The sequence below is a fragment of the Glycine max genome, chromosome 3, assembly GCF_000004515.6.
Source record: "Glycine max cultivar Williams 82 chromosome 3, Glycine_max_v4.0, whole genome shotgun sequence".
In the NCBI taxonomy this organism is placed as follows: Eukaryota; Viridiplantae; Streptophyta; class Magnoliopsida; order Fabales; family Fabaceae; genus Glycine; species Glycine max.
In genome coordinates, this window is record NC_016090.4 from 17,003,942 (window position 1) to 17,076,030 (window position 72,089).

The 72,089-nt window shown below is 32.8% G+C and overlaps 2 protein-coding genes, 1 long non-coding RNA gene and 1 other non-coding gene across 6 annotated transcripts; 2 read left to right on the forward strand and 2 right to left on the reverse strand.

Moving 5' to 3' along the window:
• Positions 1-5,632: 5,632 nt before the first annotated feature.
• LOC113001344 (small nucleolar RNA R71) lies at positions 5,633-5,739 on the reverse strand. Its single transcript, XR_003266661.1, has one exon. It is a non-coding gene; the product is annotated as a small nucleolar RNA R71 (small nucleolar RNA).
• Positions 5,740-28,690: 22,951 nt separating this feature from the next.
• On the forward strand, positions 28,691-34,803 carry LOC102669423 (uncharacterized). 2 transcript variants are annotated; one of them, XR_005890669.1, is made up of 7 exons: positions 28,736-28,815; positions 28,926-29,014; positions 29,696-29,866; positions 30,121-30,245; positions 30,331-30,476; positions 30,623-30,724; positions 34,576-34,803. It is a non-coding gene; the product is annotated as an uncharacterized lncRNA (long non-coding RNA). The 2 variants fall into 2 exon arrangements; XR_001387434.3 differs by lacking the exon at positions 28,926-29,014 and having other exon boundaries at positions 28,691-28,815.
• Positions 34,804-42,180: 7,377 nt separating this feature from the next.
• Positions 42,181-51,157, reverse strand: LOC100794260 (protein NRT1/ PTR FAMILY 5.6). Of its 2 annotated transcripts, none has more exons than XM_041013885.1 (4): positions 50,848-51,157; positions 44,956-45,173; positions 43,997-44,544; positions 42,181-43,304 (listed from the first exon to the last, which is right to left on the reverse strand). In XM_041013885.1, the coding sequence occupies exons 1-4, from the start codon at positions 50,987-50,989 to the stop codon at positions 42,425-42,427; spliced, it is 1,788 nt and encodes a 595-aa protein (XP_040869819.1). In that variant the 5' UTR covers positions 50,990-51,157; the 3' UTR covers positions 42,181-42,424. The 2 variants fall into 2 exon arrangements, with proteins under 2 accessions (XP_040869819.1, XP_040869818.1); XM_041013884.1 differs by having other exon boundaries at positions 43,997-44,547; positions 50,848-51,128.
• A 20,333-nt stretch (positions 51,158-71,490) lies between these two features.
• On the forward strand, positions 71,491-71,952 carry LOC100793737 (uncharacterized). The gene has a single exon (XM_006577490.2). It carries the CDS (start codon positions 71,491-71,493, stop codon positions 71,950-71,952), a length of 462 nt encoding a protein of 153 aa, XP_006577553.2.
• The last annotated feature ends 137 nt before the right edge of the window (positions 71,953-72,089 follow it).

The following is a 72,089-nucleotide window of genomic DNA, read 5'->3' on the forward strand; positions in this document are numbered from 1 at the left end:
AGGTGAGGACGTGTAGTCCTCTGAAGACGAGGGCGTGTAGCCCTCTGAAGGTGAGGATGTGTAGTCCTCTGAAGGTGAGGACATGTAGTCCTTTGAAGGTGAGGACGGGCGAGGGTGTGCAGCCCTCTGAAGGCGAGGACGTGTAGTCCTTTGAAGGGAAGGACGTTTAGTCCTCTGAAGGCGAGGGCGTGCAACCCTCTGCAGGCAAGGACGTGTAGTCCTCTGAAGGTGAGGGCGCATAGCCCTCTGAAGGTGGGAGCATGTAGCCCTCTGAAGGTGAGGGCGTGCAGCCCTCTGAAGGCAAGGACGTTTAGTCCTTTAAAGGTGAGGGCGTGTAGCCCTTTGAAGGCGAGGACGTGTAGTCCTCTGAAGGCAAGGAAATGTAGTCCTTTGAAGGCGAGGGCGTGTAGCCCTCTGAAGGCGAGGACGTGTACTCCTCTGAAGGTGAGGACGTGTACTCCTCTGAAGGCAAGGGCGTGCAGCCCTCTGAAGGTGAGGACGTGTAGTCCTCTATAGGCGAGGACATGTAGCCCTCTGTAGGCGAGGGCGTGCAGCCCTCTGAAGGCGATAGGTACTAGTACCCAAGGGTCCACCCTTATAAGAGAGCAAGAGATTGACTCATTGAGAGGGTCGGTCATCCCAAATTCAAAAGATTGGACATTAGATGTAGGAAATCTATGCAGTTAACATGATTTTTAGGGATGCAGATGCATGCAACCTTTGTCGTGAAATTTGGTAAATGCGGACTTCATATGAAACAATGCAATGTAATGGAAAGTTGTACAATGTTCATGACATTCTTTCCCTATTTTGTGATTTTGATTTTAATTTAATTTTTTTGGAAAACAAAGATTGACTGTCCTTTTGAAAGAGGTGATAATTCATGCAACCTCATCCTATCTTTTGCAAATTTCTCCGGGAACTCCCTCAGAGTGTATGTTCTGTTTGATTTGGTCACTTGACCATTTTAGAGTGACGGCAATGGAGTCGTTTGATGTTTAATCAATCCATTGAAATTCCAGGGTTTGTCCCCCCTTTTTTTGTTTAAAAACATCAACGGGTGAGAACTTTTGATCTGCCCCTATGTTCACTTGAGGCTCATGCATGATGCCCCTCATTGCCCCAATATAAGGCTTTGAGGTACCAATCATTGTCTTTCGTCATGACCTTGTAGCAGGGAACCTATTGGGTGAGAACTTCTAATCTGCCCCTAGGTTCACTTGAGGTTTATGCATGATGCTTTTCATTGCCCCAGTGTAGGGCTTTGAGGTACCAATCGTTGTCTTTCGTCATGACCTTGTAGCAGGGAACCTATTGGGTGAGAACTTCTAATCTTCCCCTAGGTTCACTTGAGGTTTATGCATGGTGCCTTTCATTTCCCCAGTGTAGGGCTCTGAGGTAACCATCGTTGTTTTGTTTTCACAACCTTGTAGCAAGGAAGAATGAAAGAAGCGGTTGATTCTTGCAAAAAGAATTTTCCAAGGATGAGAAATAGTTGAAGGATTTTTTTCAGTTGACGGATTATTAAGTCAAATGACTCCTATTCTTGATAACTCACTTCTCTCTAAAAAAGACAAACTTTCCAGAATGATAAAATGAGGTCACATGAACGTCTATATGTTACTTGAAAACACAGTCAATCAAATGCTTTTTTCCTTTTCTTTTTAAACTTTTCTGCTTTACTCGTTGTTTACGGCATCCTCACCAAATGTGAAGCACGTGTAATTTCTGATTGAACGGTCTTGGAAATCCAAACTCAGGAGCGCATGTCACTTGAGCAAACAAACCAATGGCTTGCACCCACATTCCAGTGGAAGCAAAGATATAATTACGAGAGGATGAGGGACAAAGATGTCAAATTTATCCATTTTATTTAGCATTGTAACTGTGGTTTACAATAATGGCATAAACTTGAAAATCCTGATGAGTCATTAGAGACATCTAACAACAGCTTTCAAAATTGCCCCATGTGTGGTGTCACTAGTCAACGTTAGGATTCATAAGTGATTCTCCTCAAATTTCAGCCAGCCCGCATCAATTAGACTTTGCACCTTGCGCTTCGAGGTCATACAGTGCTCAATGGAATGTCCCGGAACACCTCCATGATATGCACATGTTGCGTTCAAGTCATATCCTCGGAAAAATGGAGGTTGAGGAAACCTAGCAGGGGTTATGGCTACCATTACATTATCAAGTAGATAAGGGAGCAAGTTAGCATAGGACACCAGAATTGGGGTGAATTCTATAGGCTTTTTACTGCAAAATTCCTTCCTTGGTTCATGCTAAAGGTGGTGTTTAGCATTGGTTGTGTGGTAGGTGGGTTTTGTGATTGATTTAGGGATGACCTTTGTGGATAACTGGGTGGTGGGTAAGGAGAAGGGTTGTTATTGGCTGAGTAATGACATCGTTGGGTTGGTGGGAAACTTGGCTGTATAGGAATGGCAGTCACAACATGGGTTTCTCCCTCCTTCTCGTCCTCTTTATTTGCCCTAGTTTTTGCATTTATCAAAGCATGATGATCAGATTTTCCTCTTTTCAGACCTATTTCGATCCTTTCACCGACGAAGACCAAATCCACAAAGCTTGAAGGTGTGTAACCCACCATCTTTTCATAGTAGAATACTGGTAATGTGTCTACCATCACGATTATCATCTCCATTTCCATCATTGGGGGTGCCACTTGGGCTGCCAGATCCCTCCACCTTTGGGTGTATTCTTTGAAAGATTCGTGCCCCTTTTTGCACATATTTTGTAGTTGAATCCTATCCGGAGCCATATCAGAATTGTACTGATACTGCCTAACGAAGACAACCATTAGGTCCTTCCAAGAATGGACTCGGGAAGGTTCCAAGTTAGTGTACCAAGTAGCAGCTACCCCAGTAAGACTTTCTTGGAAGAAATGTATCAACAGTTCCTCATCTTTTGTGTATGCCCCATCTTCCGACAATACATCTTTAGATGGTTCTTGGGGCAAATAGTCCCCTTGTACTTGTCAAAGTCCAGCGCCTTGAACTTGGGAATGACCACGTTCGGGTACTCGGAACAACTCTTCTATGTCAGTAAAGGCATAATCTCAGCCTCCTTCAATGGCCCTGAGCCTTTCTGATGTGCCATTATTTTCTCCTATTTCTTAACCCTTTTTGCACCATTTTAAATACTGATTATTCTTAATTGTCAAATTTATTAGGCAGTTTTATTATTTAGGCCCATTCAGCTAATTTGATGTTTTAAATCTAATTTCAGGAATTAATGAAGCATTGGGCTTGAATCTAGAATTGGGCTTGGGCTTGAATCCAGCATTGGGCTTGGACTTGAAGAGGGTAGACTAATTTATTCTACAAAATTATATCTTATCTTATCTTATCTTATCTAGATATTATTTAGATTTGATCTCATCTAGATATTATTTCATCTAGATCTTATCTTATCTTATCTTATCTAGATTTGATTTGATTTTACTTATGGGCTTGGATTTAAAACATATTTGTAAGCTTTGGGGCTGAAAAAAACTATATAACAGCACCAAGGTTCTAGTTTAGCTCTCTCTCCTCTCTCTCTTCTATATTTCGTTTTTAGTTTTAGTCTCTCTTCTCTTTCTCTTTTATTTTCGTTTTTTACAATTCCAGTTCAGACTTTTAGTTTTATCAATAAAATTTCATTCTCTATTTGATTAATGGAAGGCTAAGTCTGTAGAGTTGTTTTCTCTTGAGGATCAAGCACAGTTTTCTTTGAGGTTCTATTATTACTGTTAAATTCTGTTCAGTTTTTCCTCTTCACTAATTACTCTGAATTTGTTGCTATTAATTCATGCATGCTTAGTGCTTGATTAATTGTCTCTGCACTTAATTTATGTTCATGCTTAATGATCGTTTATGAGTAATTGGTGTATGTGATGCTTAATCACATAATGAATGCTTTATGTTAAATTTCGCTTAGTAATTTAATTTAGGGTGGGATTAAGGGGTTGAATTGATAAAGGATAAATTCTTGCAACCTAGGATAAGAGACTTGCTTGTGAATCAAGGGGAAACAACATATTTTAATTCTGATAAATTCTAATTCAATTTTACTCGCTGTTTAATTTACGAAAGCAAACAACCCCCCCCCCCCCAATTTGTTACTATTTCCTACTATCTGTTATGAACATTTGGTGTATCATTGCTCGTTGGGAAACGACCTAGGATCAATTCCTAGTTACTATATTTTAATATTTATTTGATTCGGGTACGGCCTCAATCAAATTTGGGGCCGTTGTCGAGGAGCAGTATCCAAAGGTTCATAATAGCTAGTGTCATGTTAGTGTTTAATTCTTTCGTGTTTTATGTTTAATTGTTAGTGTTGTGTTAGTGTGTGTGTGTGTTAGTGTTGTTTAGTGTCTTGGTATTTTGTTTAGTGTGTGTTCTATTTTAGTTTTTCTGTCAAGCATTTCCCCTGTTTCAGTTTTGGGTGTTTTGCGACGGATTTAGCGACCACTTTTGCTTGCAGCTAATCAGAGTAGTAGTGGAAATCATGTAGCGACGGATTTTAGCGATCATCCTTGCTGAATTATTTGGGATTTTTTTGTTTTAGTAGCTAGAGTTGTTGTTTTTTGCTGAATTTTTTTGTGGTAACTTATTTTAATCTATATTTTGTGGGAAATATAGCTAGAGTCTTTAGTTTGGTCAAATTTGAAAGTTCCAAAAAAGTAGCAAATTTGATTTTTGTCAAAACTTCAAACGGCCATAACTTTTGCTGCAGTTATCAGAATCACAATTATTATATACGTATTTGGGGTAGAAAAAAATTTCCTACACCTTGGTAGCCCACCATAGGCCGGCTGAGGTCTCCATCGTCCAAAAAAAGTGATTCTGTCAAAAGTTTTTTATTTTTCAAGTTCTCTTATTTTTCTTAACTTATCATTTTTAGCTTATATAGTTAGACTTCGAATTTTCATTTGAAATTTTTTGTGCTATCTTCTCATCATTTTATAAGGTTGCTCACAAAATTTCAAGTCATTTGGATATCATTTAATGGTATCTATGGTTCAAACCTACATTGTTACTTGCATAAGAAGGCGACTAGTTGTGCATGCTGAATTTAGTGTATGACTAGAGGAAATCCATCTGACTTACAACCCTTTGATCCTGAGATAGATAGGACATTTCATAGATTAGTTAGACATCATTTAGTACCTTTTGAGCATCTTGAGCATTTTGATATTGGTGATTTTGAGCATTATAATTTTGAACATTCTGATTTTGTACATTCTGAGAATATGGCACAACCTCCACCCTGTGAGAGGACTCTAAGGGAAATGGCTGCACCTGATTTCACCTACAAAAGCTTGTGCATCCAATACCCTGATGAGGATGTCCCATATGTTCTTAACACTGGACTGATCCATTTGCTTCCAAAGTTACATGGCCTTGCAGGTGAAGACCCACACAAGCATTTGAAAGAATTCCATATTGTCTGCTCCACCATGAAACCACCAGATGTCCAGGAGGATCACATATTTCTGAAGGCCATTCCTCATTCTTTAGAAGGAGTGGCAAAGGACTGGCTATATTACCTTGCTCCAAGGTCCATCACGAGTTGGGATGACCACAAGAGAGTATTCTTAGAAAACATTTTCCCTGCTTCCAGGACCACGACCATCAAAAAGGATATTTCAGGTATTAGACAACTCAGTGGAGAGAGCCTATATGAATACTGGGAGAGATTTAAAAAATTATGTGCCAGTTGCCCTCACCACCAGATTTCAGAGCAGCTTTTTCTCCAATATTTTTATGAAGGACTCAGCAACATGGAGAGAAGTATGATAGATACTGCCAGTGGTGGAGCCCTAGGAGACATGACCCCTGCTGAAGCCAGAAATTTAATTGAGAAGATGGCTTCAAACTCCCAGCAATTTAGTGCCAGAAGTGATGTTATTGTCATTAGAGGAGTGCATGAAGTAGCCACGAATTCATCAGGTGAGACTAAGAAGCTTGAAGGTAAACTAGATGCCTTGGTTAACCTGGTAACCCAACTGGCCATGAATCAAAAATCTGCACCTGTTGCCAGACTCTGTGGTTTATGCTCCTCTGCCGAGCACCACACAGACCTTTGACCTTCTGTGCAACAATCTGAAGCAATTGAACAGGCTGAAGCTTATGCTGCAAACATCTACAACAGACCTCCTCAACCTCAACAGCAAAATCAGCCACAACAGAATAATTATGACCTCTTCAGCAACAGGTACAATCCCGGATGGAGGAATCATCCCAACCTTAGATGGTCGAATCCTTCACAACAGCAGCAACAACAACAACAACAACAGACTCATTTTCAAAATGTTGCTGGCCCAAACAGACCATACGCTCCTCCACCAATCCAGCAGCAACAACAACAATAGCCCCAAAAATAGCAAACAGATGAGGCCCCTCCGCAACCTTCCCTTGAAGAACTTGTGAGGCAAATGACTATGCAAAACATGCAGTCTCAGCAAGAGACCAGAGCCTTCATTCAGAGCTTAAATAATTAGATGGGACAGTTGGCTACACAGTTAAATCAACAACAGTCCCAGAATTTTGATAGATTACCTTCTCAATCTGTCCAGAATCCAAAAAATGTGAGTGTCATTACATTGAGGTCAGGAAAGCAATGTCAACGACCTCAACCAGTAGCATCTTCCTCATCCGCCAATGAACCTGCCCAACCTCACTCTACTCCAGAAAAAGATGATGACAAAAATTTAAAGAGTAAGTTACCTAACAATTTCTATGCAAGTGAATCTAAAGAGAAGCAGCATATCCCTCTTCCATTCCCTCCAAGAGCAATTTCCAACAAAAAAATGGAAGAGGCAGAGAAGGAGATCTTGGAAACATTTAGGAAAGTAGAGGTAAACATACCTTTGCTAGATGCAATAAAGCAAATTCCAAGATATGCTAAATTCTTGAAGGAGCTGTGCACTAATAAGCGGAAGCTTAAAGGAAGTGAAAGAATTAGTATGGGCAGAAATGTCTCCGCATTGATTGGTAAATTTGTTCCCCAAATCCCTGAAAAATGTAAAGATCCAGGTACATTCAACATACCTTGTATTATAGGGAACAATAAGTTTGACAATGCCATGCTAGATTTAGGAGCTTCTGTTAGTGTTATGCCTCTGTCTATTTTTAATTCTCTATCTCTAGGTCCTTTGCAGTCAACTGATGTGGTAATTCATTTAGCTAATAGAAGTGTTGCATATCCTGCTGGTTTCATAGAGGATGTCTTAGTTAGAGTTGGTGAGCTGATTTTCCCTGTTGATTTTTATATTTTAAATATGGAGGAGGGATTTTCTAAAGGATCAGTTCCCATCATTCTAGGCAGACCTTTTATGAAAACTGCTAAAACTAAGATAGATGTATATGCAAGCACATTATCTATGGAGTTTGGTGATATAACTGTTCATTTTAATATTCTTGATGCTATGAAACACCCATCTGAAGATCTTTTTGTATTTCGTGTTGAAATAATTGACCATATTGTTGATGAATACATGACTGATCTTCATTCTAATCTACATGCATGTCACTCTTCATGCATTGAATCTGAATTTGTACTTGATCATATGTTTGAATTTGATGCTGAGAGTGAATCTGAATTTGATATTGATTACATGTCTGCTGATGTTTTACCTCTTGAGATTGATTTTATAGAGTCAGATAGAACTAACCATGTTTCAGGAAGTACACATACCTCTGACTTTCTTTATGAGGTACAAGCTGAGAAACCATCTCTTTCTACCACTATCCAACCATCCACACCAGAATTGAAGCCTCTGCCATCAAATTTAAAATATGCTTACTTGGATGATAGCAAAAGTTTTCCAGTAATTATATCTGCCTCCCTTGTTGATGAGAAAGAGGAGAAGTTGTTATCAGTTCTCAAGAAGCATAAGAAGGCTATAGGCTGGACCCTAGCGGACATTCCTGGTATTAGCCCATCCACATGTATGCATCGAATAAATTTAGAAGATGGGGCTAAAGCAGTAAGACAGCCATAGAGAAGACTCAACCTGGTGATTCTTGATGTAGTGAAGAAGAAGGTAACCAAGCTTTTGCAAGCTGGAATCATTTATCCTATCTCTGACAACCAATGGGTGAGTCCCGTCCAGGTAGTTCTAAAGAAAACTGGCCTCACAGTGATAATAAATGAGAAGGAGGAGCTGATTCCTACTCGGGTGCAGAACATTTGGAGAGTATGCATCGACTATAGGAGGCTGAACCAGGTTACCAAAAAGGACCATTTTCCACTGTCATTCATTCATCAGATGCTTGAACGCTTGACAGGTAAATCTCACTACTGTTTCCTTGATGGTTTTTCTGGTTATATGCAAATCACTATTGCTCCTGAGGATCAGGAAATGACAACATTCACCTGCCCCTTCGGCACTTTTGCCTATAGGAGGATGCCTTTCAGCCTATGCAATGCCCCTGGTACCTTCCAGCGGTGCATGATTAGTATTTTTAGTGATTTTTTAGAAAATTTCATAGACGTGTTTATGAATGATTTCACTGTATATGGATCCTCTTTTGATATTTGTTTGCATAGTTTGGAAAAGGTTTTGAATAGATGCACTGAAACTAACCTTGTTCTAAATTTTGAAAAATGTCATTTTATGGTTGAGCAAGGTATAGTTTTAGGCCACATTATTTCCAATAAGGGCATTGAAGTAGATCCTGCAAAAAAATTTGTTATTTCACAATTGCCTTACCCCTCATGCGTGTGAGAGGTTTGATCTTTCCTTGGTCATGCAGGATTCTACAAGCGCTTTATAAGAGATTTTAGCAAGGTAGCCCTTCCACTATCCAACTTGTTGCAAAAGGAGGTGGAGTTTGACTTTAATCATAAATGCAAAAAGGCTTTTGATTGCCTCAAGTGTGCGGTGACTACCACCCCCTATCATTCAAGCACCTGATTGGATAGCCCCATTTGAGCTAATGTGTGATGCATCCAATTACACATTGGGGGTTGTCCTTGCTCAAATGATCTCCTTACTTCAACTTACTTCTTTTCCGCCATGACTTCGGGAGTTTTTCTTTTCCTATCTCCTTCTTTGCTTTTATTACAGTTGTCTGATTCTATTTGATGGTTTAATTTCTTTTAATCTTTTAATTGTGCCACATTGAGGACAATGTGTTGTTTAAGTATGGGGGGAGTGTGTTATTTGGTTTCGGTTTTGTTAGTCGTGTTAAATTAGTTTAATTTTGTTTGTTTTGTTGGGTTCTAGTTTAATTTTGTTAGTTTTGTTGTGTTAAATTTGCATGTTTGTCTTTGAATTATAGGATATGTTCAAGTAATGGGTAATTGTTCTGAAAATAAAAGTCTCTTGACATTTTGTGACTTGAAATCCTTGTTTTTCCTTTACATGTAATGATAGTTTTGAAAGCTCAATTTGAAAGTGATAAGTTTACCTTTGTGAGAATTCGAGCCATCCATCATCATAATCTTTTGGTGTGTTTTGCCCCATTGATTGCTTGCACAATAGCCTTGGCTTGATTCTTGTTGATGCTTCCTAATTCACATGCATATTTGGAAATGATTTAGGCAATTTCATTCTTATAAGCTTCTAGCCAAATGGACTTACCTTGAATTAATTCCTTTGATAGCCCCTTTGAGCCTATTTTCCCCTTTCTTTGTTTTGAAGCTCATAACAAGCCTTAAGTGAAAAACCATGATATCACCTTACCCTTAAGGAATTTTGGAGCTTTGAAATTGTTTTGGGAATAAGCTAGGAATAAGTGTGGGGGGTATGCTTCATTGGAAGATATGATTTTTGGCCATGCTTAATGTTTTATTTTTGCCATGCTTGATGTATATATATATTGCCTAGTTCTTTCTTTAATCTTCAATTTCGTACTGTTCAATCAAAAAATAAAAAATAAAAAAAATGAAAAATGAAAAAAAAAAGAAAAAGAAGAAGATGAAAAGAAGTGAAGTTGAATAAATAAGGTCTTGATATGAGAACTTGATTTGGGAGCCTTGGTTGATTTTGTTGATATTAGAGGGTTTGGGTTTACTACGTGTGCTTAATTTCCACTTATTCCCCATTGCTCCTCTATTCCTTTGGGATTTAGCTACTTATTCCATATTTTTCTTCCCTACCTTGTCCTTGGCCCCATTACAATCTTTAAAGACCTTTTGATCCTCATATGCATGTGTTGTCAAGTCGTTTGTCAATTTTAGAATTTTGCCAAGTGATCGAGGCCGTACCTGAATCAAATAATCATGAAAATGCAGTAACTAGGAAGTGATCCTAGGTCGTTTCCCAACGAGCAATGATAAACCAAATGTTCATAATATACTTGCAGCAATAGTTACGATTGGGGGGGTTTGTTTGTTTTGTGATTTAAAGAATAGAACAAGTAAATTGGAATACGGAACTAATAATATTAAAAACGGTTGTTTCCTCTGATTCAGAAGCCATTCTCTTGTCCTGGGTTATGGAGAATTTGTCCCTAACAGTTAACCACTTAATCCAACCCTATTTCAATTTACTAAGCGAAAATCAACTTAGGGTTGTCAATACGTGATTAGGCAACACATACACCAATTAACCCTTCGTCCATTAAGCATGAACGCAAGTTAGGCTCAAAGGCAATTAATCGAACACGAAGCGTGCACAGATTAATATTAACGAATGTGGGTTAACTGGTGAAGGGAAAACTGTCAGGAAGCCACATTATAAACAAAACCTCAAAGAGAGTTGAGCTTCGTCCTCAAAAGGAAACAACACCAGAATATTTAGCCTTCCATAGATTCAAACAGAAAACGTAAATGAAACTAAAAGCAAAAACGTAAATGAAGCAGAAACGTAAATGAAAGCAGAAGAAGAAACAAGAACGAAATTGTAATTAGAAGCAGAAAATGGAAAATTGCATTACTTGAACAGTAGCATTAGAACAAAAAAACATAAAAACCCTCAATAATGCTCTGAATACTAAATAGCCTAACAAAATAGCCTTGCACGAATCCCAAGGCTGCTATTTAAAAAGAGTCACTCAAAGTAACTGGGCCCTATTACATTATTCTGGCCCAAAACGAAATAAACACTGAACCACATAAAATAAAATTGCAATCTCCTAATTAGAAATTTACTAAAGTAAGCACTGCTTAATTTTCCATCTTCAAGTCCACAACCAAAATCCGGATTAAGCCCAATGTTTCATTAATTCCTGAAATTAGATTAAAAACATCAAATTAGGTGAATGAGCCCAAATAATAAAACTACCTAATTAATTTGACAATTAAGACTAATCAGTAATTAAAATGGTGCAAAAAGGGTTTAAGAAATAGAAGAAAATGATGGCACATCACCAAGTCTATGTGGTGTTTGTTTTCATGGGTGCTTCGAGAGTAAACAATAGCCTAGACACTTGAGAGATAGAGTGTATATCTTGTGAGGCTTAATCATTTTTCATTATTGAGCTGATTAACTATTTTGCCATGATTGGGTTGCTTGGATGATTTTTACAAATGTCTTGACTCTTTGGATCTCTTCATGTTAGATGTTACCCATTCCTTTCATTCCTTGATGTTCATTGAGAAATATGTAAATGTTTTTGTTTGTCTCTCATTGATATCCTTGGATTTTGTTCTTTATTTCATTTTGCCCAGGAGTGCAAAAGGCTAAGTATGGGGGGTTTTGATGTGCCATTATTTTCTCCTATTTCTTAACCCTTTTTGCACCATTTTAAATACTGAATAGTCTTAATTGTCAAATTTATCAGGCAGTTTTATTATTTGGGCCCATTCAGTTAATTTGATGTTTTAAATCTAATTTCAGGAATTAATGAAGCATTGGGCTTGAATCTAGAATTGGGCTTGGGCTTGAATCCAGCATTGGGCTTGGACTTGAAGAGGGTAGACTAATTTATTCTACAAAATTATATCTTATCTTATCTTATCTTATCTTATCTAGATATTATTTAGATTTGATCTCATCTAGATATTATTTCATCTAGATCTTATCTTATCTTATCTTATCTAGATTTGATTTGATTTTACTTATGGGCTTGGATTTAAAATAGATTTGTAAGCTTTGGGGCTGAAAAAAACTATATAACAGCACCAAGGTTCTAGTTTAGCTCTCTCTCCTCTTTCTCTTCTATTTTTCGTTTTTAGTTTTAGTCTCTCTTCTCTTTCTCTTTTATTTTCGTTTTTTACAATTCCATTTCAGACTTTTAGTTTTATCAATAAAATTTCATTCTCTATTTGATTAATGGAAGGCTAAGTCCGCAGCGTTGTTTTCTCTTGAGGATCAAGCACAGTTTTCTTTGAGGTTCTATTATTACTGTTAAATTCTGTTCAGTTTTTCCTCTTCACTAATTACTCTGAATTTGTTGCTATTAATTCATGCATGCTTAGTGCTTGATTAATTGTCTCTGCGCTTAATTTATGTTCATGCTTAATGATCGTTTATGAGTAATTGGTGTGTGTGATGCTTAATCACATAATGAATGTTTTATGTTAAATTTTGCTTAGTAATTTAATTTAGGGTTAGATTAAGTGGTTGAACTGATAAAGGATAAATTCTCGCAACCTAGGATAAGAGACTTGCTTGTGAATCAAGGGGAAGCAACGTATTTTAATTTTGATAAATTCTAATTCAATTTTACTCGCTGTTTAATTTACAAAAGCAAACAACCCCCCCCCCCCCAATTTGTTACAATTTCCTACTATCTATTATGAACATTTGGTGTATCATTGCTCGTTGAGAAACGACCTAGGATCACTTCCTAGTTACTACATTTTAATATTTATTTGATTCGGGTACGGCCTCAATCACTTTCCTCTTGATGATCCAACTTTCCCATTTCTGTCATAGCATGAGGGTTTTTACCCACTGTGGAATGCAATAGGTGTGGTTGTGGGTGATACTGAGGGCCCTCCAAAGTGCTTTGCAGGGGTATACCACCAACTGCTTGCCCTTCAGTGGCATATCTGAGGCAAGGCTCGAAGTCAGCTAGATTGTGGTAGGGAATTTCATGTGTCTCCCCCATGGTTTGAGAGACATGTGCATGATCAGTTTGGAGTTGTCAGCTCTCGGTGAGTATGGGAGTGGAGTTATTGACATTCTCACTGGGAGTGTACGCCACATTGGGTGGTGTATAGTTGGGAGGAAAGCCATATGGCGGGAAGGCGTTCTTGTTTTGAATTTGCACATAATAGGGGTCGTCCGTACTTCCCAAATCTTTGCCTACCATATTTGAGGTTGGATGATTCATTTGGTTGAGGCCAGATGGGGGCATCGGGTTCACCTTAGCAACAGTGCTGGTAGCGGCAACTGCAACCGCATTGGCTTCCATTATCTTCTTCATGCTCATCATGGCATCCATGTCGGCCTTCATCTGCTTTTGCACCTCTTCTACTTCACCCATTACTCTAGCTCTAGCACGGGTTCGGTAAGGGCGTCGTAAATCGTGTTCTTTCTTTTTGATAACAATGATTAAGTTCGTTTTCTTTTTCAAGGAAAGAATGTAATGAGCAATGCAACCAATTAAAAGCATGGATATATGTGAATGATACACTGTTGAAGTATTGCGATTTTAGACTGGACATGGGGTTGAATCAATTTAGATTTCATTAAAACAACACGGTCCATCACGTCTTGTCAAAGTGAAATTGGAAAAACATTGACATCAATAGTCCTCAAGTTTTTTTAATTGGCACAACCATGTGTTGGCAGTAGACAAAGAACTGATGTAACCCGATCCATCTTTTGCCCCAATTTGCAAGTTGGTTACTTCCATACTTGACCTTGACTCGATGAAGCTTTTCTAGAAAGCATGAGCTTGGTTCAACCCTATAATCCAAGGAATGGCAATTTCGATCGCCAATACTTCGACAACATTTCATAGAGATGAATGACTTGGGCATACTTATGCTATACACGGCAAATGTAATTTTGAGATGCCCAAAGAAACCTCATTTCCTAGTTAGCCACGCATTAGGTACCATGCTTAATCATTTTGTTTTGTAAGAGAAACAGGTTTATGATCCCAACATGGTTAGCTCAAGGTACCTAACACAAGCAACTAAGAATGCAGTGTGAACTTTCATGCTTCATTTTTTTGTTTTTGTTTTGTAGAGGAAAACGCAAGGATCAATAAAAGGTATGCAAAAAGCATGTAAGATGTAGATGCATAATGATGAAATGACTTATGCAAAATGAAATGCATGAAATGATAAGTGACAAATGCAGGAACGATATGTTCATTATGATGCCATAAAGAGATGCTTATGTGATGCATGATACGAATGCATTTACGGACACGAGAGCCCGGAAAATCATCTCTTCTTACTTGCACATTTGCGGGTGCAATGCCCCATGTGTGCAATTAAGAAGGTGATATGGACCTTCCGGCTTCCCGTGTCAAAAGACGAGACCAACATACAACGCGTGCGTGACAACATGATGCAGACGCGCAAAAGCAACACACGGGGATGTACACAGTATGGCAATATCCACAAATAATCATACAGCAAAGGCATACATGACATTTAGGTTATATGCATGGCAGTGTTTAAAAGGCACGCAGCGTGTTTGCCTCGTGCCCCTATTTTAGGGACCTAAACGAGAGGAACTAAAAGGCTTTTAGTGATAATTCCCAAGGTGGTCATATCTCTCTTGATGGTTTCTAGAGGTATCATCCCCTTCGACAAACATATTGCGGCAGTAGGGACTCCAAGCAACAATATGTTATTAAAGAGAAAAACTCTAGATGAGGTTTCACTGTTATCAAGCAAGTCGGAGACCCAGTATGACCACAAATTCACCTCCACTCCTTATGTTCCCATGGACCCAGGTATAGGGCCCCTTTTCAACTCACCGTGTGTGCAAAAAAGGTGTTGGTGTTGTGTGCATCAAATGAATAAATATCTATCTCATGCATACATTTCAAAAACACACTAAAAGCATCATAGAATTATATACAAGAATGTAAGAGAAATAAAAGGAAACCGACAAAAGAGGAAGTCAGGATATTACAACGAGATTAGAAGGCTTAACTCTCTAAAAACAGTCCCCAGTGGAGTCGCCAACTGTCGTAACCTACCCTTCGGAGGAAGGGCGACACGGGGCTCACAGGTGCGTCTTCCAAGAAAGAAAAATGTGCGGAGTTGCCACCAATGTTTATTCAAGGAAAACGTCAGAAAAACCGGAAAGGTGTGGTCTACGAACTTTAATCGTGAAAGGTTCTAGATTTGTTTTTATGCACGAGGAAGGTATTAGCATCCCACGCGTCTGTCACAAGGGACGGCAACCTTTAATCAAGTGTGCAAATATGACTTCAAAATGTTTTATTTTCCCTTTTTTATGTCTTTTTGTGTTTTTATCTTTTTTGTGTTTTTTGTATTTTTTATCTTTTTGTGGTCGACAAGGTATTAGCATCCCACGCGAGCTGGGTTGCTTCCTCCTTAAGAAATCCAGCTTCCAAAATGTTATGGAAGACCCAAATTCGAAAATTTGAAAATTGCTATTGGCACCCCCATATTGATAAGTTCACCACCCACTTTTGTAATTTACAGAAAAGTTACAGAAGCTTTACGAAAGCATATAGGACTTGATTTTATTCTTTTTCCTCTTCCCTTTCAGAAATATCAAGTGAAATATGTTTACCCAAGGTTTTCAGAAATTTTACAGAAGCATTACGGAAGTCCTAGAAGCCATTTTTTAACAAAACGGGGGAGGAGGTTGCCACCCAGCTCGCCCAGGCGAGCTAGGTTGCTTCCACCTTAAGCAAGGAAATGCCCAGAATCCTTTAGAAGGGCCCAGATTTGATAATTACTATTTGCACCCTCCCCCCTCCATTTTACTAAATACACCCCCATTTTGTGTTTTTTTACTGATTTCTTTACGAAACGTTATGAAACTTTACGGATTACGTAATGACATCCATTTTCTTTCCAGAATGTTGCGAAACTTTACGGACCATGCAACCATGCTCTTTTTGACTCCTGGAATGTTGCAGAACTTCATGGATTGCGCAACAATGCTTATTTCTTCCTTCCGGAATATTGTGAAACTTTACAAATTATATCACGATGGGTGTTAAACATTTTGAGTCGCTCAAGAGAAGGTCGCATGCCAACAAATAATGGTCCCCGGACGAAATTAGGGTATGACATAACGCTATCAATTTAGTTGGACAAAAGAATCTTGAGCAAATTGAGTGAATCTTAGCTTTTCTAAGTTAGCAAGTTTCATTGTGTTTGAGCTTATTGTGTAAACACTCTTTGAGTGATTAGAATACATTTTCTATTAAACATTTATTGTTTGTGAAAGCCAGGAATGGCATAGTGACAATAAAATACTTGGGTTTTAATCTTGGAGGGATTAGGGGCAGTGTCAGGAGTGGCCTAAAGAGTACTTGTTGTAGCCAGAAGTGGCATAGAGAATACTTGGTTGTAATAAGAGATTTTATTAATGGAACACTTCAACTTTTATTCATGGGTTTTAGTCTCAGGGGGAGATTAAGGGTAGTGTCATTAGTGGCCTAGAGAGTACTCGTTGTAGCCAGAAGTGGCATAGAGAATACTTCATTGTAAGTTTTGAAGGAGATATGGACATAGCCCAAAAGTTGGGAGAGTATAAAACCACTATTTTTTATTTATTATTTCTATATAATTAGTTTTTTTTCTATAGTTTAATTCTATACTATTGCATCCAAGTTTTGTGAATTGCTTTTTCAGCACAAAGTGATTTCGAACCCCTTGGGCAAAACCTATCATCCATTGATATCTATTTCAGAAAAGCCTTCAAATTTTTTGATAGACGAAGTTTTTATCCATCACTCTATTTAGCCCTCCTATTAGTGTGTTTTAGGTACTTTAATTGGTATCAGAGCTTGGCCTCCATTTGAGCTCTTGTCAAAGTAGAGGAAACAAAATTCCTAAAACAATGGAAGAAGGATTTAATGTGAACAAGCCTCCCATGTTGGAGGGAGCCAACTATGATGACTGGAAGGAAGGGATCATTGCCTTCTTTGAATCCACTCACATTGATATGTGGGATGTTGTAGAAAAGGGCAGTCAGATTCCCCTAGGTGCTCAGAAGAACAAGATCCCCAAGGATAAATGAACGGATGATCATAAATCTAGATTTCTTCTCAACTCACGAGCAAGAAATGCTATGTTGTGTGCTTTATCACAAGAGGAATATTCCAAGGTTGATGGCTACAGAAGTGCCAAACAGATGTGGGACACCTTTGCCATTACCTACGAAGGGTCCTGTGAGACAAAACATAAAAGGTTGAGCCTTCTTATGCGTAAGTATGAACTCTTCAGTTTGGAAGAAGGAATAGATGTCCAAACCATGTTTGGATGTTTCCAAAACATCCTAAACGAGCTTTACTCTCTAGGTAGACATTATGACAATTATGATCACATTGATAAAATCTTACAAAGTTTATCTAGAAAGTGGAGACCGCATGTTACAGCTTTAATAGCCAACAAGAATCTTGATTCAATGACTCTTGAAGAGCTCGTTGGGATTCTTAAACTGCATCAACAAAAGCTTGCTTAAGATGAAGGAACAAAGAAAGGGAAGTCGCTAGCCCTTATGTTTCGAAGACCAAAACACAACACTACATCTAAAGATTCATTGTCCAAAGCCCTTGCTGTTGATGATGCTTTAGAAGAAGAATTTGATGATGATGACTCTGATGAAGAAGATTGTGAATGTATATCATGCGAGTTTTGATGATGCCAAAAGTTTACTAGATGAGCATGGATTGAATCAAGTAAAAGAACAAGATCAAGAAAATATAAGATAAAGACTTAGTAAATTTGATAAAAGAATCTCAATTTGATAGCTATAGTGTGGCCTCAAAATCTTTACTGTCAAAATTCTTTTATTAAAGTTAAATCAGTTCAAAAATCTCTTTTTGAACTGGTAATCAATTACCAGGTTTGTGTAATCGATTACCAGAGAGTTTGTGAAAATGGCATATTGAAATTTTTGAATTGATGAACCAACGACACAAAATTATTTAAATTTTGATCTATGTCATCGATTACAAGTGTCATGTAATCGATTACCAGTGAAAAAGTTTTAGAAAATATTTTGAAAAGACACATCCCTTCAAACTATTTTGAACAAGCACAATGGGTCTATATATATGTGTCCTTACTTCGAAAATAAGAGAATTCTCAGAAAACTTAACTTTCAAAATCTCTCTAAACATATTTGGCCAAACTCTTGCAAATTATTGAGAATTCTTCTAGGAACTTCAAGTTGTATCATCTTCTCTAAAAAGGAGAAATCGTTTTGTTCATCTTATAAAACTCAATTGTAATCAAGAGTGTGTTTGTCTCTTGGTGTGTGAGAAACTCGAACACAAGGGTAAGGGATCCAAGGTGTGTTCAAAGATTGTAAAGGATTTACAAGGATAGTGTAAAATCTCAAGTAGGTTACTTGAGGACTGGACATAGGCACGGAAAGTGGCCAAACCAGTATAAATCGAGTTTGCAATTCTCTCTTCACTTATCTCGTTTATTTTATTGCAATTTACTTTGTCTTGCAAATTTAAAGAACATTGTTAAATTGATTGTTGCTTCTTCTTCTACATTCTAAATCTATCACATATCATTTAAAAGGGGATTAAAACTTGTTAGTCGAAAAAATTTTAAGGCTTAATGCCCCCCCCCCTCCCCCCTCTTAAGTTATTGAGGTCATTTGTTCAACAAAGATGACGAGCTAAGTTTGATCACTAGAAAGATCATAAAGATGTGGAAAAACAAGAACTCCTCCAGGTTCAATAGTTCATCCAAAAGATCCTTCCATAAAAAGGAGAGAAATCCAGTCATATGAAGCCATGACACTTCAGGTCGGAAATTCCTGACCTTGAAAAGTTAAAGGATAAGAGGAAGAAATTTGTCAAGTCCAAAACCTCATGAGCACTTAGGAGGACCTGGAAAATTCTTTGTCTGACGATGATAATGAGGAAGAAGCCAACCTATGTCTGATGGTTGATGCCTCCACTGGTAAAACAGAACCAGCACTGGACACAAGTTCAGACGATCAGGATTCCCAGCCTGATGACACCGTCAACTCTGATGGTGAAGAGCTAATCTTCGAATCTAGAGAAGATTTAATTAAAGGGCACAATCATCTACTTTTTATCTCTCCTCACGTCTCTAAATCTTATAGTAAACTAAACAAACATTTTCAACATCTTGAAAGAGAGCATAAGGATCACAAGAAAGGTTCATCAAGCTTATTTAGTTGACTTTGTCTTGGAAACCACCTCAACTAGTGGTGTACAAGACACCTCTATTTGTAAGGAGGTCAAGGCATTTCTGAACAAAAAGGTATCCAATGGATAAAAGATTCTTCTTAAACATTTTCAATACTTGGAAGAAAGGGTGAAATCCTTAACCACAGCTCTTGATGATTCAGAAGAAGAGCGCAAGGAACTACCTCCAAAGATTGAAAAACTCTATAAAGAGATAGAAACCTTCAGAGATAACCTAGGCAAATTTATTTGTGGTCATGAAGCCCTTAAAAAAATTATTAAGGTGCAAAGAAACCCCAAAGACAAATCTAGCCATGGTTTCAAAGGCAAAAAGGTTGTGAATGCTAAAGAAGTCAATGTTTCCTATTTTTATGGAAAAGTGGGTCATAAGGCTCATAAGTGCAAGGACCTCCCTAAAGAGGGCAACCCATCAAAGGGTTTGCCCAGTGCTTATCAGCACCCACAAGCTAACAAGAAAAAAAAGAACCCAAAAAGATTTAGGTACCTGAGAGCAAAATAATTTTTGTTGTAGATCTCCTTGATAGCAGGAAGGAAACACCAATCATGGTACCTAGACAATGGTTGCTCACAACACATGACAGGCAAAAAGTCTATTTTTCAATCCCTTGTAGAAGCAAGCTTCATGATGATGAATCAAGTAGTTTTGATGATGACAAAAAACTCAAAAGAATGATTTCAAGATTGAGCCAACAAGTTCAAGATCAAGATTAATTTCAAGATTCATTAGAAGAAATCAAGAAGATTCAAGATTCAAGAGAATTTGATTTCAAGATTCAAGAAAAGACATCAAGAAGATTGGAGATTCAAGAGAAGATGAATTCAAGATTCAAGAGAAGAAATCAAGAAGCAACATGTCAAGACTTCACAAGGGAAGTATGAAAAGGATTTTTCAAAAACCAAACATAGCACAGTTTTGTTTTACAAAAGAGTTTTCTCAAATTTTTCTAAATTACTAGAGTATTTACTCTCTGGTAATCGATTACCAGTTTCCTGTAATCGATTACCAGTGATAAAATTTGATTTCAAAAAGTTTTTAACTAAATTTGCAATGTTCCAAATGATTTTTAAATTGTGTAATCGATTACAATATATTGGTAATCGATTACCAGTGTATCTGAACATTGAAATTCAAATTCAATTGTGAAAGGTCACATCTTTTCATAAAATGCATTGTGTAATCGATTACATGGTTATGGTAATCGATTACCAGTGACAAGTTTTGAATAAAAGGTCAAGAGATGTAACTCTTGACATAATTTTCTCAAGGTTATAACTCTTCCAATGGTTTTTTTTATCAAACATGAAGAGTCTATAAAAGCAAGACCTTGACTTGCATTCAAACAACTTTTGAGAAAGCTTTAAACCTTTACAACCTTTATGATTCTTTAAGAATTCTTTCCTACTCATATTTCTTCTTCTTCCTTTGCCCAAAAGCTTTTTAAGTTTTCTGTTTTCCAAACCTTGTTCTTCTGTAAGTGAAAATTCTGCAGAAAACAAAAGTGTACTATATCTTTTCATTATTTTCTCCCTTTGCCAAAAAGAATTCAACAAGGACTAATCGCCTGAATTCTTTTTGTGTCACTCTTCTCCCTTTTCCAAAAGAATAGAGGGACTAACCGTCTGAATTCTTTTGTGTCTCCCTTCTCCCTTTCCAAGAGAATTCAAAAGACTAACTGCTTGAGAATTCTTTTGATTCTTCCCATTCCCTTAAACAAAAGATTTCAAAGGACTAACCTCCTGAGATATCTTTTGTTTTCCCTTACAAAGATTCAAAGGACTAACGCCTGAGAATTCTTTGTCTTAACACATTGGAGGGTACATCCTTTGTGGTACAAGTAGAGGGTACATCTACTTGGGTTATTGTAACTGAGAACAAGAGAGGGTACATCTCTTGTGGATCAGTTCAAGTGGAGGGTACATCCACTTGGTTGTTCAAAGAGAACAAGGGAGGGTACATCCCTTGTGGATTTTTGCTTGTAAAGGATTTTACAAGGTTGAAAGAAATCTCAAGAATCGGTGGTTGCTTGGGGACTGGATGTAGGCACGGGTTGTTGCCGAACCAGTACAAAATTCTTGTGTTTGTCTTCTTCTTCCCTACACTTTTTAATTTTCGTTGTGTACTTTACTTTTATGCTTTACTTTTGTTTAAGTTACATAACTTAGTAGTAAAGCCTAACTGAATCTAGTAACATTAAGAAGGATAAGTTTTAATTAGTCAAGGTACATTAATAATTAATTCAACCCCCCCCCCCCCCCCCTTTTGTGCTCTTCTCTTCCTTCAGAGGGTATTCCACCCTATTCTTCTATTGATAATGTTTTGCTTGTTAAAGGATTGAAACATAATCTATTGAGCATAAGTCAATTATGTGACAGTAGATACAATACCACTCTTCTCTGCTAAGAGACAAGGAAATCTTTATAAGATTAAACTTGGTGATCTATCCAGTCAAAAGGTATCATGCATACTTTCAATCAAAAAGCATCACTGGGTATGTCATAATAAGTTTGGTCATGCTAGCTTGAGGTTAATCTCAAAGCAATCATATCAAGATGATTTTCCTTGTGAAGCTTGCCAGAAAGGGAAACAAGTAAAAAGTTTTTTTAAAGCCAAAACATGTTATTTCCACTTAGGCCTTTAGAGCTCCTACACCTTAACATGTTTGGATCAACCAGGATTGCATCCTTTCCAGATGCAAATATGGTCTGATTATAGTGGAAAATTATGGGTCAGGTTCCTAACCCATAAGAATAAGTCTTTTGATACCTTTTATAAATTCTATAAAAAGAATCAAAATGAAAAAGGCATTTGTATCTCTTCAATCAAAAGTGACCATTGGGGAGAGTTTGAAAATGATATTTTCAAAAAAAATTGTGAAAAGAATGGTATTCATCACAATTTTTTGACTCTAAGAACACCACCATAGAATGAAGTTATTGAGAGGTGAAATAGATCTATTCAAGAAATGGCTAGGACCATGCTTAGTGACCAATCAACCTCCAAGTAATTCTAGGGTGAAGCAGTAAGCAATGCATGTTATTTATAGAACAAAATTTATATTAGGCCAATCTTAAAGAAAACTCCCTATGGATAGTGGAAGGGATGTAAGCCTAACATCTCTTATTTCCACCCATTTGGATGTCATTGTTTCCTTCTAAACACCAAGGATAACCTTGGAAAGTTTGACTCCGAATGTAATTTTGGAATCTTACTTGGATACTCTAAATTGTCCAAGGCATATAGAGTGTATAACTTCAGAACCTTGACTATGGAAGAGGCCATTCATGAGAGATTTAATTACAATAAGCCTGGCACTACAATGTCAAAGCTGGAAGTGTCTTTTGCATAAATGAAGATAGAGGATATTGTTAAGTCTACTATTGTGTCGAGTCAGAACCAACTTGTGTCTAAGCCTGGCACTACAATGTCAAAGCTGGAAGTGTCTTTTGTATAAATGAAGATAGAGGATATTGTTAAGTCTACTGTTGTGTTGAGTCAGAACCAACTTGTGTCTAACTCACCATTGGACGATTAACCTGAAAAGGTCAGAGAACCAATTGGATGTCTGTTGAGGAAACAACATCTAGAGCCTAGATCATATGTGATCCTATGGACAAAGTCCAGAGAAGGAACTCTCTTAAGAACACAACACTACTATCTGAGATTGAGCAAAAACACATAGATGATATCATGTCTAATTAATACTGGGTCAAAGCAATGGAAGAAGAGTTACACCAGTTTTAGAATAACGATGTATGGGAGCTTGTAGAACTCCCCAAAGGAAAATCTGTTGTTGGAGCAAAGTGGGTGTTTAGAAACAAGTTTGATGAAACATGTAAGGTTGGGAGGAACAAGGCTAAGCTTGTAGCCAAAGGTTACTCACAACAAGATGGTATCTATTATACTAAAACTTTGGCTCCTATTGGTTGTATAGAGGAAATACACATTTTATTGTCCTTTGTTGCCCATCACGGTATGATGCTGCATTAAATGGACGTAAAAAGTGTGTTCCTAAATAGACTAATCAAGGAAGAGGTATATGTGGAACAACCGTTGAGTTTGAGAGTTCTATCTACGCTTATCATGTTTTCAAACTAAACAAAGGCTTGTATGGTTTAAAACAAGCTCCTTAAGCTTGGTATGAAAAGTTAAGTTCATTTTTAACTGGAAATGGCTTTATAAGAGGAAATGCATATACTCTTTTATTTCACAAAGATTATGGTAGTCAATTTCTAATTGTCCAAATATATATGGACTATATCATTTTGAGTCTGGAGAAAAGGAATACAGGTTGTTTGGTTACTGTGATGCAGATTTTGCTGGAGATAGAGTGGAAAGAAAAAGCATCAGTGGAATATGTCACTTCATTGATGGATGCTTGGTCTCTTGGATGAGCAAGAAATATGGGACAATAGCTCTATCCATAGTAGAGGAAAAGTATATATCAACTACAAGTTGTTATTCCTAACTCTTATGGATCAAACATCAACTTGAGGACTACAACTTGTTTGAGAGTAAAATCCATATCCTTCGTGATAATACTGATGCCATAGATCGTTCTAAAAACCCATCATGTGTTCACGTGCCAAACACATAGAAATAAAACATCATTTCCTTAGGTATCACATCTAAAACGATATTGTGGAATTACAATTTGTATCCATAGAAGGTCAACTTGCTAATTTATTTACGAAACCCTTTACTGGGTAGGCTAGTCTCTTTAAGAGAAAGGCTTGGCATATTACCTGTTGAGTGAGGTTTTAAATCCATGTGTGCAATCATAACACTTCACTAAGCATCCAAAGGACCTATTGTCTAATGAGCTTAGTTATTATCTATCCACTACATACATGTATCCAATATATGAATTGTGGCCACTAGACACAACTTTAGTGAAACACAACATTTTTAGTTCATTTGTGCTAAGTCACCTAAAGTGGGTCAGATCCTATTTGAAAAAGCTCATACTTTGTTAACTTCCCCCCATGATCTCTTTATCTTTCTTCACCCTAAACACTTAATCATCACTATAACCCATCATTATGTTCTTTCACTATCAAAACCTTATGCAAACTCTTCAAATTCTCTCTCCTCTCTCCCATAAATCTCTTTGTAAACTAACCTCTTTTCCTATCATAAACCCAAAAACTCCTAACCCTAACAATGGCCAAGAAAAAAAACCAACCCCAACTGTCCAAATCGCACCTCATTTCACAAACAATCCTCCCCCTACATCTTCTAAGGATGGTTCCCATGTTCAGATTACCAGACCTACGCTTATGACTATCCTTGCTATACAAGTCACATTGAAGGATAAGGAACGACGAGCTCATGTTGACACTACTACAAAAGCGTGATTCAACATCTTTGAATCTAAGTCGGTTATAAAAAAAACCGATGTAATAAAGCTTGTGGTGGCATTTTTGAAATTAATACCAACTTTTTATAAAACTTAACGATGGTTTTTTAAAATCGCCTTTGATACAAATTTTATGAAGGCAGTTTTATAAAAACCGCCCTTGTTTGTAAGCCTATTACTATGGTTGTTAGAAAAAACCACCTTTGTCTCATTTTTAATTACTTTATTAATTTATGCTTTTCAGTCTTTGGAACGTACATGCCTTTCCATCTCCCTCTCGCCCTTCACCCTACCGTGACCTCCGCAAGCTCGTGATGGACATTCCCCAACCTGTGCTCCATCCCGTCGCTGGTGTTGCTCCCGCACACCACGCACGGGGCCTTCACCAGTGGTAGGAAAATTCCCCCCGCCCTCATCGACACCGAGGGAATTGCCAGTGCAAGAAGAGCCTTGCTGAAGACCAAGCTGTAACCTAACCCTAACGAGGAGCTACCGAGGAGTTTAATGAATTGGTACACCACGCAGTTTCCGAGGTCGGTTTTGATAAAACCCTTGGCGAAGAAGAAAGCGAGGGCGATGAGCCAGGGGATGGGATCACCGAAGCCAGAGAATGAGGCGGCGAAGGGTAGGGTTTTGGTGAGAACGAAAACACCTAACCCTAATATTGCGGAGGCTATGGAGTGATGGAGGCTGCGGAGGCTCTGGCGATTAGAGCGTAGGGTTTTAATATTAAATATTATGTTGAAGTTGCAGTGGAAATCACGGGAGAATTCACTGCTACACTTCTAATAGAAAACTTTCCATTTTTAATTCATCAAGGTACTGATTAGCATTTTCCTTAATGAAATCATCCCAAAAATATTATTTATTTAGTTCAGATTTTATTTCCAATGATTCTTTTGATTCCCATGATATTAGTTTATTTTTTCTTATATTCAAATTTGGAGGAGTTACATTTTCTTCACTGAGTAAATCTATTTTCCAGCATCCTTGTTCCATTAATTTTATCCTGTTACCAGCTCTGCTTTCATTTTTCATGCGAGTTCTTTCGTTCAGTTTGTTGCAACTTTGTACTGAAAAGCAATCTTTGGTATGAATGGGTCAATACTAAGAAGATTAACAGGGAACTGAAAAGGCATGATTTGGTATGCCTTTTTGTTATTCTTGCAAATAACTTTAAACAGTTTCTCAGGAATACCCATATATATCCTTCATATATATCCTTCAATTCCTCTAAAAATTAGAGTCCTTGACTCCTTGGTATGTGTTTGAGCAAACTTCTTGAGGTTGCTTATTTATTAGGAAATAATATAACTTTGTTCAATAAATTATTGACTAAAAGGAAGAATAAAGAAAAGAAAATTTCCTAATATTCCTTTGAATGTGTTGAAATCTGATCCTGACTTTTTATTGAGGAATAGGAGGAAGGTATAGTTTTAACATTGAAGCTTGGATACTGTGTTGAGGGGGCATACAGGTATAGTTTATTTTCATATTAAATACATTTGAGGTTATTTTTGTTCCTTTATGTGCATATTGAATGAGTGTCCAAACACACACCATTAATAGCATCGGGTGATATTTTTTTATATATGACACTATGATCTAAAAGCATTCCCAACTAATTGTATTTATATATAGCATTTTTAATTGAAAGTGTTATTTAATTAAATACAGTTTTATCAAATAATATAGTTTTCAGGACTTATTCCTCAGGTAATGTTCATTATATATATATTCTTTTGCCTTGTATACAACTAGATATGAAGAGAGGAAAATTTTATAAAATCATTTTATTTTCCATTCTTTTTCTTTCTTTCCTTCTCATTTCTTTCTTTTCAATTTTCCTTACTAAACCAAGAACATATTGATGAAATCCTACCCCGCAAGGGCATTGGATAGAAGACTTGAAGTAGATTGGGCCAGAGATGCAAGAGAAGGCCCTAGGGTTCTCATAAGCCATAGGGTACATTTTGGGCCCATGGAATAAGTATGTGCCCACTTATCTTTGTACATATTTGATTAGGATTTTATTTTTGGTCCTTGTATTTAGGGTTCCATAATGTAGGTAGGATACCCTAGAAATGTAAGATTTTTCAGCCCTTGTATTTTAGGGCACCTAGACTAGTTTTTGTATTAGGGGTAGTTTTGTAATTTCACATGCATTAAGTGAATATTTGATGTGGGTGTTGAGAAATAAATTTAATTGAATTGGGAGAAGCCCAATCCAATTAAATTTTAGAGGGGGAGGTGAGCATTTGCTTGCTACACCCCATTGCCACATCATATAGTCACACTTTGTGCATGTCCTTCATGCTTTACATGCCTCATGACACCTAAGCACACTTAGTGAAGAATCTTGGACTTGATCTTGGATTTGTGGGCTGAACCATAGCTAAAATTTACTAATCATAATTAGTGAAATTTTGGCTCCACAAATTCAAGAGAAATTTGAATAGAAATTCAAATTTCCCTCCAATTTTGTGTGACACTTAGGCTATAAATAGAGGTTATGTGTGTGCATTTTTTCAAACTTTGATCATTTGAAAATTAAACTTCAGATTTCAGAGCTCTTTTAGAGCACAAAATTCCGTGCTCTTCTTTTCCTCTCTCTTCATTCATCTCCTTCTTCCTCCAAGCTCTTATCCATGACCTCCTATGGTGGTGAGCTTCTTCTAGACTCATCTTCTCCTTGAAGTGGCGTCTCCTCTCTCTCTTCCTTCTTCATTCCACTGCCATTCATCTTCCAAGAAACAAATGAATCCATTGATGAAGAAGATCCTAGACATACAAGCTCCAATAGAGCTTACACTACATATTATAAATATTTTTCCAACATAATAGCTCACTGACTAATGGCTAAGTTGCGTAGAATATTATAATCCTAAATATAAAATATGGCACCTAACTTGTGATATTGTGTTGGTGGTCTAGACCAGAGTACGTGTGCACTGGAATGCTGACTGAAAAGAGTGGTGTGGAGTTTGTTAGGGAGTTTGTTAGGCCATGCAACATGGTTATTTGGGGAGGGGGAATGTAGAGAGGAGGTGGTTTGTTATTTTGGTTATTGTTGGCTGAGATATAGTTTTCTGGTGGTTCCTTGTAAGAGCTCAGGCTCTCCTTTCTACTTTCATTAATAATATTTGCTTATTTTCTCCTTTCTACTTTCTACTTTCAGGCTCTCCTTGTAAGAGATGAGGACCAATTATTAGAGGAAGTGACTTTTGATAGATGATTTTACATTTATGGAGCTCCAGAACAATTGGAGGTATTCTTATTGTCAAAAGATATAGAAAAATGCTCAAAATATCATTTTTGTATGTTATAGAATATCTTAGAGTATCTTAAATGATTTTCAACTCATGTGAATGAATAAAATAGGTGCTAGGAGAGATTTGCTTCCTTAAGTGAGTCCATCCAGCTCAACTTGGATTAGCTACGGGTCTAGAGTGCCTTCCATGGTTGATGAGTAAGATTTCTCTCTCTTTCTCTTTTTCCTCTGTTTTCCATGGTTGATGAGTAAGAATTCATATCCTAAATTGGGATCCCGTATTTTTCTACTCTTTTAAAAAACATATTATTTATAAAATGAAAATGAAAATATTGTTTTCTCAAATTTAAAGTTTAAGAGCCCAAATAGAAGAGAAAACAATTGTTTACTGTTGAAACGGTGTGGAATGGTGGGAATAATAATCAATTAATCGAATTATTCTTGAATAGTCCTTTTTTTTCTTACTTTTAATTTGCCAATACTTATTGGAAAAGTCACGTCAAGGCATTGAAATGACTTTAATGCTTTTCTAAAAGTAAAGTTCCAGTGGCTTTTGTTGGTTTTGGACCGCATTTTATTGGGTGAATACTATATTAAATGGCACAAACACTTTTACCAGATTTTTATGTATTTTATTTGAGTTATTTTATTTAAAGTTTAGTAGATATATATTGTTAGTGTATATTATGATGGTTTATGATAGGATGATGATGTAAAACTAAGTGTTATTAGTATATATATATATATATATATATATATATATATATATATAAAATTTATTTCTATCATTTAAATATATATGATGCTTTAGAATACTATATTTTTAAGGTTTTTGCTTGCAGGCATTTGAATTGAGTGATGATTTCCTGACTAAATTAGGTGTTGCCAGAGAGAAAACGTTGATGACACAGCTGGTGCTGCTCAGGTAATCTATCCATATATCCTATCATTCCTATGTGACTTCACAGACTTTCTCTAAAGTAGAGAATAATTTTGTTCTATTTTTCTTAATGTGTCATTGAGATTAAATTATAGCTTCAAATGGTCTGTATGATGCTGGTGCGATTCCCAGCATTCGAGCTGCGGAAATCTACGGGCTTAATGTACTTGCAGAACAAATTCAAGTAAAATTCCTTACCAATCATTATTTGCAAGAAATTGTCAATTAACTTGTTACTCACTACCCTTGATTTCATTGTCAACAAGTATGCATTTGAGAGCTTAGTGTGTACATGTTATGTTACTTTGAAAGCAAAGAAACTAGGCTGGTACCAGAGATTTGCAAATAAGAATTTTAGCTTTTGGTGCAATCGGTGATAATTATAAAGTAGTTGTTATCATGTTTAACAGTATAAATATAGTAAATATGGGAAATTCTAGTAAATATAGTTTTCATTCTTGAGTTTTAAGTCCTTGATTTGGATGCTTGAGTATGTTATCACAGCTCAATATAACCCCTCTGCATCTCCTTAACCACATCATTGTTGGTATAGCATGATAAAATGGGACAAATTTGCATACAAAAATAGCAATGACAATTGGCAGAAGCACTTCCTGCAAGCCATGAATGGTGCTGTTCCAAAAGTTTGAGGTTTTTCTCCAATGGTGTTGTTCTATTAGGGTCTAATCACTATTTAACTCAATATTTTTCATTACTACAGCAAATACTAATCTAAAATGCATACAACTCTAAGAAATTTTCTTCCTCAAATTTTCTGTGCGGTGCAGTAACTTTTTCCTTTTTGGGCAGCTGTAATAATATAATTAATTAACCACATACCAAAAACCATTTTATGTCCCTACAGGAATTTGCCACATTTCTTCGGGTGTTGGGCTGCTATCCCATAGATACAACCATATAGATAGCTATCTTGTGTGCTGGCGTAGGTCCTTCAATCAATGATTCAAATGGGTGTTCTTGTGCCAACTGGAGATATGAATCTTGTTAAACGGCCAACATAGTTCTTCCTCAACAGGTAGTTTATCAAATCCATTTAGTGGGAATACATAAAACAAATTCTGTTTTGGTTTTTCCAGATTAGTTTTCTAAATATTTTTTGTTAATTATTCTGTGAAATTGTTGTTAAAAGTTATATGGTTCTGATTCATTTCCAAATTCTGTTTTGGCAGAAAACAAAGTTCTATGGTTCTGATGAATGTTGTTGCTGTTAGTCTTTGTATTGCCCAATTTGGAATTTTGTTAGCTAATGTTCTTTGGAGTTTTCCACAGGATATGGAACCATGAGGAGGCTACACTGCTTAACACTTTTGGTAATCATGATTTTCCCGACAGAGGAATTTCTAAGCTCTGCCTTGTAAATGAGCTTGATGATAGCTTGCTTCTTGATGCTTCATGTACCTTTCTCTACTGTTTAATATTATTCATTTTATTCTCGAATTATTGTAAGAGTATTTAATATTAGCGACTCTTATGATGCAGTTGATGGAAACATTCAGATTTGGAAGGACTATCTCCTGAAGGGTAAACAAAAACTTGTCATTGCATTCTCTTCAATTCATGCACATAAACCAGGTGTGAGGAGTCTGAGTGCAGTTGTTGATTGGCAACAACAATGTGATTATCCAGTATGTGGTTGTTCTTTGATTATTTTTGGGAATGTGGGATATCTCCCTCTACCTCAATGTCCTAAAATCCTCACTAATTGTTTCCTCATATTGTGATGTTAATGATTTTCTTATTGTGTTCCTTGTTACATTTATACATATACCAGTATGCATCGGGTGAGATATCATCTATTATGCTATGGGATGTTGATAAAGAGCAGCTTGTTAATTCTAAATCTTCATCATCAGATTGCAGTGTCTCAGTGTTGGTAAGCCTCATCTTTGCATGATGTGGTTTGTGTTGGTAATTCTTATGAACTAAGGTTGTTTTTTTATTCAAACAAATTGTATAATCTTTAGTATTGATTTGAAACACTTGAACCTATTGTGTGCAACTCTTAATTACCTGGGCCATGTTTGATCTCCACTCACACCACAACACCACAACATCAATAGACTATGGTACACCAGGGGATGCCCTAGCTACTAAATTTGGATGGCTTGCAGTACTAGGCCTTGCAGTCTATCTACATCATATCCCTTATGGTATATGAGTTGCATATATCATTTGTAATATTGGAGTGTCAGTAGGGAATTAAGTATATATAGATGCGGACAAAAAGATAATAAAATTGTTGAATGTAGCCCTTACGTCATGGTAATAAAATTGTTGAATGTAGCCCTTTTAATAGTGAATTAATTTACACCTTCACCCCCTTTCAAATCCATAAAGTGGTTTCTCCGTTATTCATGCATTTTGGTTTCAAATGTAGACAACTCAATTATACAAGTTAATAAGAAAGCCAACTTTCAATTAGGTAGGTTGAAGAAATATATTGTTAACATACACCAAAAAGAATGAGGAAAATCAACTATAGTCTAAAATGATATCTACATTCATTGTAATAAATATGTAGTTTCATAGTCCAAAATATGTGTTCCAAAGAAAAGAGCCAATCAAACTTGTGATAGATAAAAGTTAATCATACAACTAGATTTAAAGCTATTGTTAAGACCAATACTAATTATATAGTAGTTTCGATACAACACAACAATACCAAAGCCAAACTTGAATCTGGCTAGAAAATTCAAGTTTACTGAACTTGTCAAGAGTAGTTACCAAAGTGAGAGTGGTAGGGCCTTGTGACTAAAATAGCATGCATCTAAGTCTCAAAAGAATAATGGGACCACAACAAGAGTCTCATAGCCATAAAAAAGTGTAAAACACCATAAAAAATGAGTCAAATCACAACTGCTCCAAAATGTTTATTACTATGCGACAACAATTCACATGGCACCCAATTGCATGTCCATAGATTTCCCCTAACAGATGCCACAATCCCCAAACAAAGTCCTCCTCATCAAATGTTAGACCAAGGGGTCTAGCTTAGTTGGTTAAGCAGGGTGTGTGAGTGTTGTAAACTCCTAATACTATGTTAAATTCCTACGAATAAAAAAAACAGTTAAAATTTGAGCATAAGAGAAGGAGAAAAGAAAGTTAAGTACCATTTAAGAAATGGCCCATCCAATTCTCGCCAATGTTGAAGCAGAAAACTAAAAAAAAAATTAAAGAAATGTATAAGAGATTGAGAGGGAGAGGCATAAATAAAAGTTAAGAGATTACTACATGTATAGGAAGTTAGAGATGAGAGGTAGTGAGAAATGAGGGACACGGGATGAGAAAGAGACAACAATGTTATTGTGTTGTGCCACACATAGAAAGTCATTTCACAAAAAGATGATAGCTTTTAGGGTTTCCAATTTTAATTTTAGTCTAGTAGTATGAGTACATGTTTTTTCCTAGTTCCATTTTTTTATTCTTTAAAGGCCAATGATCTTGTTCAAATTGCACACTCATGCAACTTGCGTCTAACAAAACAAAATTTGTGTTGTTGCATAATTTTGTGAGTTTTAGGTCTCCAATAGCCTCAAAACATCCCTCAACCTTCACAATGAGTCCTTAGTTGTTTAATTTTCATCCCTATATGTGGTTCCTAATTATTTTAAACACTTAATTACTTTGAACTTATGAATCGATTATCAATTATGCTGTCCAAATTATTATAGAAAACCAAATTTTACTCAAGAACGCTAAAAAGGGGGGAAATTGCACAAAACACATAACAAACCTAAAATCAATCAAACAATAATTTGCTCAATTATAAAACACACCAAAGTTTTTATGTATTCATAACCGTCCAAGAATTAAATATAAAACCCAAGTGTTTAGGAACAAACCCACTACCCATCACAAGAAATCATAGAAAGTAAGAGAAAACTCACTCCTCTTTACACTCTTGTCACTCTTCCTTTTTCATTTGTTCCTTTCCTCTTCTTTTCTTTTCTTCTTTCACTATCTTATGGAGACTAAACTTAAATCTTCTCTTTCCCTTCCTTTTTTCTTAAGACTAAGGTAGAAAAATAGTTTGGGTGGGTTTGTGGTGTAACATCCCATTTTTCATAAAATAAATTAAAAATGATTTTTATTTAAAATAAATAGAACTTTTGGAAAATAATGAGCTTTTTGTAATTAAATAAATAAGATAAATAGTTTTATCAATCAAAATAATAGTTTAAGGTAAATAAAATAAATATATGTTTTTAGAAGAAGAAAAAAATATATTTTATTTATTCATTTAATAGGGAGTAAAATAGATTTTCTTTATATAAAATAATAAAATAAAGAAAAATAAAGGAGATAATAAGCCCAGAGTACCCTAGTTATAAATAGAGACATAATATGCTACTTTTTACTTTTAGAACACATCTCTACGCTCTTTCTTCCTCTCAAATCCATTTTCCCATCTTCCTTTCCCAAAATCCTCTCTTTTTCTCACATACACTCAAACTTGTCTCAGTAAAATGATGATCTCAGACTCCTTAAACGTTTTATTGTCGTGAAATTTAGACACCACCTTTAGAACTCATTTTTGCACATTCTCACCGTTGGGAGTTGTGAAATACTATTTTCATCGAGAGAAATTAGTCTCACACATTGGCAGTGAAATGGGGATGAGTTTATCGCAATTGTGGTTAGAATGAACATGTGTAGGGATCCTTAGGGGATCAAATTGAGGTTTATTTTGGGATGTTTATTGTATTTTAATTCTTCAAGTATGATTATAATTACGAGATTGTAATATTGAGATCATGAAATTGTGATTAAAATTGTGCGTAAGTGATAAATTGAATATGTGATAAATTGTGAGATAACATGTTGTTTTGAGATCATAACATTGTTATTGAGATTGAATACAAGTGCAAAGTTAAACATGCGTTGATTTGTGAGATTGAGTACATGTGTGGTTAGCACTTGATGTGACAATACATGTGTTGTGAGTTGTGAATTATACAATAACCTGACTGGTGTTTACCTTAAGAAAAGTGTTTATACGCAATGTTAAAGGAAAAGTGTAGGATTCCTAGTTAGGAACCTAAAGTGTTAAATTATAGCACAATGTGTTAAGCATGTTTGAAATACTAGTGTGAGATCGTAGATATTGTATAATTCATGAGCAGTGTCTGCGTGAAAAAATTATTTTAGGGGTTTTACTTGAATCAGGAAGGTGCCCTAACAAATTCTTCAGAGTCTAGGCCTTAGGGGTAAAGACACTTGATTTGAATGCTTCTTTAAGCCTATGTTGATCCCATATGGTTGGAGTATTCTCACAAAACAGAGTGACCTTCACTGTTCACCTTATGATTTTACTTAGTGAGAATGACCTCACATACCTATTGTGTGGTGTGTTTGTTATGTACTCCTAAGCACCCTAGTGTGGTTTTTCATTGATATGGTACCACATTGCATATAGGCTTGAGTCTTAGTATGATTGTTGCATAATGCCTGTTAATTATTTATTATGAAATTGATGAGTGTTATTACGTCTTGACCCAAGTGTGTGATTCATGTGTAATGTGATTAGTGATTGAAAAAAGAATTTTAAATGATAAAGTGGTGAAATGACGTAGATTGTATTAAGTTGAGCTATGTTATAAATATTTTTAAAATTTATTTTGATTATGTCTTTGTTTATTTGTATTTTATTAGAAATGTGATAACTCACTCCTTGTGTACTATTTGTTTTAAATCCTGTGATGATCTCGAACCTTGTGGGAGCAGATGACTAGGTGAATGACTTTAAAGAATCTCGTGCTAGAGGACGCTAAGACATAATGCTTTGATAGGATGTGACATTGAGGGTGAGTTTTTATTTTAATTACATGATGTTATTTTATTTTATTTTACCTCACCGATTTAACAAAATTTCTTTTGTAAACTTTGACGACCTTGTTCTGAGTTGGATACATTTTTAATAATTTTTATTTGGTAATAGTGAAGTGAATGCAAACCTTTTAATCACGTGAATTTTTATTTATATGTATGTCGGGATAGAGGGTGTCACATGTGGTGTATTGGGCTTAGTCCTCTGCTAGACTTTAATTGCTTTATTATTATCTTAATATCTTATTCATATTAGTTTGACACAACAAATCACGATATAAGATAAAATTAGAGAATATATTTATAATTTGAACATAAAATAATTCTTAGATAAACTAAGGTAAGATAATATAATATAATAATTATAATAGTGAAATCAAATTATATAATAGTAAGGCCCTAATAAGGATCTCATCATGACTTATTTATATAATTCAAAATTTGAGGCATTACAACTCTATCCTCCTTCAAAGATTTTTGTCCTCGAAAAGCAAGATTGAACTATGCATGTCTACCTTCCTCATTTCCTAAGGAATGATTTTATCAAAAGTTGGTTGTACAATACCTTATGTCAAACTGATCCCCCAAATCCCATGTCAAAACTAGGCTGACAACTATTACGACAAGGTCTCCTACCCATTAGACATCTATATAACTCCTTACCTATGCTAGTCAATCTAGACATGTGCTCTAGACTATAATGGTTAGTTCCACTATGTGTTGGATCAACCAGGAATCTAGAAGGAGGGATTGAATAGATTCTTTCGAAAAAAATTTCATTCTTTAATCAGATTAAAACGAACTCTTAATTAATCAAAGTTTCCTCAAAATATCATATAAAATATCAACATAATCAAGAAAACTTTCAATGATTATAACAAATGTAAAATAGAGTTCTTATGGCCTTTCGAGATCAACTCCAATACCAAGATGAGTTCATGACTAAGAGTTAAGAGAAAAAGAGAATCAGACAAACAAGACTACATCAAGTTGTTCAAAGACCTCTTACAACTTTCACTATTTAGAGAATCAAGTATAAACACTATGCACACATAATTCCATAAAAGAACTCTAATTTTTTTCCTTGAAACCTACGAGAGACCCAAAATTGAAACTCTATCAATTCTCTGAACCTCTTGGTAACCCTAACCAAGAATCACAACCTGAATGTAAGATAAAGGATTGAATACATTGGAATGTGTTGATTTTCAATATCTTCAAGTTCTCTTCATAAGATAATCAATTCATGATGGTAGAATGAATGATTCTTTGATCAACTTCAATCTTTAAACTAAAAGTAGTGCAATCCTTTTAGAAGACTCTCTTGAAATATTTTTCTCCAAGACTTAACGTATAAAGAGTCTATAATAAAGAAAACACATAGAGATATTTATAAATTTTGACAATTAAAAAGAATATAATTGATTATAAAATTAGACAATCAATTAATTTGTCAAAATCTCCTTTGTTTTGCATTTTTAGGAACTGGATAATTGATTATTAAATGGGGTAATCGATTAATTCGTTTTAGTATGGGTATCTCTATTTCTACTATGCTTTCTAGGTAATTGATTGTCACATATGGTAATCGATTATAGAATCACACAAAGAGTTTCTTTGTTTCTAGGAGTTGGGTAATTGATTACCAAATGAGACAATTGATTATCCTATGCTACAAATTCTTCCTTCTTCTAAAACTGGCTTGGACACTCGATTACTAGGTTAGGCAATCTATTAATTCGATGCTTCTAGTCAAATTTCATGTAGAATTAAGTTCTTAGGAAACTTAGAGAACTAGAATACTTCATTCACTTCATATTTGATCAACACTAAAAATGTAAAAGACTTAGACTATATCACACACATGCCTAGTCTGAAAACATTCAATACAAATGTCACATCTATTAAGCATGTTTGGCATGGCAAAATTATCAAACTAAAACTAAAACTAAGGGCTTCAAGCTTTGATCTAACACTATGGTCACCTATCAAAAGGTAGCTAGGGATACACTTGACTCATTTTTAGATCTAATATAGACTTCTTTGCCTGAAACTTAACCAGCGTTCATCTCTATAGTTCATTCTAGTACTTAGCTTCCCTTATTTCTCACTAGTACCTTGTGCAATATCTCACAACATCTCTATCGATTCTAATCCTCATACCATTCGAAGCACATGCAGTTGTTCCCTACTCATGGTTTTCATTACTCCAGTAGGAAATGTAAGATGACACTTCAACTTAAAAGTTCATTCTCTTGTGATTGCAACTCCAATAGTCCTCTAGGTTAACCTTGAGTATAAAGGTTTAGAAGTTACTGCTTAACTCTATTTAACTTGTCTTAAGGGTATTGAGAGAGTTTCATATTATTGCTTGTTACTATGTTGACTCTCCATTTTTCTTCCTAGAAGGGTTGATCTAACTAGAACTAAGGTCGTTATCTGATCTTCTTCCCATGACAACTATATTTGCACTTCTATTCCTTGGGTGGATGTGTATTAACTCCCATTTAATTGGATTTGGGATATAGTACTTTTTTGATGATTTTTAACCATCAGAAATTGTTTAATACCTATTAAATGTTTCATACAAATAGTTTTTGGCTGTTTTGAACGGTAAAAAAATGAGCTATTAGAAAACATAAAATAATAATAATAAAATGAATGTTACGCCATCATTTAATTGACAATATGAGCATTTTGGATTTATTCTCAAACATAAATGACTAAAATGAGACTTTTAAAACATAAAAGGACCAAAACAGAAAAAATGTGAAAACTAAATGAACTAAATTGATATTTTAGCCAAGGGTATTACTATTGGCACCAACTAAGTTGCTCTTGGTCCCTACCAGCCAAGAGTAATTACCAAACTACCTTTCCCCACCTTCCTTTTCTTCATTCTCCTCTCCCTTTTTCCCCTTCTTTATTCATTCATTCTCCTTTCCTTCTTTCCCCTTTCACCCTCTTCCCTCTTTGCACATAGGTACTTTTTTGGTTTTCGTAGACAAAACAGAATCATGATTTTGTTGTGCATTTTTGTGCAATAGAATCATGATTCCATTTTTCTTTATTCGGGTTTTGATTACTCAACAGAATCGTGATTCTGCTATGCAACACAACGGAAATACATAGTAGACATTTTGTTCATGACAAACGTTTTTGTGCATTTTGTGAAAGTTTTTAACCCCCAAAAATTGTTAGTTTGAAATTTAAATTAAATATCATAGGTTCGGAGTTACTCAAACCTACGTCTGAGTCAAAATATCATAGACTTTAATTTTACAAGAACGGAAAAACTACTAAAAATTTTGCAAGGATGAATTCTAAACATTTTCATATTTACATAAATGAAAACATATTTTAACCTTTTATTTAATATGTCATTTTGTATGTTAAACTATTTAAAAAAATGTACAGTATGATTCCATTATATATCATACAACAAAATCACACTTTCATTGTATAATATGTTTTAACCCCCCCCCCCTCCCCTGCGCGCATAAGAGAATCACAATTTCGTTATGCATTACAAAATTGTAATTCCCTTACATAATAGAGGATGCAAAAATTGTGTCCAATGGAATCGTGATTCTGTTTTGCATAATTTTTGCACCTCCATTGTATAGTAGAATCATGATTTTATAGTACATTTCATCCATGGATAGTTTTAAATTTTTAAGGGATGATAAGCGTCAATAGCAAAATTCATTGGGGCCAATAACAATTCCCTTTAGCCTAAAGAAAATTCTGGGTTATGAGAAGCAAAGGCAGAACATGCTGTTCCCAACTTAGGTTAGGAAATATGTTTAAAAAAAACGTTAATACGGCTGGAAATGATATCATACAATGAAAGCAACTCATTAACTTGGGCTGGTGTTGGACATCCATCAGATACATATAAATGAACCAAATGAATATTTCAACAATATGTTAATATATCAAATGTGGCGGAAGAAGGGAATGATTTTTAAATTGCTAAAGTCAAATTTAAAATCTAATATCCCCCAAAAATTAAATTCGTCACTTCTAGAATTTGAACCGATTCATAAGATGGTTTGGTGATTAGAGAGAGGGGCTTAATTTGTGTCAAAAAAGAGAGAGGGGGGCTTAAGAGTTGGAGGGATAAGAAGATTATGGATTTAAATTCTCCATTAACATAACATACTAATCGTTAATATCTGTCAATAAAAAAATTAAACCAGTAAAAATAATAAAAAGAAATTAAAACTCCTTTTCTATATTCTAATTTTTTTCACTCCAATTTACTAAAATTAAGAATTTTAAATCCAGATAATTAAACTTTTGAAATGAATTAAATTGTTTTCCTTTAAGTTCATAGAACTCTAATTTTTCAATTTTCTAAAGAAAATTTAATGCTCAATTTTAAATTATAATGAAAATTTCATAAATCAAAGTCATTGTTAAAACAATTAACTTTCAAGAAATAAAATTTTGGACGTTACAAAATCAATCTACCGAAATTTATTATATAAAATTATTACGTGACCAGACGTTGAAAAAGAAGAAAATCTCCAAAATTTATTTTTTGTTGAAAATAATTTTATTTATTTTTATTTCTTTTAGGATTGAAATAAACGTTTTCTAATTTATCATAAATTTGTACAGTTAATTTAAGATAACGATTTTAGAACCGGCAGTATAAGATATTAAATGTTTTTTATAGGAAAAATATGTTTTTAATTTCTGTATTTTTGGACAAATATGGTCAAAGTACCCACATACTTTCATATTCATATTGATGAATTTGATTTGATTTTATTTTTTAAAAAAAAACATATAAATTCAGTATACATGTTTTATAAAAACAACTAGTTTTTTAAAGTTTGGACGAAAATCGGAATGTCAAGCGATAATAATGTTGTAAATAAAAAAAAAGTACGACCAAGGTTTTATAAAAATCATTTTAGAAAGTGAGTATTTAAGATAGTTTTGTTAAGTTTTTTAAATGAATTACGCTTGGTTTACCTATAAAATATCTACTTCCCTCTTCTCCTCATACACTCTTTATTTGTGTCCCTCACTCAAAATATTTCCTTTAGTCTTCTCCTTCGACGAGCAACAGCCACGAAGACGAAGACGACCTCTCCCAGAGCGAAGCAAGATCCTCCTCCTTCCAATCCACCGTACTCCGTTCCCGTCTACGGGAGGCAGAACGAAGATGTTTACGGAGAGAGAGTGCTTGCCTACGATGGCGGGAAGGTGGAACTGTACGGTGCCCGAGGCTCGGTGCCGAAATCGTCTTCCACTTGGTCAAGTTTTGACGATTACGGGAGGGCCATCGGTGGTGGTGGTGGTGCTCCTCCCCCTGCGACGGCGACGAGCAAGGTTGTTAAAGCGATGCCGAAGGTGGACGCCGAGGGAGACACGAAGAGCGGAGTGCAGAAGTTTCGGGTGAAGCTATTGGCAGAAAGTGGTGGTCAGATCACTATTGATGTTCTCTGACAGGTATGTATGAATTATGAACATAGTAATTAATAGCATTTATACTTTGTAACTACCATTATGAAGTTTTGGTGTTCTGCTATTTGAATTGTGAATTTGCATGGTTTAACTAACTTCTCTTTTTGTTGATTATTCTGTCTAGCTTGCTATGCGAGAAGCTTGTAAATATGTAGAAGAAAAAATGAGAAGAAATTTAGTAATATGTTTTTATATAGTAATATGTTCTTATTTTTCAATTATTTTAATTTTTTGCATTAGCAGATTTTTTATGCTTAACCATGACTGTGTTAGATTTTGCATAAACATAAATATATAGAGTTAATGTTATATTTAATCGGTCTTCAATTTATTTTTATTTTCTTAATCCGCAATTTATTTTGTTACTAACCTTATCTACTATTCTAATAGAATTTTCCTTTTTTTATTATTTTATTAGAATTATTTATTTTTTTTAAAAATAAAATATTCAAAGACGATTATTTAAAAATTGTTTTAAAAAGGTGTTTTTTTAAGACGGTTTTTAGCATTTTTCTAAAACGATTTTCTAAACCTGGTTCGAACCGTCGAAGAAAGTTCACTTTCTACAATGACGGTTAATAACTGATGTCGAATGTGTTTAATAACCGACGTAGAAGAAGTTTTTTTTAATAGCGAGTATAGAAACTTTGACTATGTTTGACCGAAAATATAAAAACTAAAATATATTTTCTTAACATTTTAATCAACTCCAAATTCAAATGTTTTTAATTTGATTTTCTTTAAAAAATATTTAAAATATCTTGATGAAAAATTCATTTTATTTTTATATTTGTCAATTAGTGTTGCAATTACCAATTTCTAATTACTATAGTTACAAAAATTATTAGTAGATACCAAGAAATTATTTGATACCTAGTGAGAAAAAGAGAGAAAAGAGGGAAAAAATATGTGTAATGAGTTATATGATGTGATGAAAACCAAAGAAAAAAAAGTGTTAGCAAGTTACTTGGAGGAAAAAGGAGTCCAACTAATTATTGTGATCCACAGTTAAGATAGTTTCTATGGCAAAGGAATAGCTTAGTAAATCCACTGTCAAAGTTTTAAACTTTCGTGTTTGTTAATATAGCGACAAATCACGAACAAATGCGGTTGATATGATCCCAATTATATTCATATCATGGTCACATACAATTAAAAAATTTTGATATTGTGATCCGAATCACGGTTGCTGACTATTTTTAAAACCTTGCTCGTTCTTTAAGCTTAGGCGTTGGGTAATGCTGATGGCTGGAGTTTTGGTCTTAGACTTTGCCTTCTCTCCATTAAGTTGCTAATTAATGTTCACTGCTTAGATTGAGGCTATGCAGTTGAAGCACACACGCGCCATAGACTTAAACAAATCAATCTCAGACCTGTTATAATTATGTAAAGATTATGTTGATTTGGCACTTGAAATAGTTATTCAATGACAATCGTATAATTCCTTAAAATATTATATTATAAATAGAATCGAAAATAATGGGATGAAATATTATAACTTTTAGAATCATTATTTTTGTCCCCATCTCAAATATTATCACTCATTGTTGAAAGTGTAATTATAAGTATTCTTGGCTAATAATCACCAAGGTGCCTGAAATTTAACAACAGGGCTCGGATTTTCTCTATTCTTTACCCGTCCAAGCTCGTCGTATTTCTTTCTGACTAATAAAAAAAAGTAGAAGATTATTAATTATAACCATTGATGAAACCTTAGTTTGTAAAATCTAAACATGCTATTTTTTATGGTATATATTTATTCTCTAGGTGATTTCATTTTAATACCAGGTGGAAGATGATTTTTTTTTTTTTGCCCCTTCCTGCCATCAATTTATGAATTTAAAAATTAACCAACTTATAGTGTTTTATTTATTATTATAATATTTGATTGGAAAAGTTAGTGTACCGAAGAGAGGCAAATATATGATTTATATGTCATTTCAGACTTTGCAGAGTGCAAGATGGTGAAGTTAAGGTAGCTTAAAAAAAAAAAAGGCAAGACCTTCCCAAAACACGAGATAATAAGATGAAAACATGAATGACTCCTTTTGAAATGACAATCGCATACATAATTTTATTGTCATATTACATGGACACCATAAACAACTAAACCAAACAAAAACTCTTGGTTAGGAGCACAAGTTATCAACGCTTTGCTAAGGATAAAACTTAAGGATTCTAATAGTAGAAAAATATATATATATTTTGATAATCAGAAGATGAAACCTTTTGCCAATTAAGCTGCATAGAACTGAATTCCACCAACTCAAACCCAAGTCTCTGATCCATCATCCTCACTTTTGCCTTCGTAGCAATCAGCCGCTGCCACCTTTTGCACATTCTTGTAGTTATACTTGCGAGCAAAGATCACAAACATGAACAAGTTCAATGTGGTGATGGCTGCAAGAAGCCAGTAAAATTTGTCCAAGCGGCTACTATTCAAATCCTTACCAATCCAACTCTTCCCAATCTTACCAGTGACATGATCCACAATTGTTATTAATAAACTACTAAGAAAACTTGCAGCCCCAATGACACTAAGGTAAAGTGCTATTCCAAGGCTTCTCATTGAGTCAGGCACTTGGTCATAGAAATACTCTTGCAAGCCCACAAGAGCAAACCCATCACCAAATCCAATGATCATAAATTGTGGGGCCAACCAAAGGGCACTCATGGACAAAGAACCCTTTAATGGGCCATTCATTTCAACTGCCTCAAGCCTCTTTTTTTCCACCAAAGCTGCCACTATCATTGTGATGACTGAGAAGACCATTCCAATACCAATCCTTTGGAGGATGCTGATTCCTCTGTCATTTCCTGTTAGTTTTCTTAGCACTGGCACAAGGAGCTTGTCATAGATGGTCACTGAAAGTATCATCCCAACGGCTGCAAGAGTGAAAATTGAAGCTGGGGGAACCACAAATCCATTATTGCCTATATTTCTGTTCATGATGGCACCTTGTTTGATGAAGAAAGTGGAGGTTTGGGAAGCACAGATTCCAAATGGTAATGTGAACACCCAAATGGGGATCATGTTGATGATAAGCTTCAGTTCTTCAACCTTGGTTACTGTTGCAAGTCTCCATGGACTCTGTTTCTCTGCTATGTTCCCTTCATTTTCAAGGATTGCTGCCTTGTCAAGAAATCTGATCAAACAAATCATACCATGAGTTAATTTATAATTAACATACGGTAAGTATTGCTACCATTATAATGAGAACATTAGTTAGAAAATACTAAAATTAGGAAGGTTTTGTCCAAAAAATATATACTATAACAAAACAGAAAAATCATTCAAAAGTTTTTTTTTTAAATAACTCAAGTATTTAGTATGATATATTTAATACTTTTTAACTAGTATCATTAAGAAACTAGTTAACAAAATACTTATTTTATATGAGAAAAAAGGACTATGTACTCATAATATAAAATAATTTTATATTATCATTCAATAAAAAAATTATCTTATCATACGTTCGTTAGATTTTATAAAATTATCTTATCATACGTTTGTTAGATTTTATAAAAAAATTATCTTATCATACGAATAAATGATAATGTAAAATTATTATCACCATTAAACTCAATTTATAATCTTTTCCAATTTGTCAACATGTGCACGTCATGATTCATGAGGAGTATTCAAAATATCATATTGAATACTTTTAATTAGTTACTTGAAAAGATAACTATTAAATGACTTTCGTATTTTTTATTAAAAAAATAACTTTCTATATGGATAATTTGTTTTACCTCCTTAACATGTGTCATATATTAGCATATACACTTCTAAATTGGCCTTTCTTTCTCAATGTAATGGTTTTGTTTTACTACTTACTTGAGTTTCTTGGTGTGAGCCAGAAATCTTTCACTGTTGCCCTCAGACTTGGAAACTTCATACAATTGAGTTGGATTGGAAGGATATGGAAGCTTTCTTTTGGAAATAGCAGCAACAATAACTTGCAACATAGGAGTCAAGGGGCTCCCAATTGGTGTCCTGTAACGATAAGAAGACCTTCCAATCAAGAATATGAGCAATGAGACAGCCATGACCCCTGTGAGGACGATATCAGCAACCCCCCAATTGACATGGTCTTGAACATACACAATCACAGTCACTCCTAGAATGATTCCACTACACAAACCACTGTTCCACCAGTTGAAAAAGGACATTTTCTGACTTCTTTCTTTGGCATTATTATCATCAAATTGATCGGCGCCAAAGCTCTCCAAGGAAGGTTTATGGCCCCCAGTTCCTACGGATATTAAATAGATGCCTAGGAAGAAAACCACCTCATGAATCCTCCTAGGTTCGGTGCATGTACTGGGATGATCACAAGGTTTGAAACCTGGTAAGAACCATGACAAAGAAAGCAGAACCAAACCCTGCTTTTTTTTCCACACAAAAACAAGTTTTTAATAGTTAATAAATACATGATAAATTAATAATAACAATGTTACAAGAGTTTAATGACTAAACAAACACAATTTTTTTTATCTAATCACAAATTATAATTAGCATGACTTTTAAGAAAGTTACTGTAAAAAGTGAATAAATTTATCATAGATTCCATGACAATATCAATACAAAAATTTAATAATTATATACTGATAGTATAATAGTTTTACATTATTATTAAATTATAAAATTAGTATAAAAAATAATAAATTTATTATATATGATAATTTATAATTGAATGACGGTATAATTTTTTTTTACACTACCCGTTGCATAACTTTTTTTTTCATTTTATAAATTACTTAGTTGAATGGTGATTGAGATTTGAGGTTGATTACCATGAGATAAACAATGCATGATGCTATCACAGCGGTGTAACGGCCTAAGTAAGCATCAGCTAGGAATCCTCCTAACAATGGTATCAAGGTGGTGACACCAGACCAATAGTTCACATTTTTAACTGCTGTCTTAAGGTCTTGATGAAGAACTTTCGTAAGGTAAATGACCAAGCTAGTAGCTATTCCAAAGTAGCTCAATCTCTCACTAAACTCAATTGCTGAAAAAAAAGAGGACAAAAAAAACACATAATTAATGTAAATAAATTAGAATTTAATAGTGATACACTTATTTATTCTGTAAAACACATTCAATCACAAATCATTTTGATATAACTTTTAAGATAATTTTATAAAAATTAATAAATTTATCATAAATAATGATTTTTTATTAAATGATAATGTAATTATTTTACAATGTAAAAGCTTTTTCTCAACAAATTATTATTGTTATCCGAAAGAATGACAACAAAGTTTATGAATATATGCATTGCTAGTTGTGGACCAGCTAAGCGAGTAATTGTTAACGATATTAAATTCAAGTAGATGGAATCGTTTTAATGTAGAAATTTAAGTGGTTCCAATTTTTGCTTTGCTTTTTGTGTATGAAAGATATGACTAGGAGGATCACTAAGATAAAAATTAAGAAAGGGAACAAGCATCCCGAACCATTAATCCCCTAATATATACATCGAATAGCTTCTTAATTGACCAAGAAACAAGCAGGTACGGTATTTGTTAACTGATTTTGGCACACACAATATGGGGTAAAGTAGGAATAATAAACTTTTTATTCTAAAAGGTTGAGTACGTTAAAACTAAAAAGTAAAAGTTTAAGAGATAATAAATAGTGAAAATATAATAAAACATTGATATCAAATTTAACATAACTGTATAGTTGTTTTATACAAAAGCTATATGTAGCGGCCCAACCGTATTTGCAGCCTATGTGCTATATATGAAAGAACTCTTTCATAAGAGTTGAATTTTAATATACTTTTAGTCTAAATTTTTTATATTATTAATTAGGGGTGTTTACAAGTATAGATCATTCGTAGACCTGAATTAACCTAAATCGATCTTAATAATTTGGGTTTGATCATTTATGTATTTGAATAAAAAAAAAAAACTAAATCGATCAAAGTCGTTCATGTATGATTTAGGTCACTGATTTTGATTTATAGATCCAATCAAAATTAAACCAAACCAATCAAATTTTTTAGAGTTGTTTGATTTGACTTTAAATATTGTTAAGTGTTGAAAAGTATTCAGACTACTAGTGTTAGAACTTCTCAAATATTACTTTTAGGTATATTGTTATTTTTATATATATTTATTTTTTTGTCATGTTTATAATATTAATTGATCATATTTTATTCATTGTTTTAGTAAATCTGATTGCAACAATTATGGTTGCAGCAAAGCTTATTGTAAGAAATTAGTTTATAGGAAATAATTGTGATTCAAATCATTATAATAAATTTCGTTGAAGAATATATATTTTATTTTAATTTGTATTAATTTATTTTACAATATTATGTTGATGATATTAAATGAATCAATTTTACTAGTATCAAACATTTGATAATATTGTGTTAATTGTATTGGACATTTGAATGAATTATGATATAAAATAGTAGTGCTAAGAAAAAAGATCAAATTTAAATGGGTAACTCATTGACACGAACCAAACCAAATTGTTCATGAATGAGTTAGGTTGGGTTGGATTTCAAATAAAAATTTATGAAAATTGAATCGAACCAAATCGATCAAATTTGTTAGCCCTGAATTTGACCAAAATCGACCCGCGAACACAAAATTTAATAATTATAATTACATAAACAATCGATAAATGAATCAAAGTTTTTTTTTTAAAAAAAAATATTGTCATTGTTTTAGAATCTTCTATGTAAAAGTATTTTTTTTCCCATATAATCTAAACAAAACATGTGGTTTTAAATTTTTTTAAATTAATATATCCAAAGTTATATTAAAAAAATGTTTTTTTTTTATAAATTATATGTATACTCTACTAAATATTTTTTAGTGAACTTAGATATTTGTAGACCAAAAATTAAGAATTATTCACTTAAGATAGCGAGATTCATTTACAAGATTAACTTTTGCTAACAAGATACTTTTCCATATTTTAACCTCGAATTTAAATACAGCCTACGGTACTGGTCCTCTAAAAAATAACACTCATTATCTAATTCACACTTGTTTAACAGAAGGAAGTGGAGCATCTTTCTCACTAGTAAAATAGTGAATGTATAATGCATATTATGTGTGGCTCATATTCATGATCTCTACTAATGCTAATTAAAATATATCTAGTTGTAGGTAGTGGAACCCACCGCCTTTTATGCCATGCTGCCCTTGCCCATTTTAGTGCATGAGAATCTGACCATAGGTACTATTCCAATTAGCAAAATAATCTGTATTTGTATTGATATTGCTAATAAAGTAATAATTACTTTAATAATAAATTAAAGCAATAATTACTCCATTTACGGCTGAATATATGTATGTATTGGATATATATTGCCGCAAATTCAAGGATAGGAAGGGCATAAAGGTCTACACAGCTTGATCATAAGCACTAACAAGTAGTTGTCGTTATTAGTAGAAAGAAATAAAGAATCATATGTTTGCATTATTTCTATCTATATATGTTTAAAAATTAAATTGTTATTAGAAAAAAAAAAGTGAACACTCAAGGGGTGTAAATACTCGGAAAGAAAAACTATTAACATGATTAGTAACGTAAAGAAAAACTCGGAAAGAAAAACTATTAGGAAAAATGATAATAAGTTTTAATGGTGTCATTTATGAATATTTAATTTTATGCATTCCTTAATTTGCATTATAAAATAATTTGTTATTTATTATATGATATATAAAATACTGGAAACTAAAAGAATTTATTTTTGGAATGAAATTAGAATGTGCAGTAATATACTCTCTGTGATCCTTGTGATTGATTTTATTGATTTTGAAGTATTAGGCAGTTTGTATTTAATCACATACCAATAAAAAGAGTTATTGTTATTGATTTTTAAATTTTTTTATTAATGTTAATCCTCATTAATAATCGTCAACTAGTTATTAGTGATTAAAAATATTAAAGTCTAAAAATGCATAATTATTAATAAAAAATATAAATACTTAAAATATTTAACAAGGAAAACTAATAAAAAAAACTAAATGTTACATAAAAATTAGGGGTGTTCAGGTCATCCAGGAGTTTGAATTGACCCAAACTGATCTAATAATTTGGGTTGGATCATTTATGTATTTCGATCAAAACCAAACCGAATCGATCAAAATTGTTCATGTACGAATTTAGATTTATAGATCCGATCAAGACCGAATCAAACCGATCAAAATTTTTAGAGTTGTTTGATTTGACGTTAAATATTATAAATATTGAGACTTCAAGTATTAGAAATGCAAGTGTTGGGACTAATATTGAAATTTCTTAAAGTATTACTTTCAAGCTATATATTGTTATTTGTTTTACTTTTATTCATATTTATTTTTTCTATTATGTTTATAATATTAATGGATCTGTTCATTCGTTTGGAGCAAACCTGGTTACAACAAATCTAGTTGTAGTAAATCTGGTTGCACAAAGCTCATTAGAAAAAAAAAAAGAAAAAAAAAATTAGTTTGTAAGAAATAATTATGATTCAGATTATTATAATAAATATTGTTTGAAGAATATTTTGTTTTAATTAGTATTAATCTATTTTAAAATATTATATTGATGATATTAAATAAATCAATTTCATTACTTTCAAATATTTGATAATATTTTATTAATTTTATTGGATATTTGAATGAATTATGATATAAAATAATAATTCTAAGATGGAAAAAAATCAAATTTAAATAGATAACTCATTTATCCAAATCGAACCAAAGTGTTCATGAATTGGTTGAGTTTAAAAAAATTGTGAAAATTGAACCAAACTAACCCAATCAAATTTGATTGGGTTAGATCTTGAATTTGATCACAATCGACCCAAAATAGTTTTAATAAAAGTTGTAAGATTTATTATAAAGAAGAGTATTGATTCCTTTGATGTTGTCATATATATATATATATATATATATATATATATATATATATATATATATATATATATTAGCGGGAGCTCTAGTTAATAAATTACGTGAGCCCAAATTACCTATATCAAAGTAAATTATTATTATTATTAAACTCTATCAATCATATAATTTAACAATAAAAAATTCAAACAAATTTTCTGATTGTTTTTAAAAAAATTGAGAAAAAAATTCTTAAAAAATATTTCCATATTAATTTGATTTATTTTCCTTTAATATATACCTGAAATTAATATATATATATATATATATATATATATAGTGAATATACATATATTAACTAAAAAATAAATTGGAATATACATATATTAACTAAAAAATAAATTGAAATATACATTCATTTTCATAATATAAAAAATTATAATATAGTGAAATGACTGAGGAGTGAGATTACAAATTTAAAATTTAATGCTGATGAAAGATAAGAGAGAAAATAATATTTAAAAATTTAATGCTGATTTAGAATGAGAGAGGAGCGAGAAGTGTTTTTACTATAATATTCTTATGTTAAAATTATTAAAACAAAAGGACTCATTGGTTTTTGTCCAAAAATTATAGTATTGGACGGTAATATACTCATACTAAAAAAAGTATACTAGTAATAATAAAAAAATGGTATGAGTGGATTAACATTTCCCACACACACATTTTATAGGCAAAACAAATACATTAAAATTAAACATTTTAAATTTAATTAAAATGCATTAATTAATATTATTAAAAGCTTTTTTTTAGAGACAAAACAAATTCATTGAATATCAATCCAAGCACAAGTTGTGCCAGATTGCTAGTATTAAAAAACTTGTATATTATATTGTCATCCAATTATTTTTGTTAATTTTTGTATAATTACTTTAAAAAATTTATAATTATTGATTTTTAATTACTTGTTAGTGAAAAATCTTTATATTCAGTGTATGAAGAGTAAATTATTATTTTTTAAATATTTTTTACTATCTACTAATTAAAAAAACTTACCCTAAATATGATTTATAAGTAACTTTTAGGAAACTCATGATTTTACCCTAATTCATTAATGCATTTTAATTAATTAATTTAATTTTTTTGACTGATTCTTCATTAAAATTAATAAACTCTTAATTTCAATCAAAATATTGGCTATTATATTATTTGTCAACCAAGAAAATATTAGTTCTAGTGAAATTTAACTCTCTGGTTAAATAATGTTTTAAATCTTGTGAATAAAAAGGGCATGATTAACGAAAAAAATATAATACATTAAAATTACACTAGATACGTTAAAACCAAGAAAAGATCAGACTAGAGGTCTTCTAAAAATAAAATCAGACTAGAGGTGATAATATTAATTAATTAATGCATTTTGATTAAATTTAAAATTTTTAAATTTAATGTATTGTTTTGCCTATAAAATTTTTTTTAATACTATTAGTTAATGCATTTTAATTAATTAATTTAATTTTTTTAACTGAGTCTTCATTAAAATTATTAAACTCTTAATTTCAATTAAGATATTGGTTGTTATATTATATACTATGCATTAAAAATCAGCACGTTAGTTCCACTGAAATTGGGTCCGGTCTATTTATACAAGATTTTAAATTTTGTGAGTAAAAAATATGATTAAGAAAAAAAATTACATTAAAAAGTAATCAATTAAATTTTTGGCCAAAATTAATCATTTGTGAAACTGATAGATATTTTACATCAATAATAATTTATCAAAAAAAATATGATGGTTAAAATTAATTAATTAGGTAAGAGGAAGATGGAGGTATTCCTTACCAATGATGAAGAGAGAAGCTTTCCAAGAACCAGTTGAAGCTCGGAGAGGAACTCTTCCTTTGTGATCCAATGAAGAATCACGAACCCATTTCATCTCATAGTTAAATTCTTCAGGATTTTCATCAACTTTGTTCTTCTCCATCTTCCTATACGATGCTTGCTAGTAGCTTCAGGCTGCAAGTAGAGTACACTAGCCTTGCTTGTTAATTTGGTTCAAGAATATGGTGAATATTGGATTTTGTGGCTATTGCATTGACAACCTTCACCATAGACCCCCCTTTATATAGAGGATGATGATAATTGCCTTTTTGACTCACCATTAGCTGAACAGGGGTTTTAAAAAAATGAAACCTCTCTCAAATATATGCAATGATTGCGATTTGGGACAAAGACATTTTAATATTTTTTTAAAATAAAGTATTGAGAGAATATTGGGAGAATTATACGTAATTATTAATTTCTTAATAAATACATTTTTATTTTTTATAATATACATACTAGAATGTGGTGACACGTGTCACACAAGGGTAAAGGTTATTTTTAAATACTTTATAACATATTTTTCAAAATTTTCTATTAAAAATTATTTGTAATTTTTATTTATCCATTTTAATTATTTAGATATTACTTATTATTGTTTATTATTAATAGTTGATTATATATCTAATAGACTTTTTAAAAAAATAAAATAATTGAAATAATAATTAATTATATGTTAAGTGGGTTGACAATTTAAATAATTATTGAAAATCAATATTGCTAACAATCTACACCGAGAGTTGCTAGCTATAACAAAAAAATAAAAATAAAAACATTTATGAAATGATATTTTTAATTATATTTTTAAATTAAAACTTTAATTCAAACGTGTCATTCACAATATAAATGTTAGTTACTGAATAATAATATAAAATATTTTATGATTTTGACATATAATTTTAAAAAAGTGAATAAGGAATTATAAACTAAAACTAATATTTTTGTGTGAAATATCAATCATGTATCATAAATATAATAATTTTTAAGTTATTAATTATTATTGTATAATATAAATAGTTGATTGAACATTCAATTAAGATAGATAATTTGAAACAAAATTAATTTAAATATGAAATAAGGTATTCTAGGGGGATTTTTTGTCTTTTCCTAGAGTCCAATTCCTTTTCTTTCTTCTTTGCGTCAAAATAAAAATGTTCTAAAAATATTAATAAAATAATCTTTTTTAATTCCTTCCTGAAAATTTCTATATCTTAGTCTTTATTGTTTCCAACTTAGAATATATTTGTCATATAACATTTTATTACATATAATTATTATTGTATAATATAAATAGTTGGTTGAAGATTCAATTAATTATTATATCTTAAAAGATATGTAAATAATAAAAATAAGAATCAAATTTATTTTTGAATGATTAAATTTATGTTTTGTCGATAAATTATTTATATTTCATCTTAATTTAAATACATTACATTGTAATTTTGAATCAAAATATATTAATGTGATTAATTAATTCTATTTAAAATATATTACTCCTAATTAATTTAAACTAAATATTTTAAAAAGGAATGATTGAGTATTTGATGTTGAATATTTAAAATATTTTTTACTTACTAAATTACAATGAGTTGAGAAATATTTGGGACCTTTGACCCATGAAAAAATAAATATATATTTATCATAACTACCTTCAATTCATATGACAATTTATAATAGCAAAATTTATCACATAATTATGTATTCTTCAAGAAAACATAGACTTATGTATTTTAACATATAAATCAATCAAATCAACATTATTTTCAAACTTTGTTTGAATTTCAAACTTTGTTTGAAATAAAAATAGATACAATAATTTTCATGATTAATTATAAGAGTGATTGTAAAGTGTTTACCAGAAAATACTATAAAGATTAGTTTTTGTTTTTATTTTTGAATGTTATAATTGTCTTAAAATTATTTATATGCAAATAATGATGGGATAAATTATTATTTGTGAAATTAAATTTTTTTATTACTTACATGTGTTAATGAATAATTAGTTTTTATTCATAATATTAATATTAATAATAAGTATAATATTTATGCAGTAAAAAATTATAATACATGTATAATTATTATAAATAATTGTTAATCATTTTTTCTTGTTGATCTTGGGTCAAACATTATGAGTTTTTTCCTACTCACTGAGTAAGAGATTAATCTCGCTCGTATAATTAATCCAACATAATTTTGTATATAATAGAAATAAGAATCAAACGTAGGTTCTCATTCTAAATAGTTTGTTCTCACTGACATAACCACAACAAGATTTTAATCTTTTACATCAATCCTTTGAGTTTAAAGAAAAAGTTATAATCAACAATACATTAGTATATTATAAGAACTAAAATCATATTTTAATATTATGTAACTATGTATTTGCATATTTTTAGGAAATAAAATACATATTTAAATTAAAGATATGAAAACATCATCTTAATTGAGTAGGAAAAGGAATTTGGATTAAGGCTTAATTTAATTCCATAAAACTAATTTGGCCCGAGTTTAAGATGAAATCAAATAGTATCACAATCTCATAAATTCATTGTTGGGTCACTCACATTACCGTGCTCCAATTGCTTAAAAATACGTAAATGCATAATTAAGCCTTATTTCTAGTCTTCAATTTTCAGAGAGAAGCTTTGATGCTTATTAACTTTTTAATAGTGAAATGCTCTGTTAGATTGGGAAAGACATGAAGGGCTTGGAATCGTACTCATAAAAATGCTCTTAACTTGTCACTTGGGAAACGTCATTGTTGTAATGAAATAGCATTCGGCCCATATTCCTCCATGGGACCACAGCATTGTTCATATTGGGCACAAGATTTACGTGTCAGAGATCGACAACTGGTGAAGGAAAAAAATTAGTATGTAAACATCTCGAGGTTTTGTCGACCCGACTTCAAATATAGGTTTGCAAATTAATTCAAACTAATAATATATTAGAATTATAGAAATCCTTTAAATAAAAAATTAAAAATTATGGGAACCCTAAAAAGTTGTAGGAAAGTATTTCCAAATAGTGTAAAGCTACAGCTTTTACGAGAATACGTACGTCTGGATCAAATCCTTAATGTTGCCAATATTTAATAATAATAATAATAATAATAATAATAATAATAATAATAATAATAATAATAATAATAATAATAATAATCTATAAGGATTAATAAAGATAATTATTCTTATTTCGGTATACATATTTCTTATTTCTTTAGATTATCCTTAATTAATTCTAAAAACATTTTTGAATTAAACAGTTACTAGAAAAAATAACTTCTCAAATGTGACGATAATTATTTACATATTTTAATTTTATTTTTTAATTTAAAACTAAAATTTTAAAAAATGATAATTGAGATACATTGTGCCGGTTTTCAAATAAAAATAATAATAAGTCGGCCACTCTAATTTTCGGTCTATCGTTTTCTATTCATACAAGAAGTGAATCTTTAGTCGTCTCGCATTGAATCCACATTAATCATGTGCGCTTTATTTTTTACTCTTTTTTTTTTTAATATTTTGAAGAAGAAACAAACTACTGAACACTTACAGCTTCTAAGCTTCATACACACACAAGCATTCGGTTAAGCGCTTGATTTTATTAATTAAATTCATGGTTAAATATATTTTTAGTTCTTCTAATTTAATAATTTAATATTTTTTTTGCTTTTCATTCTTGTAGAATTATTTTTTATTTTTAGTTCTTGTAAATTATATTTTTTTCTTTTTAGTCCTTAAAATACTTTAGATAATATTTTTTTCATTGTTTAAAGTGTTATTTTAAGTGTCTTAAGAATTAAAAATAAAAAAATAATTTGCAATGATTAAAAACAAGAAAATAATTTTGCAAGGACAAAAATAGAAATAAAAAATGTTAAATTGCAAAGACTAAAAATATATTTAAACCTTAAATCAACTTATTAAACCAACACAATCCGTAAACCTGAATTGATTTAAACCAACTCAATTAATTTAGTACCTACTTTTTTGAATTTGGACCAAATTGTTAGTGTACGAGTTGGATAATAATACGTTGTGTCTTTTGAACCTGTTACCTACTCGACCCAGACATATATATATATATATATATATTCTGAGAGTAATTGTAAAAGAGTTACTCTCCATCTCATCATTCATTTTATTGAAATTTATTGGTTTGTAATGAGTTACTAATCTCAACCATTAGATCCCTTGGAGTTACTCAAGAAAATGAATGGAGAGGTTGACCAATTGAGACCTAGATTCATGGTAAGATTTTGATACAGGCTACTTGCTGGTCAAAATTCGAGCATGTTACACATCTTTACATGTCCTTATGATATACAAATGGATGACCAGTATCTTCATACAAGTTTTAACAACGCTCTACTTTTGAATGAGCATGTTACACAAAGCAAGTTTTATAATGCTCTATTCTGACTGGCACATTACTGTCTACATTTGGATGAGATTGCTACACATGCAAGTTTTATAACGCTTGCTCACTCCCCATTGCAGGTACTTTTTATGCATTTATGTCTCAAGGAAATTTCAATAGGGGTTTATCGGAAAGCGCACAAGATCGTCAAGTATTTAAAATTAAAACGGATGAATCTGAGTATCGAACACAGGGAACTAATGTTAGCCTTAATTAAGTTCAAAATTGAAGCATTGTTGAGATAACATGTATAAGTGACAATTTCAGACATAATTTAAACTAAACTTTTATGCTAAAACTATAAAATGCAAGGTAAATAAAATGACAACAGTAGGTAGATATGTTGGGTCTTTCTAATAAACAAGCTGATGCATAGAAATATATTTCTCTAATCAATCGTGCTCTTGTGTTCTATGTTGTAGCCTAAATTACTAAACCTTCGATCCCTCATCAAGCCGAATATCTAAGCTTCATCCGCAGATCCCTCATGTAAGACTAGGCCCGATTTAGACAGCCCTCTTAGGTTTAGACTAACTTAAATTGAGTTTCGTCCGCAGATCCCTAATGTAAGACTAGACTCAGCTCAAGTAGCTTACAAGAGTTTAGCCTAATTTAGCCTAAGCTTCATCTGCAGATCCCTCATGTAAGACTAGGCCTAAACTAAACAACATTATTGTAACAACATAATTAAAACCAAAACTTAACCTGCAGATCCCTCATGTAAGATTAAGTTTTGATCCTACTTCAATCAAGTTCTAAGGCAACAATACATTTCCCAATGCTAAAGTCACCTAACTGTGCACACAAGTGGGTGATCAAACCAAAAGCATGCAAACATCAAGCATTGAACACAGAAAACACAATCAATTAGATATCAGGTATTTACATAATCTTTTCATTAGAAATCCCCAACTAGGGTGTTTAGCCAGCCATTACGAAGAAACCCTAACAATAAATGAGATTAAAAGCAGAGAATGATAGTTTCTTACACAAGAAGGGCGATTCCTCCTCCTCTTCTCAGCATCTCACACTCACTCTCTACTCAATAATCTCTCTCAAATGACAAAACCTAGGCTTCAATGCACAAGCTGCTCCTCTTTGCTGCTTCTAGGGCTCTTTTCCCTAAATAGGCACTATGGCTGCTGTGCCAATTTGTGCCAATCGTCAACTTCTAGTCTGTAAAAATGTTGTAAAAGTTGTACCCTAATTCTGCACAAGACAGGCTTTAAATAGGCTCTGAAATTGCGACGCTGCGCTTAGCGCCACCTTCGCGCTTAGCGCGGGTAAGTGGAATTGAGCTTAGCACCAGTTTCGCGCTTAGCCTGGCTGAAGGCACCTACTACGCTTAGCGCACTAATCTCGCGCTTAGCGCGCAACTTTGATGCTGATGCTCTACCAAATTCTCCTTTGCGCTAAGCGCGCTGAAGTTGCGCTTAGCCCAACTGCTGAGCTTAGCCCAACTGCTACTTTTTGCAATTCAAAACTTAGCCTTTTTTTTCACTTGAAAATGCACAGATTTCATCATTAAATCCAATGGAAATCTTCTAGAGACAGCGTTAACCATAAAACAAGATTTATTTACAAAATTTACTCCAAAATAACCATGAATTGGGAAACTATACAAGCTTTAGAAAATTATTTCTATATAAAAGTTAATCGTATAAAGCGACTAACAACGCTCTACTTTTGGATGAGTGTGTTACACATCTTTGTATATCGACAACCATTATATTCATACAGTTTTTACAATGCTCTACGTTTGGACGAGCATGTTACACAAAGCAAGTTTTATAACACTTTACTTTTAGACGAGCACATTACTATCTACTTTTGGATGAACATGACATGCTAACTTAGTACTATTTTTTTTGGTCATGATCTGCAATGTTTTGAGTTTTAATTTGAGCTAAGTACAAAGTGATCTACAAAGGGATGAACATATGCAACTAAAATAGAAACTTATTTCTCTTACACCATAATTAGCAATTAGATGAGTGGGACAATCTTTTTGTTGATTCATTGTGATCTACTATTGAATGAGTGAAACTTCTAATTATATGTGCTATGCAATTGGACGAGGGTATCATTCAGAAATACATCAAGTAATTTTGTCACAATCTACTATTAGATGAACAAGTAAAACATTACATTAGTTCCTATGAATGATCTTACACATGACAAGCACATGACCCAACCTCTGACCTCCTTTGTGTTGGGGTTTCACAAATTATGGACTTTACAAGTAATAATAACAAAAGGATATATTTTAAGGAATAGATTTTATAATAAATAGATTGAAGGACTCCTTTAGGAATTATTAATAATGGTTACATTATAATAGAATTGGTGAAAATAAGAAAATAGGACCCAGATAAGGAATCAAGGCCTAGGGTGGGCAAGGCCCAATAGACCCACACCCATGGTTTTATAAAGTAAAGAAGGAGAGTTAGAAAAAGAAAAAAAAAGAAAGAAAGAAAGAAAAGAAAAAAGAAGAGAGTAGGAGAAGATGAAGAAGGAGAAGGAGACGAAATCTAGAGACCCAAGGCCTAGAGCTCATCCCCATGTGTTCTTAGAGGTTAGTGCTTCCCCTTGTCCAACCATATCCCTTTGATTTGTTGTCTTCTCCTTTTAAACCTTAAGTTAGGAGATTCGGGGATTTTGATAATTAAGCTTGATTGAGAGGTTGTTTGTGTGGTTTGAAGGTTGTATTTTATTATAGAAGTGTTATAGGAGTGAATGATATGCTTGGGTTTCATTTAGGAATCCATGTATGGCCATAGGAAGAAATTCACAAGCTTTTCGCAAAGGTTGATTTGCAAGTCAAGCCTGACATGAGGTTTCTCATGCCTGGCATGAGACAGCTAGAGTAGAATGCTAGTTCAAAGGGCTAAGGTTGGGCATGAGACTTTAGGATGAGCATGGGTGATGTTAACCTGACTAGGAGCGGATCGTTTGATACAAGCTATGGAGTTTTTGGATGACGCCACTTCCAGTGAAGGAAGATAAGTCAGGGTAGACGCCACAAGGATTACCTTGATAAGTCTGAGATTGGTTCAACAAGGAATCCAGAGAGAAGCTCTCACCAAATTTTATCAAATGCCCAAAAGTTTCTTTTTATTGAAAACAAAAACCAATACTTTATAGTGTATCTGAACAAAAGATAAAAATAGACATGGACCTTCTAAACAGTTTGGGCCAAAATTACAATAAATAAAAATTACAACTAAAAAACATATTTAACTTGGGCCTTCAAATTAGTTTGGACCTTCAGCAACAATTAATAGTCTTGATAGTGTCTCTGCCTCTGGGCCTTCATCCTTCTCCACTTGGGCCTTCATCCTTCTCCACTCGGGGGCTTTGTCCTTCTCCACTTGGGCCTTCGTCCTTCTCCACTTGGGCCTTTAGCCTGTATTTGGCCAGTTTCATGATTCTCATCATTCCCTCCTTCTTGGAAAACATTTGTCCTCAAATGTCCAGGATCATCACCGGGTTCAAGTACCACTTCCTTCTTTTTCTTGTGGGCTTGCTTGGCATAGCTTTCATTCTTCTTTGCAATTTGCACCTTCACTTGGTCATACAATTTTTTCACATACTCAACTTTGGCCTGTGCATCCTTATGTTGAGTCTCTTGGGGCTTGCTGTTGTAAGTTAGCCTGTTAGGCAATGAAGCTCCAGGAAGGAGATCAACTTGATGTTCTATGCCTCTTGAAGGTGTCAGTCCATGAGGAATCTCCTTAGGAAAGACATTTTTAAATTCCTGCAATAAGGGATGAACACTAGGAGAAATAGAAATAGTAAACTCATTAGAATTATCAGTAGAAATTTTACTGTCTTTGCAATACTGTAGACAGAGTGGTTCATGAGCAGGTAACACTTTCCTCACTTCACTCGCCTCTGCAAAATAATTAAATTTTCTCTCATGTGTATCACTCTCTCTCTTATGTGTATCACTCTTTCCCTCGGTTGTATCACTCTTCTTTTTCCTATTCCTCTGTGGTGCCTCACTATTTTCTTTCTCTTGTTCTCTCTTTTCTCTCATTCTGATTTGGTCATCACACACTTCTCTAGGGGATAGAGGTTTAAGAATAAACAAGGAAGATTTGGCTATTCGCCTATAGAGCTCTTCATTTTTACGGTTCAGCAAACGTTGCATTTGTGTAGTCATTGCGTCCAGTAATAAGCGCTGAGATCCGTCCAGTTGATGATATACACCACCATTGTCACCCGCTCCTGCCATGATTAAGGAGCAAAGAATTTTGCAGTAATTTAAAAAAAGATTCAGGACCTCACCACACTCTACTCACGTGTTTCTCTCTTTGATGGTAGTTCACTCTTGTTTGATGCTCTCAATATAGGCTTTTGTGTGATGTTTTCACTCTTTCCTTTTACCACTCGTGTTCCCTCTTAAGTTCCTGGATGGACCAAATTAGACACACATGGTAATATAAAATAAAAGGAAAGACAATATAATTATCACAGACTGAGTAACAGATTTGATTTGGGATAACAACTTGGACTTGATTTGGATAACAGATTGGATTTGAGTTGGATAAAAGATTAGATTTGATTTGGATAATATATTAGATTTGATTTGGATAACAGATTAGATTGGATTTGGATAACAAATTAGATTTAATTTGAATAACATATATGATAACAAATAAGATAACAGATATGACCAGTAAACTTCAAATGCTCATAACTTTTGCTACGGTTGTCCGTTTGAGGCCCACTATATATCAAAACTCTCAGAATTCATAGGAGAATCTAGAATAGGGGATTTGATCCACGATTTTCTTTCCAAAAGATACCTCTAAATGCCTCAATTTCGTATTCAAAGAACAAACACCCACTTTTTTTTTCAAAATTTCTTCAACTTTTTTTTTCTTTTTTTTTCTTTTGACACAAAGTGTGAAAGACACAAACAACAAGAACAAGAACGTGACAAGAACAAGAACAAGAACGTAAATAACAAAACACAAGACGCAAACAAGAACGAAACAAGATGTAAACAAGAACGCAAATAATAGAACAAGGACAAAAACACAAACCTGGACAGAATACAAAGAAAAAAATTTGGATAGGATAAAACTTGTATCAAGAGCCGAAGCTCTGATTCCAGATGATGTGAACCTGATTAGGAGCGGATCGTTTGATACAGACAACTGAGTTTTTGGATGACGCCACTTCCAGTGAAGGAAGATAAGTCAGGGTAGACGCCACAAGGATTACCTTGATAAGTCTGAGATTGGTTCAACAAGGAACCCAGAGAGAAGCTCTCACCAAATTTTATCAAATGCCCAAAAGTTTCTTTTTATTGAAAACAAAAACCAATACTTATAGTGTATCTGATCAAAAGATAAAAATAGACATGAGCCTTCTAAACAGTTTGGACCAAAATTACAATAAATAAAAATTATAACTAAAAAACATATTTAACTTGGGCCTTCAAATTAGTTTGGGCCTTCAGCAATAATTAATAATCTTGATAGTGTCTCTGCCTCTAGGCCTTCATCCTTCTCCACTCGGGGGCTTTGTCCTTCTCCACTTGGGCCTTTAGCTTGTATTTGGCCAGTTTCATGATTCTCATCAATGGGCTTCCTCATGCTTGGTGTGAGGAAGGCATATATGGGGGGTTTGAGTTCTTAAACATTATGTTAAGCAAGAAAATACCTTAGGTTTGGCATTAGGTTATTAGAATTAGAATTAAAGCTACGTTTGAGGACTAGTGTGGAGTCTATGCTTGTTTATTTCACTACCTCCCATGTATGTTCTTTGCATAATTGTTATTGCTTGGAGTTCCTTATTGAATCTTGTTTATGGATTGTGGATGCAATTGTGTAGTCAAATGTAGTTTTACTCATATGATTGTTGCATATGCTTAGGATTGTATGTAACAATAAACATCTTAATAAAAGATACTTAAGACATTTAAGATGATACCATGTCTCTTAGCAAGTCAGATGGGGAGTTTCTCTTAAGTTTCAGTCATGGTTTTCAAGAAAATGTTTTAGCTACAAGAAAGGTTTTTAGAAATGAATACTCCTTTGGTGACATGAGGTCAAGCCTTCCCCAATATTAGTCATGTTTGAGAGCCTCATGCTCAACGTGCAACGAGAAAGGTTTTTAGAAATGAATACTCCTTTGGTGACATGAGGTCAAGCCTTCCCCAATACTAGTCATGTTTGAGAGCCTCATGCTCGACGTGCAACAGTGTGCAAAGGGACTAAGAATCGTTTATGTCACCAAGGAGTGATAAGTTTTGAAAATGATTATGAAAAATATTCCTTATAAAATGGTTATTATGAAATAGTTTTCGAAGGAGAGTTATGATCCTAAAAGAGGAGCTAAGAGGTCCTCCTAAAGGTGAGTGTCAAGGGCCGTGAGAGGAAGAATAACCTTTTTCACAGGGAAGAAGGGGTTCTTCTCAAAGAAGAATAAATCATGAGACTCTTCCTTATGATGGAGTTGAGAGTCCTCCCACTTGGACCGATGGATTTTAATTAAAGGTCATAGCAAGAAGGATGCTTTTTGTTGGATAGAGTATATCCAAGTAATAGAATATGTGACGAAAGTGAAATCTAATAATAAAGATAATACAAACAAGAAAGTTGTAGAAATAAACTAGGATATGTTGATCGTTTGATGTATGATTGCTTTCTATTTTAGATGAGGATGTAGGTAAGGTAAATCTATACATTTGATGAGGATGTGTGCAGCTGAAAACTACCCTTAGAGGTAGAAGAGAGATTACACCCATTGAAAGTTAGTGTAAGCTACCCAAAGGGGTATGCTAGATGTTATCCCTCACAGAGAGAGGTGAAGTAAGCCCAAGTTAGGCAAGTTAGAGTAAAGGAAAGGTTATGCACATTCCCATACAATGTTATAGTGGAGTGAGACCAAGTGAGTGGTCAAGTGTAAGAATTATGTCTAGGTGCATTATTGCACTAGTGGTCTTAGATTTGGCATAAGAGGTAAATTCCAATGGCCTAAGTAAAGATTAAGGTATGATCCAACAAGCCTAGAATGTCGATGTCATGGGGCAATAGTTGTGAGGTTTAAAAGAAAAAGATAAACCATGAGAGTTAAGAAAATAATCTCTAGAGTAGAGGGTCGACCTAGAGTCTTTAATTAGACCAGTCACTGAGACATTATGTCTCATCTCTTTTGGTTTTATGCTTTTACAGATTAAGCAGGTGGATGTGCTCAAGGAGGAGCTTGGAGCATGGAGTTTCTTGGAGGAAGTTTAGTATAGTTTGTGCCTCCCAATGTATGGGATTTTAGTTTATGTTAATGTATCTTTCTTATATTTTGTAAGACACTTTAGCACCAAGAGCTTTGTATAAGTTTGTTCATGTAATATATATTTTAAGTTTTAGTTTTTGCGTAGTTAAACTCTGATGTGCTTATATATTAAGTTTTATAATTTATTAATATAAGGAGACAAAGGTAATATCCCATAGCTTTTTACATCGAGCCCAACATCCACAATCACCTTATGTGAGTTCTCTATCGGTCATATTTGGTTTAAGCCTAATAATCTATCTATTATTGATCTTTATACGTTTAGCCTCTCTGTGCTATCATACTCGAGCCTAGGGGATTGTGTACCCTCTCATCTCCATTGGGTTGAGTTCAATGGATCAAGCCATTGGCCAAGTCCAATGGGCCAACCGCATCTAGTCCGTTAGGCCTTAGGCCGACTACTATGATCATATCCTATCTCGCCATATCTATCATATACTAACTATATCTTAATTATATTCGATCATATCTTACCCAAATTTTATCTTATCTCTTTGATTTATGAAGATAAAATATGATTATATCTTACCATAATAAGAAAATCTTATATAATTTGTACCTCACCCATGAGTAGGGGTGTTCACAGGTATGGGTCACCCATGAACCCATACTTATTCAAACCGATCCAAACAGTTTGAGTTGAATCATTTATGTATTTGAGTCAAAAATGAATTGAACTGATCAAAATCGTTCATGTACGGGTTGGGTAGATTTATAGATTTGTTGACCCATTAAACTGACCCGTGAACCCGTAACTAAAATATAAATTTTATTATATATATATATATATATATATATTAAAAAAATAATTTGACAATCAAGGAAGGTGTGGTAACAATTTAATAAGTTGGGGGATAAATCCACCTCTTCATCGCAAGAAGCCAAGCACACGTTGTGATAAATGTTGAGTGTTTGGAATGGGCATACTTTGTTGAATGGAGAGTTCATGCATATGCAATGTTCTGCTCATATTTGGAATTTAATTGTTAGTGATGGATTGAAAGAAATTGACCTATCCATTAGAAAAATAAGTGCTGCATGTAAGTTTGTGAAGAAGTAATTAAGTGTATCCACTAAGGCCATATTAATACTTGATGTACTGACTAGGTGGAATTCTACTTATTTGATGTTAGATGTTGCTGAAAAATATGAGCATGCATTTTATCACTATGAGTATGTTGAGGTTGCATATGTGTTAAATCTCATATCTAGTGAAGGGGAAGAATGTACCTAAGAGATTGATTGGCAACGTGCTCGTGTTTTTATTAGTTTTTTAAAGACTTTCTATGATGCAACTCTTTCTTTTTCTTGGTCATTGCATGCTACTACTAATACTTTTTTTAAGAAGCTGGTTAGTATTCAAAAATCACTAAATATGTGGAGACATAGTGATGACTTAGTGATATAAAGGATGACAACAATATGCAGTTAAAGTTTAACAAATATTGGGGAAGTGGTGGAATTAACTACCTTTTGCTTGTTGCTATTTTTCTTGATCCTTATTAGAAATGTGAGTACATTCAATTTTGTTTTAATTGTATGTACGACGTTGAGAAAAGTATGGACATGATGAAAAAAATTGAAAGATCTCATTCACAAACTAATTCGACAATATGTACTAGAGCATGCCATTTCTCATTCTAGTAGCAATTTAGCCAATTCTAGTACATTCGCTTCAAACAAGACCTCACAATATAATGATGACAAAGGTGATATGGGTGATGATTGGGATGATGAATTTAGAATGACAATGAAGAAAAAATAGGGTGAGGTGCAAAAAAATGAGTTAGATAGGTATTTGAAGGATGATGTTGAAGATGACCACGTTGAGTTTGACATTTTGAATTGGTGAAAATTGAAAGCATTCAAATATTGATTCTTTCTTGTATGGTTTGAAATATATTGGCTATTTCTGTATCTATTGTATCATTTGAGTTTGCATTTAGTACATGGTGTAGAATTCTAGATTCATTTCGTAGTTCCTTGAGTCCTATTACTGATGAAGCTCTCATTTGTGTCCAAAATTAGCCTAAATCTACTAAGCAAAATGTTAGTGACTTGCAAGTTGAAATAAATGAAGCAGAAAAGATTGAATTAGGTGTGTAATCTCTTATTTCATTTTTTATATTTATATAAAATATCAATTAATTTTTGCGCTAACAGGATTGTGCTTAAATTTTTATGGTTGTTTGGTTTGTCTTTAAATATTGTGAGTATTGGGACTCCAAGTGTTGGAACTGCTGGTATTGAAACTTTTTAAAGTATCACTTTCAGGTACAATGTTATTTGTTTCACCTGTTTTTACATATTTATTTTTTCTACTATGTTTATAATATTAATGGATCATATTTTGTTCATTTGTTTTCAGCAAATCTAGTTCCAACAAATGTGAAATTAGTTTATAGGAAATAATTGTGTTTCAGACTATTATAGTAAATCTCATTGAAGAATATTTTGTTTTAATTTATGTTAGTCTATTTTAGAATATTATGTTGATGGTGCTAAATGAATTAATTTTACTATTTTCAGACATTTGGTAATATTGTGTTAATTGTATTGGATATTTGAAAGAATCATGATATAAATAGTAGTTCTACGAAAAAAAAATGATCAAATTTAAATAGGTAATCCGTTGGTTCGAACCAAACTAAATAGTTCATGAATAGGTTGAGTTAAAAAAATTATAAAAATCGAACCGATCAAATTTGTTTGGATTGAGTCCTAAATTTAGTCAAAACTGATCCAAACTGGCCCATGAACACCTCTACCCATGAGTAGCGACATGATACACTTTTATGTTCTAGAGTAGCAAATCTCTAACCCTAGGAGAAACCCTATATATATATATATAAAGAAAGTGTTGAAGGAGGGTTAGACCCAGGCTGCTACATTAAATCCGTCCCTAAAAAGAGCATTTTTTGTATTTGAGACACTAAAATATGTAAAATTTTATTTGAGACTAAAAAAATAGACCTTCTATTTTGAGGTACTAAAAACATAACTAAGTTTTTCTTCTTCTAAAAAATGAAAGCAAGCTTGATCATTTTGTTATTCTTAATTAGAAAATGTTTCATATATTGCACGAGTACTTTTAAATTTATAAATATGTATTTAAATAAAATAGTAAAATTTTTTATTATTAATCAAGAGTATTTGATTATATTGAATAAAATTAAATTAAAGAGATAACTTTTATAATTAAAGAAGAAATTATGAAAATAAATTATTAAAACTAAGGCATGTTATCTTTTTTTTATATAGTGTCTCAAAATTTAAAATTTGAAAATGAGATTCAAAGTATGGCTAATTAAGATTATAATATAAAAAATAACTTAATTTTTTTGTAAAAAAAATAACTTTATTTATTATAATAAAATATTTGTTCAATTTATTACGATATATTAATATTCAAAATTTAAATTATTAAATTTAATAAATAGTATTTAGAATGAATTAAAATTATAAATAAAGTTAAATGTTCAATACAAGAAACGTATAATGACTTGGTAATAATTATGAGAATAGACCTTATAAATATTTTAATCAATGAATGAAGAATTATATTTATAATTTATAACTATAACACAAAGGCGGATATCTAAAAATGATTCATATCCAAATTAATCATAATTAACTTGGATAAATGCAATTAAAGTAACAATTCAAAACTTAAACAACCTTAATGTAAATGAAGCTTCACTTAAATAAACAGTTGCGAGATAATACTTGCTGGAAATATCTATTGTTTAACCCTTTATAGTTTATATAGTTTAATTCATTTTGGTTTCATATATTTATTGATTATCGCATTTAATGTTTCACTGTAATTTTTCTTTTTCATTTTGCAATTTTTTAATTCATTATTTCGAGGATGACAGATGTCGTGAGTATGCATAGCAAAATCATGAATGTCAAAATCATAATTGTATGTTGCCCTAGGGCTATGGTCTCATAATATAAACAAAATAACCGATACAAGATTTGGACCTGTTTTTTTTTTCTTTCTCTGATCTAATTTTTAGAGTGAGTTTAGTCTAATTCAATTCTACTATGGTATAAAATACCTACAAACTTAATTTTTTATATGTTTAATTCTGAAAATAAGTCCATTTCTAATATTTAATAAATATTTTCCTATATCTTATAAGTACAATTCACTGGCCTATATAAGTTTAAGAATCCATTTAAATACACAATTTGGTTCTTCCCATGACAACTTGAAATCTAAAACAAACAAAAAAAATCATGGTCATATCTTCCGCTTCAACCACTACCACCTTCCACTTAGGATCCTCCAATTCAGCCTATGAACTAGATCTACTTTCTAAATATGAAAGAATATGATTCTTTTTACAGTGGATCTTTAATTCTTTCATGGGCGATTCTAATGATCTTGAGGACTTTTCAACTCTTACAATTATTTTAGGTAAATCCAAACTGATTTGACCTGTATGATATTTTTTAGCTTGGTTCGGGTTAAATGATTATTAGGTTTCTAAAAAATTTATAAAGTTCAAAAAAGTTGAAAATGGAAATATGAAGTAAAACAATTCTACAACAAACCAGCGTCAAGATTAGGCATTATCGAGGTTGATTTCTGTTAGATATCTTTTTTTTAAATTATTATTTAGCCAATAATATCAACATTGATTTGTATCAAATTGATATTAATTCTTTTTCGTAATATAAACGTAAAACTTCGTTATTAATATATGTCAAGTCTCACGGCCGGGGTTTAAACTCTAAAACCCAAGATCCCCCTAAAAAAAAAAAAATCTAAAACGAAAGACATAATTTGAAGGTGATCGGGCTTACATCTGAACATTTTTGTTTTTAAACACACGATTTGATTATTTAGGTTATAGTTGGATAAACTAACTTATAATTAGTATTTATTAGTGTACGTTAATCATAAGAAAAAATAAGAATAATCTTCTCTTATAAACTAAAATTAGTTCATACATCCATAAGTAAAAACTCTTTTATATATACGAGCTTCTCCAAAGACTATTTTGTAACTTTTACATAAATTAGTTCTATGTTTATAAAAGAAATTTATTTTAATTTTTCTTCTTATTTTCTTCTTCTATAAATACATACAAAAAAGTTTATCTACACTTAACCCTAATCGATAACTGATTTATTGGTCAATTTGGTTTATCCCAGTTTTAAAAACCAGCAATTTGAACAATAAATTATATATAAATCAAATTAAACATCGATCGTTTATGACTACTTTACACATCGATCGTTTATTAAATGAATTTAATTTATAAATACGGACAATGTGATTTTTAATGCAATTATCTAGCCTTGACTTATCATGTAAATGTATTAATTTTTGTAATAATTACTTTTAAAATATATCTAAAGTAATTTCTAATTAGTTAAAGTGTAAAAGTTTTACACGGGTATCCATACTAAACTCTATTTATTTACTAATTTTGCTCTTCCTCTTAAATATATACCACACATACAATTGTTTTATATCAATTTAAAATTTCAATAATTTTTATTTTTAATAGTTTAATTATAATGAACTCAGTATATGAGCGATACAATTTTAAGAATATTTATATTGCTAATTTTTTTTAAAATATAATCCAGCAATCTCACCATTTTAACATAAGTTTAATTTTAAAAATATTGTTTTTCGTTTTCTAGTAGTTTTTTTTTATAAAAAAAATTAATTTGTTGTTAATATCCTATATGTTTCTTTTAAGCTTAGAATAGGAAAAAAAAATCTTTTTCCATTTTTCGTAATTTTTTTTAACTTTTAACAATGTTGATGGATTTTTTGTTATGTTTTGTTAATTAATATTTTTACAGAGTTAAAAAAATATTTTATATTTATATTTATTTTTGCTTTTTTATATTATTTGTTTTGACTATTTTTCATAACTTCTTTACAAGGCAAACTGAATAAAAACAGAAAAATAGCATGCATATCAAAATTTCTCGTTAAAATATATTAGCTTGGTCTATAATTTCTTAATTAATGAATATTTAATTAATTATATTCTAGTATTGCTGACTCTATTGTAATGCAGTTGGATATAGCTATTCACATAATGGGTGGAGAGCAGGAGTCATGTCAGTCAGGGTGATAGGTGATAGGAGAAGAGTGTTTTATTATGAGATTTAAGAGGATTAAAAGGTCCAGATTTAATTACTAATATTAAATGTGAGTAAGAGAACCAATATTAAATGCACGTGTATTTAATATTAGTAATTAAATTTGTACCTTCTATTTTGATTTAAGGACTACTATTTAATCCTCTCACATCTCATAATAAAACACTCTTCTCACTTGATATACATCCTCTCTCTTTATATATATATTAAGAAATTAATAAATAAAAAGTTTCTATAGAAATTATAGTTGAATTTTAATGGAAATCATAACAAAAATACATTAGCGTCATTTTTCTATAATAAGAAAATTTTAATTTGTTAACAGAAATGTTAAAGGGATTCTTTAGTTTCTTTTTTTCTTAAATGCCCCACACATGATAAAATTTAAAATTATATTTTTGTCAAAAAATATTTATTATACAAAAACACAAAAAATTATTTAATAATTTTTCAAAATAATTTATAGTTGATAATAATAAATTTATCTTAAATTTATATTTTTTCAAAAATAACATTGTCATTAATGCTTCTTTCTCTTTTAAATCCATGTCAATATAATTTCTCTCATGTAATTAAGGATATTTTAGTATAAAAATAAGTAATGCATGAGATAATATGAATTGAGTCTTATATAAAAAAATAAATAACTTAAAAAATTGAGTCTTATAAATAAGAAGAAGATAATATTTATATTTGAATAGAATTTCATTTTAATCGTTGAAGGTACACTTTTCAAACTCAACTATAAGCAAAATTAACTAATATTTACATTAATTACGAAAGTGAGTTAATATTATTTATTTCTATTAATCACATTTTAAAAATAAACATTTTTCTAATGTGGCAGTCATTGTAACTTGATATAAAAAATATGAAAGATTCATTGAAATAAAATTTCAATTAAGTGCGCGAAGAATATTTTAGGATATATAATAGAATGAAAGTAATTAATATTTGTTTATACTCATGGGCGGGCCCAGAAATTTTTTACGGGGCCAACTTGAAAAATCATGACTTAGAAAAAAAACAAATTTAATTTTTAAATGCTTGACATATGTAACAAATTTAATATATTTTTCTATGAAAAAAAGAATTATATAATTGTGTTGAGTACAATATGAGAGATACTAACCAATAAGTATGATCAGTACACAAACATCCAATGACCAATAGCAAAAAAGTATAAGAAAGTAGAGAAATAATAGAAAAACATCCTTCCGAAAAAATAGCATCCCATATATTCAAAAAAGAGATGGAACCTGTAAAATACAAGACCAATAATAAGTCAATTATTTTTTTATCATCAAAATATGAACTTTCATAATATTGTCAATAAAAATTTAGCCAACATAAAAAGAATTTGAGAAAAGTCTATACAATATATAATTATAGTTAATATTATAAAAGATATACAAAAATTTAACATGAACCTTCACTTTTCAAGTTGAAGTTGTGCCTATCTTTGTTTAATAGAATGAAAATAATCAATTATCATATATGTGGTAAACTTCCAACAATCTATTTTTCAATGTAAACAATCATATAATCTGGGAGAAAATCATCTTTCATCATGTTGTGTAACCTTGTTCCCCCCCCCCCCCCCCCCCAAATAATTGTACGTTTTGCAGTTGCTGTTGATACCAAAAGAGTCAAAACAAGTCGTAGTAATATATATCAACTAAAGGATAACAAAATCATTTTCCAATCTCAGCTAATTTTTTTACATAATTCACCAGCAATGGACAAACTTTGGAAGTTGACATCTTGCTGTACATCAAATTCATAATGTCGCAATTCATATTTGATAATTATGAAATTTGAGTTAATTTGATAGTCAAATTTAGTTAAGAATGATTATAATTTCTTCACTTTACGGTTGTTTTTAATGAAATAATGAAGAAATTAATATCTTTGCAATTTTTTATAAGCAAAAGTCAAATGAAGAAGATTTCAAGTGCTTTAGATGAAAATTGATGCAAAAACTGGAAGAAAAAACCTAGAAAAAATGTTGGAAGAATTGGACAACTTTTTTAGCGCACAAGATCGGCTCAGTGTGCGTGCTCGCTTAGCGCAAAGAAGGCCCAAAGTATATTGTGGCACTGTCACAGCTCACCTTATGGAGGCCATTACAACAGAGATAGGACAATTGCTAGAATACTTCAGGATGGATTTTTTTGGCCCTCCATCTTCAAGGATGCACATGACCATGTACTTCACTATGACCAATGCTAGAGAATGAGGGGAATTTCCAGGAGGAACAAAATGTCACTGCAAAACATCATTGAGGTAAAGGTCCTTGATTGTTGGGGAAGTGATTTTGTGGGCCCTTTACGATCCTCATATGGGAATGTATACATCCTGGTAGCTCTTGATTATGTGTCCAAATGGGTGGATGCCATAGCCACCCCAAAGAATGATGTTGGGATCGTGATTAAATTTTTGAAGAGGAATATCTTCTCCCGCTTTGGAGTTCCCAGAGTGTTGATCAGTGATGCAGGGATGCACTTTTGCAATACACAATTGCAGAAGGTTTTGGGACACTATAATGTTAGACATAAGGTGGCTTCACCTTATCATCCCCGGACCAATGACCAGGCATAAGTGTCAAATAGAGAATTGAAGAGAATCCTGGAGAAGATCGTTGCATCCTCAAGGAAAGATTGGTAAGCAAAGTTGGATAATGCTTTATGGGCTTATAGGACTGCATTCAAGACTCCCGTAGGCTTTTCACCATTTCAGATGGTCTGTGGGAAGGCGTGTCACTTACCGGTGGAGCTGGAGCATAAGGCCTACTGGGCCCTCAAATTCCTCAATTTCGACAGCTTACTATCTAGGGAGAAGCAAAGATTGCAGCTACTGGAGCTGGAGGAAATGAGGCTCAATGCCTATAAATCCTCCAGGTATTATACGCAGAAGATGAAGATGTATCATGATAAGAAGCTGCTAAAGAAGACCTTTCAGCCTGGACAACAAGTGCTACTATATAATTCACGACTGGGGCATTTCCCTGGAAAGCTCAAATCTAAGTGGTCCGAGCCATTCATGGTCAAACAAGTGAAGCCCTCAGGAGTAGTGGGGCTAATAAATCCAGCCACATATGATCCTGAGAAGACTTGGATTGTCAATGGTCATAGGTTGAAGATATATAATGGTGGTGATATCGAGAGACTGAACACCGTCATCCATCTCCAGGACCTATGAAGGAGGCCTCACGTCAAGCTAGGGACATTAAAGAAGCGCTTACTGGGACGCAATCCTGGATTTCTTACTTTTTCTCTTCTTCTTTTGTTTTCTTTTCTTTAAATGCATTATTGTTTTTCATTCTTAGGATATATAGT

Bases quoted from the DNA above. Each gene is read 5' to 3' on its own strand.
- LOC100794260 (XM_041013884.1), bottom strand. From the start codon at position 50,989: ATGGAGAAGAACAAAGTTGATGAAAATCCTGAAGAATTTAACTATGAG. The intron at 45,174-50,847 runs GTAAGGAATACC...CTTTTTTTTCAG, and splicing joins AGCTTCTCTCTTCATCATTG to CAATTGAGTTTAGTGAGAGA. The intron at 44,548-44,955 runs GTAATCAACCTC...TGGAAAAAAAAG, and splicing joins CATGCATTGTTTATCTCATG to CAGGGTTTGGTTCTGCTTTC.
- LOC100793737 (XM_006577490.2), top strand. From the start codon at position 71,491: ATGGTCTGTGGGAAGGCGTGTCACTTACCGGTGGAGCTGGAGCATAAG.